Source organism: Leucopleurus acutus (assembly GCF_964270905.1).
Source record: "Leucopleurus acutus genome assembly, chromosome: 3".
NCBI classification, from domain to species: Eukaryota; Metazoa; Chordata; class Mammalia; order Artiodactyla; family Delphinidae; genus Leucopleurus; species Leucopleurus acutus.
The window spans coordinates 123,757,901-123,829,989 of NC_139145.1; the positions used below are offsets into that span (position 1 = coordinate 123,757,901).

Here is a 72,089-nt window from a genome sequence, read left to right on the forward strand (position 1 = left end):
AACTCACTCAAGAATAGCCCTAAATCTATTTTTAATGTTGAATTTGTATCGTGAAAAGGAAATTCCAGGCTCAGGTTGGTTTTCCTGGGGAATTCTACCTAATATTTATGAAAGAAACAGTGAACATGACACAAATTTCTTCAGAAAATTCAAGAGGGAACAACGTCCAACTCAATTCTCTCAGGCCAGCATGACCTGTATACTAAAACAAGAAAGACATTCAAAAATTATAGACCAATTGAAAGGAATTTAATCAAGTAACAAATTTATGTTGAATAGAATTTGGAAAAAGGCCTGAAGTGAAAAGATGTCAGTTCTAGTGAAAAACAGTAAGGAGCAGAGGCATAGACCTGGTATTGGAAATTGAATGTTTTGTTTGGAACAGGATAAATGGTGCTGGTAAGATATCCAGTAATGTAATAGCTAATAATCAGTGAGTTCTTTGTGTTAGGTGCTACACTAATCAGAAGGACTGGAGCTCAGTAGAAGGAAAAACAGTACTAGAAGTCATGCCTGTGTAACTGATTCCATTTACCACCTCTGATTTTCATACTGTGGCTATTACTACATACTTTTTTTTTTTTTTTTTGCGGTACGCGGACCTCTCACTGTTGTGGCCTCTCCCGTTGCAGAGCACAGGCTCCGGACGCGCAGGCTCAGCGGCCACGGCTCACGGGCCCAGCCGCTCCGCGGCATGTGGGATCTTCCCGGACCGGGGCACGAACCCGCGTCCCCTGCATTGGCAGGCGGACTCAACCACTGCGCCACCAGGGAAGCCCCAGAGTGACATACTTTTTAAGAGACTTTATTTTTCAGTGAATCTTATTTTTCCAAGGTAAGAAAATCATCATTATAAAAACTAAATGTACTCTAATTATACTCCTTAATTACTATTTAGAAATCATTCATAACAAAAATAATACAACATAAGAGACATTTTGTCTGGAAGTCTACTGTCAAATGTGGCTGCTACTCCAATCTGGCATTCCTTTAGGAAGTCCTGTGGAGGTCACACCTGGAGTAGTTCAAACTCATTATTGGCAAGGATCTCTCCTCTCTCACCCCCAACTCATCCTCACCCCATGTAGTTCAACACATCTGGAAACCAAAATGGCTCATAGTTTAACCACAGAAGGCAGCTAAAACAGAAGGCCTACACAGAGAAATCAGTGACAGCCTCACCATCTCTGCACCAGCTAAACCACCAGGTCATACAGGGTTCTGAATTTACATATCTGATAGCCAATGTTTTTTTTTTTTAAAGAGACACTTCAAATAGGCTGTCTCACTTAAATGACCACCCCAAGTACACAGCTCATTTACCAAATGGAGAGTTATACTTTTGATAATACTGGAGAAGGCATTCCACTTGCTGTTAAAAGACAAGTAGTGGCAATTTTCATTGTGCAAATACCATAGTAAAAAGTTGATTCTGAAAACAAAAGGGAGATTCAAAGAGCTGCTATCACTTACTGGAACACTACAAAATGCTGGAGATGCAAAGCTCTGACTAGAGTTATTGCCACACAACATGAAGTACACCCAATGATCAAAAACCTCTATTTTGGTGGTAATTTTGAACCCTAAAGAGGCTGTTACCAAACCTTTCAGTTATAAAAATAAGCTGTAAATATGCAAATACATTAGAATTCGGTGAAATTACTACTCAACAGTGGAAAGATTTCAAGATTTTCATTTTATTAAAAATATAGCAACACAATAGCAGCAGCATCTGATAAATGTTTACTAGTATCATATGGAAGTAGTCCTACTCACATAATATACACCACCTATGCAGCACCTTTTTGTTTACATTTTGAACCCTTCCCTTGATAATCCATAGCATTATGTAAAGAATAGCACTACTGTATTAACCTAATTAAGATGAAGGAGAGTCATATTTAACTATTAAATTTAACTACCTATACAACTACACAGTACACCCAAATGTAACCTTCTGTGGAAATCAGAGAATTCTGTAGCGTGTTTCCTAACAGTTTTTTGCCTACCACTAACCTTAAACTGGTGGAACTCAATCTCTTCAACTCTAATTCAGCATGAATTTCATGAGTTTGAACTTACATATACAGTTAAGAAATTATCTATCTAGCAAACAAAAGTTAATCAAGAATGGAGAGAACTATTATTCTACTCCAATCCTTGGAAAATAAATCTTAATGGTAAAATTTGTGAAGTTTTACAAAAGTTGGCAATTCTCAAAATTAAAATGTTAGCTAGATACAAAGTAAATTTAAAATCAGGCAACAGGCTAAAAATCTGCTTTTAAGAACAGTATGTTAAGAAATGTATTATATATAAACAATTATAATAAATTAATTGCTAGAAACTATAAAAGTACCTTAAATGGAATAGAAAGAAATCTAGTTATTAGTTACTAAATCCAACCTACCTTCAGCTTTAGCTTTTATTTTTAAAATAATGTACCACTCTTTGGCAGAATCACCAATAAAAGTGTATTTAAGAAAAACAAATTCACCCACAAACCCAAGTTTAAGTAGGGAAGTGAATTTTATTTTAAAAGATTATTTTATTACATTTATACTCGACTCCCGCTTCCAGAAATATCATTTAGCCCTTTGAGAGCACTAACTTCTGAGATTTGAAAATAAACAATTTAATTTTAAATGACTATTACATTAGTAAATAAACATGAGAACATCTAAGTATATAGGCAGTGAATTTTTTTAAAAAAATATTTAAAACACATAAGGAACATAATTACTTTGTGGAAACAGCTCTACTTCATAACTTACCCAGTTAAAACCAGATACTATCTTCCAATGAAAATATAAGAAATGTCCCACTGAAATGTTACTTAATGCATCCCTCAAAAAGAATTCATTTTAACTGCTAATTCAACTACTAAAGATTTAAACCAAATCATACTATTCCAAATAGGTTTTTAAAAAACTTTTAAAAGCCATTAGTATATATTATAATCCTTAAATTTGAATAATATCTTCAGTTGAGACCAGAGTTGGCTCAAGGTGTTTTTTTTTTTTTTAATTTCAAAGGTAGCAACCTATATATAGGAATGAATGAGCATCCTGAAGATGACTAATACCACAAAAGAAATTATTTTCTTGACAAAAAAAAAAAATTGATTCTAAATGCCGGTTTTTACTTTTAATTGAGGCATGTCAAAATTTAAGTCTCTATGATACTTCTAAAGATCAACACAGCATATACTGAACCCCTTGGAAAAAATGATTCTAAACAGAAAAATCACAAGCTGACTAGTGTGTTCGTAACTGTAAGTTAATTAGATTCAATGGAAAATAATGAGATAGCTGTGGAAGTTGAGGGTTTTATACTTGTTTCCTCACATGAAACTGGCTAGCTTATGAAGGACCATCTTTTATTACCAGTTAAGTGCACAATGCTGAAAAGCAAGAAGAACAAGAGGACCAAGAGAATTTGTCTAGAATGATGAATAGCAACTACAATTTAAGGAACAGAATGTACTCGCTATATAATCAAGATGAAAAAGATAATTTACAGAAGGTATTAAGTGTAAAATGGCTGTCTTCTTGGCCTTACCTCAAGTTTTCCTGACAATATCTACCTGGGATGAAAGAGACAGTTTTAAAGAAATAAAAAAATACCTTACAAGAAAAAAATAAAAGAAAACATATCAGCTCTTAAAAGTGAACAAAGAGAAAAAGATGTCTCTCTCTCTCTGTCTTACACACAACACACACACACACTCACACACTCCCTCCTTCCCTCCAGTACCTCTAGACCCTAGAAAGCTTTGCTTCCATAAGCCTGTTTAAGAAAATGATTTCACTTTCTCCGGACCTCTTGTATTCCTATTCATGCCCAATTTTTATAAATCAGTGTCTGTTAAGATTAGTATGACTGTTTTAAAGATGAATAAACCTCATCAAGAAAAATAACTGGCAGCAGGAACCAAATAACTATGTTAATTACCAACATAAAAAACATTTAATAGAGTCCAGAGTACAAGAAAATACTCAAACTTTAAATGATGGCTTTACACACCACACAAACATGCACTCTCCATATCAAAACAATTTCTATGCCAGCTAAAACAAGAACAGGACAAACCTAAGATGCTGTTTTGAAATGCATGAACAAATACTTTCCTCTAAAATACGTAGCTTTATTAGAGAAACAGTACTAAAAATAACAAAGATTCAAACAACATTTGCTCTATTCTACTTACATATCATAAATAAGAAGCTTTGATGCAAGACACACACACTCCTTCACAATCTTTCCATATACACCCAAGCATTCTTATATCAAAATAAGCTGTTTACCAGCCAACCGTATGTGGTTGAATGATTAAAATGACCATCTATACTTTACATAGTAAAGCATTTTCAAAAATTTTAATGTACACAGTGAAAAAAAGGAAAAAAAGAAACAGTAATTCTGAACACATGAGGAGTAATTAAGCAGCTTCATAATCAAACCAGGCTTCATTACTTGCAATAAGGGCAATTCTTTCCATTCTTCACCAAATACTTAAATTTCAATAGTATTAACATTAAAAGAAAACTCAAGTTGAAACCGAGTAACTGATGTGCTACTCAGCTTTTTAAATCTATAAGTAACTCTTCCCATGAGGTAAGGCAACTGAGTAATTTGATTGTATTAGACTGCATTAAACTAATTATACTTGATTTTTTAAATAACATGCTAATTAAAAGGTATAACTTTTGGAAATACAACAATGAAAAGAGTTCTGAAACTATGAGTTGTGTTCTGGGGGAAAATATTAGCAATGTTGTCATTTTACTACTTGCATACTTTCTGCAAAAAGTGTGCCTAACAATGTCGGATGACCTATATTTTAAGCTTAAGTAAACACATCCTTACACATAAGACAAACTCATATGTTCTCCTTTAAGTACAATTTCTGCACATCATTTATGAGAAGATGATTGAGAGGTAATAATTAAGGCCATCCAATGTAGACAACTAAAGCGTTCTGCTTTAAGTAAAATAAGAACATGCTGCTTCATTTTCAATTATCACAGTATGAAACTGATGGTCCCAAAACTGCATTGCTGTTTTAAGCTCTAAAGTCATTCTTGAAAACACACTTCCCTCTCATATTAAGTGAACCAAGTAAGAAGCTCTTCTGACATACCACTTTCACACTTCTCTATGGGAGGCAATGGAATATCCATCTAAATTCCATATGAATTGAGAATGACTAGTCCATATAAAATTCTAGAAAACAGTATACCACATTGTAGAAGGCACTAAAGCTTCAGCTTGTGCTCCCATAGCCCATTTTGAAAACCCAGTTTTCTTATTATAAATGGCACCTTTGCCACCTACAACTGACAACACACACTGTGATACTGTTCATAATAAGCTTGGAAATGTCAAAAGAGTTCAAAAAGAAATGGTTACTTTGTGGGAAGACCCAATGATTCTGAACACTGAATACTAATATATTATTAGTATTCAACACAGTTGTTCTTCCTTTTGAAAAAGAACAGTAGCATGCATTGTCAGCTGGTTTTTAATCCACTCATGTAAGCAACTTTAATCTGTAAAACTATTTTAAAGAAAAACTGCTGTCCTAAACAGTGAGCAAAAGAAAACACAATAGTGAGAATTTAACACAATCACTGTAAATCCTGTGAAGTCAATGTTAAAACTTCTTACATACTCCGCACTTACAAGGGTGTGTATATATTTGCACCAATTTCAAGCACATCATCAATCTGTAATATATTGAAATTAAAAAAAAAGTAAAACAATACAAAATCAGTTACTAGCATTTTTTAAAAGAGCCTCCAATGCTTATCTCCAGTCTTTAATGGATAGTACAAATTTAGATCTTTAATGTCCCATTTATTTTAATGGTTCTTCGCAAACACTTAACAAACCACATGACAAGTGTGTCAGCCACCATGGAAATGCACAGCTTTTAGAAGATGAGGAGTTTGGGTAACACCTGTTATTTTCACGATGTCCATGCTTTATTTTCTTACTCAGTAACAAGATGGCCACAAAGTCACCTAACAACTAAAAAAGCTGTTAGCTCATATCTTTATGCTCTACTGGATTTCTTCACTGTTTAACATCTTGTTGAGAGAATTCAAAGCTTTGGATTCTATTCCAGCGTGTGTTTAGAGGTGCATCTGTAGGTCCTATACTGCTTCTGTTTTGGTAGAGAGGTTTTCTTCATTTGGTTGACAATTCCCATTTTGCTGTACTTTGTTTTCCTCAGTCCTTTGTGCATCCTTGTCATCTACTTCTTTTCCCACACTTGAATCTGGTTCTTTATTGTGCTCCTTCTCCTACAATGAATATTTAGGTATACATTTAATATTTTTCTCAAGACGTGTCTGCTACTACATCTAGTTCTGGCTAAAACTATCTTTTGTGAATTAGTCAAACTGGGTGTTATCTCTCATTACATCTTCATATAAATAGTATATACAAACGTATCAATATGTCCTTTGTACTTCTAATAAAAGATAGGACAATCTATGGAGATTAAGTTAGAACAAAATAGGTAAATAGAAACTCTAGGAAAGAATTCAACAAACGTTGCTGACTGACTTGAAAGGTGGAACTGATCGGCTGAAAGTAAAACAGTTCCCATAGATGCCAGGACAGATTTGTAATCTGGATACCAAAGAAGCAAAAACAAGGGAATGTAGAAAAGGAAATCACTATTCCTCCTACCAAAGACTGTTTAAGAACAGTCCAAATTCAGCTCTCAACTTAACGGAGAATTAAATGAGAACATGTGGAACAGTGCCTGGAATGTATTAAGTGCTCAGGAGATATTATCAATGTTACTTACAATGATGATAAACCTCTATCAGTATGGGAATAAATAAGACTGTAAGATAAAAGCTTCAGAACTCATAACTGATTTCCAAACACAAATATACTTACCAGTATAATAAGGGAATTAACCTAATTCACAAGTACTTAAAATATTTTATCAAAAAAAATAAATGGAGGAAAACAAAACAAAAACCCTTACCTGGTGGAATTTGGTTTTCCATTAATTATTCTAATTCAACAAACCTAACTTTGGTATATATTACAAAACCAATGATAACATCACCTGTCAAATTTGCTAAAACAAATATAGTGAGGAAAATGGCAACAAGTAAAAATATTCCAGTACATAGTTAAAATTTTTATTGTATGCCATTCTGTGATTCTCTAAAATAAGGAATGCAATTGTTTACACTAGTAAACATTACATTAATTAGTTATCTTCAAAAATTAGGTTAAAAAACTACCAATTTAACAAATAGCACCAAAAACATACAAGGCACTGGTAGTATAAAATTACCTCTATGCAATAAAGAACAATCTCAAACATTAATTATTCAAACCCTAAACACTGAACGACTTTCTTACTTTAAGTGAAGTATTGTTCTTCTCCACCTTTTCCTTCCCATCTCTGTCATTACAACTCTTTCTTGTAGAGGCTGAACGTTCTCTCTCTCTTCTTTCACTGATGTGGTCCCTTTCTTTTTCTCTCTTTTTATCCTTCTTATTTCTGCTATAAGAATATTAATAATATGTCATTAACTTCTAAAACAGTAAACACCCACTATAATGTTGACAAAATATTCTTACCTAACATTAATGCACTGTAAACAAGCATATCAGTAACCTGGTGGACCAAATAACATAAATGAGTCCTGTAGCCCACCTAACTCCACCCCACACCCAGTTAATTTTTTCGACACACAAGTCATTACCGCAGAGGCCACCAAGTGTTCACATAAAACACAATTCTGTATTATCAATTTCTTAGTTTTGAAACATTCAAGGTTTATTTATCTACTGTAATCAGGATAAAACAAAACAAAATATATAATATTTTTTACCCATCTTTTCAAAGTAAAAAATGAATAAACAGAAAAGAATAAAAATGATAAAGAATCAGATATGGCTCTCAGGTAAGGCTGAATGACTTCTAGGAAAACATGGAACTTCAAATAACCAATTATGCCATGTGCCCTCCCCTCTCATTCACAATTACAAAAAAGGCCCATCCACCAATTCAAGAGCAAACATTAAGCAGAAGATGGAATGAACAAGTTCCATTTGTAAAAATTACATATCCTTAAAATTAGAGGGAAAAAAACGATGCATTTCCTATCAGAAGCATAACAGACACCTTCTATTCAAAATAATTAGCCTTAATATGGAATTCTAAACCTTTTTGTCTTAATTATGAATATTTAAAAAATAAACACAAAGACCAGGGGAACAAATAAAAACACTTAGGAAACAGACCCAACCAAGTACCTATGAAAATTCAATAAAACAAAGGGGTGGCATCTCAAATCACTGGAGCAAAGTTTGTCTTTAATAAATAAAAGACTTGGGGACAACTGGATTATTATTTGGAAACAGACAAAACTGGGTCCATATCTCATTCACATAAATAAATAAATAAATCCAAATGGATTAGAGACCTAAATTTTTTACATGAAACAATACAAGTACTAGAAGAAAACATGAATAAATTTCTTTCTAACTTGAGTGAAGGGGAAAATTTTTTTAGCCATAAATAAAATTCCAGGTACTTTAAAAATAAAAGATTCATTAGTATGCCTACATAAACTTTTGCAAAGCAAAAAAACAAAACAAAAACCACTACTAGCATATTCAAAAGAAAAATACATTTGCTACATTATTTATGTACGTATATCTTTATATACAACTCTTAAAGCCAAGGAAACAACTACATCAAAAAGAATGAGATTCTTGGGACCTTCCTGGTGGTGCACTGGTTAAGAATCCACCTGCCAACGCAGGGGACACAGGTTTGAGCCCTGGTCTGAAAAGATCCCACATGCCACGGAGCAACTAAGCCCATGCACCACAGCTACCGAGCCTGAGCTCTAGAACCTGTGCTCCACAACAGGAGAAGCTGCCGCAATGAAAAGCTCGCACACCACAACAAAGAGTAACCCCCGCTCGCCACAACTAGAGAAAGCCCACATGCAGCAACAAAGACCCAAAGCAGCCAAAAATAAATAAATAAATTTATTTAAAAAAAAAAAAAGAATGAGATTCTTAGGCATAAATTTAACCAAAAAGGCAAAAAATTTGCTGAAAAGAAATAAAGACATAAATAAATGGAAAAACATCCCATGTTCTTGGATCAGGAGACTTAGAGTTAAGATGACAATAGTATCCAAAGTGATCTACAAATTCAATGCAATCCCTATCTAAATCCCATTGGCACTGCTGGCAGAAAAAGTAAAACCCATCCTAAAAACCACAGGATCTCCAGGGACATCAAATAGCCAAAACAATCTTTAACAACAAAATTGGAAGACACACAATCCCTGGTTTTAAAACTTACTACAAAACTACAGGAATCAAAACAGTGTAGTACTGGCATAAGGAGAGACTTACAGACCAATGGAAAAGACAGAAATATATGGTCACATGTATGGTCAAATGATTTTTGATAAGGGTGCCAAGACCCATTCAATAGGGAAAGGACAAGCTTTTCAACAAATGTTGCTAGGAAAACTGGACATCCGCATGCAAAAGAATGAAGTTTTAGACTCTTACCTTACACCATATGTAAAAATTATCTCATAATGGATCAAAGACCTAAATATATAAACTAAAACTGTAAAACCCTTAGAAGAAAACACAGGGGAAAATCTTCATGATACTGGTTTTGGCAATGATTTCTTGGCTATGACAGCAAAAAGCAATGAAAGGAAAAAAACAGATAAATTCGAATTCATCAAAATTAAAAAACTTTTGTGCATCAAAGGATACTTACTCAAAGGAAGTGAAAACACAACCCACAGTATAGGAAAAAAATACATGGAAATCATATTATCTGGTAAGGGATTAACAACCAGAATATAAAGAACTAAAACTTAACAAAAAACCAAATTATCTAATTCAAAATGGGCAAAAGACTAGAATAGACATTCCTCTGAAGTAGATACACAAATGGTCAATAACCACATGAAAAGATGCCCAATATCACTAATCATTAGAGAAATGCAAATCAAAACCTTAACAAGATACCATTACACACAGACAATAACAAGTGTCAGTGAGCATGTGGAGAAACTGGAACACTTGTACATTGCCGATGGGAATACAGAATAATGCAACCACTTCAGAAAACAATTTCGCAGTTTCTCAAGAAGATAAAGAGAGGATTACTATATGACTCAGCAATTACAACTCCTAGGTATAGAAACAAAAACATGTCCACATCAAAACTTGTACACAAATGTTCATAGCAGCATTATTTATAACAGCAAAAAAATGGAAACAATACTAAATGTCCATCAACTAATGAATGGTTAAACAACAAAACCTGGTTTTATCCATAGTGGAATATTATTCACCCCTAAAAAGGAATGAAGTACTGACTAATGCTACAATATGCATGAACCTTGAAAATGTTACATTTAGTCAAAGAAGTCAGATACAAAAGACCGCACAGGGACTTCCCCAGTGGCGCAGTGGATAAGACTCCATGCTCCCAATGCAGGGGGCCCGGGTTTGATCCCTGGTCAGGGAACTAGATCCCACATGCATGCTGCAACTACGATTTCGCATGCCACAACTAAGGAGCTGGTGAGCTGCAACTAAGGAACCCTGGAGCCGCAATTAAGGAGCCCACCTCCCACAACTAAGACCTAGTGCAACCAAATAAATAAATAAATATTAGGGGAAAAAAAAGGCCACACATGTTATATGACTCTATATGAAATGTCCACAACAAGCAAATCCACAGAGACAGTAAGTAGATTCGTAGCTGTAAGGAGCCATGGGGAGTAACTGCTAATGGGTACAGGCTTTCTTTCAAAGTGACAAAAAATGTTCTGGAACTAAGTAGCAGCGATGGTTGCACAGAACTGTGAACTCTTGGGCTTCCCTGGTCGCGCAGTGGTTGAGAGTCCGCCTGCCGATGCAGGGGACACGGGTTCGTGCCCTGGTTCGGGAGGATCCCACATGCCGCGGAGCGGCTAGGCCTGTGAGCCATGGCCACTGAGCCTGCGCGTCCGGAGCCTGTGCTCCGCAACGGGAGAGGCCCGTGTACCGCAAAAACAAACAAACAAAAAAACCCTGTGAACTCTTAAGAAAAATGCAATGAAAATTACTAAAAATCACTGAAATGCACTGAGGGTGAATTTTATTTTACATAAACTACTCCTCAATTTAAAAAATAACTCAGAGGGCGCCTGCCAGCCACTGGTGGGGGACTCTGATGCCTAAGGAGACGGGGGGAACCCTAAAGTGAACCGGTAGGATGTAGGGGGACTGAGGGGGGAGGAGAAGAGGAGGGCAGACAGGATCGGCATCCCTGAGGCCGGGGAGATGAGGAGAGGCAGGGGGGAGGGACCCTCCAGAAAGAGCAGAAGAGGATGGAGGGTGATCGCCTGGCCCACTCGGGCCACGGAGCCTGCAGAGCTCCCAGGCTGGTGCCTCCCCTCCAAAGCCCCCTCCAAGCAGTTTGGGTCCTGGGGGCATAGGAGGGAGGCCGGGAGATCAGGAGAGGCAGCGAGGTGGAGCCCTCCGGAAGCAGCGGATGACGCCACACCCACTCAGGCCCGGGGAGCCTACTGAGCTCCCAGGCCAATCCTGTCCTCCAAAACCCCCTCCAGGACGCATGGGTCCTTGGGGGCATAGGAGGGAGGCTGGGGACATCAGGAGAGGCAGGCGGGAGGGGCCCTCCCAGACTGGAGGAGCGGGAAAGGAGAGGAGGGTGTTTTCCCTGCCCACTCGAGCCCAGGAAGCCTGCTGGGCTCCCAGGTGAGGTTCCCTGCCCTCTGAGACCAGGGGTGGGGGGCACTCCTGGGCCCCTTCTGTTCCTTGGGCCTAAAAGCCAGCTCCCCACAGCCCCCAGGGCCTCTTCCAGCCCTGGGGGTCCTGAGCATTGGCCCCGCCCACCACCCAAACCTCGCCTTTGCTTAGGCCCCACCCTCCACAGCCAAGACCTCTCTCCCCCGCCTTTTTTTCTTTTTCTTTTCCCTCCTCCCCCTTTTTTACTATTGTGGTACTGATGTACCTTCCAGTTGTTGACTCATCTGTATTTTTATTTTTATATTCTTCCGAACATATCTGTTAGTTTCCTAGTCTAATTTTATTTTTTACTTTGTTATATTTATTCTTATTTTTTGGGCACCGCAGGCAGCGTGCAGGATCTTGGTCCACGAGCCCGGGGTCAGGCCAAAGCTCCTGTGGTGGGAGCTCTGAGTCCGAACCACTGCACTAACAGAATCTCAGACTCCAGGGAATATTCATCAGAGTGAGGTCTCATGGGGTTCCTCATCTCAGCACCAAGACCCAGCTCTACCCAATAGCCTACGAACTCGAGTGTTGGAAGCCTCAGGCCAAACAACCAGTATGACAGGAATACAATCACACTCATAAAAAAAAATGAGACGGCAAAAAAATATGTCACAGATGAAGGAGCAAGGTAAAAACCTACAAGACAAAATAAATGAAGAGGAAATAGGCAATATACCTGAAAAAGAATTCAGAGTAATGACAGTAAAGATGATCCAGAATCTTGGAAATAGAATGGAGGCACAGACTGAGAAAATACAAAAATTGTTTAACAAAGACCTAGAAGAACTAAAGAACAAACAGAGATGAACAACACAGTAACTGAAATGAAAAATACACTAGAAGGAATCAATAGCAGAATAACTGAGGCAGAAGAATGAATACAGCAGGAAGACAAAATGGTGGAAATAACTGCTGAGGAGGAAAATAAAGAAAAAAGAATGAAAAGAAGTGAAGACAATCTCAGAGACCTCTGGGACAACACTAAACACATCAACATTTGAATTACAGGCATCCCAGAAGAAGAAGAAAAAAAGAAAGGGTCTGAGAAAATATTTTAAGAGATTATAATGGAAAACTTCCCTAACATGGGAATGGAAATAGTCACCCAAGTCCAGGAAGCACAGAGAGTCCCATACAGGATAAACCCTAAGAAAAACACACCAAGACACATATTACTCAAACTAACAAAAATTAAATTCAAAGAAAAAATATTAAAAGCAGCAAGGGAAAAACAAAAAATAACATACAAAGGAATCCCCATAAGGTTATCAGCTGATTTTGCAGTAGAAACTGTGCAGGCCAAAGGGAGTGGCAGGATATACTTAAAGTGATGAAAGAGAAAAACCTACAACCAAGATTACTCTACCCAGCAAGTATCTCATTCAGATTCGATGCAGATATTAAAACCTTTACAGACAAGCAAAAGCTGAGAGAATTCAGCACCACCAAACCAGCTTTACAACAAATGCTAAAGAAACTTCTCTAAGTGGGAAACATAAGAGAAGAAAAAGACCCACAAAAACAAAACAATTAAGAAAACGGTAAAAGGAACATACATATCGATTATAACCTTGAATGTAAATGGATTAAATGACCTAACCAAAAGACACAGACTGGATGAATGGATGCAAAAACAAGACCCATATATATGGTGTCTATAAGAGACGTACTTCAGACCTAGGGACACATACAGAATGAAAGTGAAGGGATGAAAACAGATATTCCATGCAAATGGAAATCAAAAGAAAGCTGGAGTAGCAATACTCGCATCAGATAAAATAGACTTTAAAATAAAGAGTATTACAGAGATAAGGAGGGACACTACATAATGATCAAAGGATCAATCCAAGAAGAAGATATAACAATTATAAATGTTTATGTACCCAACAGAGGAGCACCTCAATACATGAGGCAAATGCTAACAACCATGAAAGGAGAAATTGACAGGAACACAATAACAGTAGGGGACTTTAACACCCCACTTACACTAATGGACAGATCATCCAAACAGAAAATAAATAAGGAAACACAAGCTTTAAATGACACAACAAACCACATAGATCTAATTGATATTTATAGAACATTCCACCCCAAAGTGGCAGAATACACTGTCTTCTCAATTGCACATGGAACAGTCTCCAGGATAGATCACATTTTGGGTCACAAATCAAGCCTCAGAACATTTAAGAAAACTGAAATCCTACCAAGCATCTCTTCTGACCACAACGCTAGGAGACTGGAAATCAATTACAGGAAAAAAAACTGTAAAAAACACAAATACATGGAGGCTAAACAGTGCGCTACTAAATAACCAAGAGATCACTGAAGAAATCAAAAACTACATAAAAACAAATTACAACGAAATCATGATGACCCAAAACCTACGGGACGCAGCAAAAGCAATTTTAAGAGGGAAGTATATAGCAATACAATCTCACCTCAAGAAACAAGAAAAATCTCAAACAATCTAACCCTACACTTAAAACAACTAGAGAAAGTAGAAGAAAGAAAACCCAAAGTCAGTACAAGGAAAGAAATCATAAGAAAAGTGCAGAAATAAATGAAATAGAAACGAAGAAAACAATAGCAAAGATCAATAAAACTAAAAGCTGGTTTTTTGAGAAGATAAACAAAATTGATAAACCCTTAGCGATACTCATCAAGAAAAAAAGAGAGGACACAAATCAATGAAATTAGAAATGAAAAAGGAGAAACACAATGATGCTGCAGAAATACAAAGGATTACAAAAGACTACTACAAACAACTGTATGCCAATGAAATGGACAACCACAAAGAAATGGACAAATTCTTGGAAATGAACAATTTTCCAAGACTGAACCAGGAAAAATTAGAAAATATAAACAGACCTATCACAAGTAATGAAATTGAAACTGTAATTAAAAATCTTCCAACAAAATTCCAGGTCCAGATGGCTTCACAGGCGAGTTCTATCAAACACTTAGAGAAGAGTTAACACTGATCCTTCTCAAACTCTTCCAAAAAAGTGCAGAGGGAGAAACACTCCCAAATTCATTCTACAAAGCCATCATCACCCTGATACCAAAACCAGAAAAAGGTATCACAAAACAATAAAATTATAGACCAATATCACTGATGAACATACATGCAAAAAACCTGAACAAAATACTAGCAAACAGAAGCCAGCAACACATTAAAAGGATCATACACCATGATCAAGTGGGATTTATCCCAGGGATGCAAGGATCCTTCAATATACGTGAATCAATCAATATGATACACCACATTAACAAATTAAGGAATAAAAACTGTATGATCATCTCAGTAGATGCAGAAAAAGCTTTTGACAAAATTCAACACCCATTTATGATAAAAACTCTCCAGAAAATGGACATACAGGGAACCTACCTCAACATAGTAAAGGCCACCTATCACAAACCCACAGCAAGCATCATACTCAATGGTGAAAAACTGAAAGCATTTCCACTAAGACCAGGAACAAGACAAGGATGTACACTCTCGCTACTCCTATTCGACATAGTTTTGGAAGTCCTAGCCACGGCAATCAGAGAAGAAAAAGAAATAAAAGGAATACAAATTGGAAAAGAAGAATTAAAACTGTCATTGTTTGCTGATGACATGACACTACATACAGAAAATCCTAAAGATGCCCCCAGAAAACTACCAGAACTAATCAATGAATTTGGTAAGGTTGCAGGATACAAAATTAATGCACAGAAATCTCTGGCATTCCTATACACCAACAATGAAAAATCAGAAAGAGAAATTAAAGAAACACTTCCATTTACCATTGCAACAACAAAAAAATACCTAGGAATAAACCTGCCTAAGGAGGCAAAAGACTTATACTCATAAAACTGTAAAACATTGGTGAAAGAAATCAAAGATGACAATCACATGGAGAAATACACCATGTTCTTGGATTGGAAGAATTAATACTGTGAAAATGACTATACTACCCAAAGCAATCTATAGATTCAATGCAATCCCTATCAAACTACCAATGGCATTTTTCACAGAACTAGAACAAAATATTTCACAATTCGTATGGAAACACAAAAGACCCCAAACAGCCAAAGCAATGTTGAGAAAGAAAAACGGAGTTGTAGAAATCAGGCTCCATGACTTGAAACTATACCACAAAGCCACAGTAATCAAGACAGTATGGTACTGGCACAAAAACAGAAATACAGATCAATGGTACAGGATATAATGCCCATAGATAAACCCACGCACATATGGGCACGTAATTTATGACAGAGGAGGCAAGAACATATACAGTGGAGAAAAGACAGCCTCTTCAGTAAGTGGTGCTGGGAAAACTGGACAGCTACATGTAAAAGAATGAAATTAGAACACTCCCTAACACCATACACAAAAATAAACTCCAAATGGATCAAAGACTTAAATGTAAGACCAGACACTAAAACTCTTAGAGGAAAACATAGGAAAAACACTCTTTGACATAAACCACAGCAAGATCTTTTTTGACCCACCTCCTAGAGTAACGGAAATAAACAAATGGGATTAAATTAAACTTAAAAGCTTTTGCACAGCAGAGGAAACCATAAACAAGACAACCCTCAGAATGGGAGAAAATATTTGCAAACAAAACAACAGACAAAGGATTAATCTCCAAAATATACAAACAGCTCATGGAGTTCAATAGCATAAAAATAAACAACCCTATTAAAAAATGGGCGGAAGACCTAAATAGACACTTCACCAAGGAAGACATACAGATGGCCAAGAGGCACATGAAAAGCTGCTCAACATCACTAATTACTAAAGAAATGCAAATCAAAACTACAACGAGGTATCACCTCATGCTGTCAGAATGGCCGTTATCAAAAACTCTAAAAACAATAAATGCTGGAAAGGGTGTGGTAAAAAGGGAACCCTCCTGCACTGTTGGTGGGAATGTAAATTGATACAACCACTATGGAAAACAGTATGGAGGTTCCTTAAAAAACTAAAAATAGAACTACCATATGACCCAGCAATCCCACTACTGGGCAGATACCCTGAGAAAACCATAATTCAAAAAGACACATGTACCACAGTGTTCACTGCAGCACTATTTACAATAGCCAGGACATGGAACCAACCTAAATGTCGATCGATAGGTGAACGGATAAAGAAGATGTGGCGCATATATACAATGGAATATTACTCAACCATAAAAAGAAATGAAATAGAGTTATTTGTAGTGAGGTGAATAGACCTAGAGTCTGTCATACAGAGTGAAGTTAAGTCAGAAAGAAAAAAAAAAATACCATATGCTAACACATATATATGGAATCTAAAAAAAAAAAAAAATGGTACTGATGGGCAGGAATAAAGAGGTAGACATAGAAAATGGACTTGAGGACATAGGGTGGGAAGGCACAGCTGGGGCGAAGTGAGAGTAGCATCAACATATATACACTACCAAATGTAAAATAGTTGGCTGCTGGGAAGCAGCAGCATAGCAAAGGGAGATTGGCTCGGTGCTTTGCAATAACCTAGAGGGGTGGGATAGAGAGGATGGGAGGGAGGCTCAAGAGGGAGGGGATATTGGGACATGTGTATGCATATGGCTGATTCGCTTTGTTGTGCAACAGAAACTAACACAGTATTGTGAAGCAATTATACTCTGATAAAGATCTATTTAAAAAAATTAAATTAAATTAAAAAAATAAATAAAAAATAACTCAGGATGGAAGTGGGGCTGGGTATGTATAGTCACTGACCCCCCTCCCCCCCCACACACACACAGTGTATATAGTGATAGTGAATGCTGTCTTTTGTGAAGAAAAGGAGAAATTCAAATACATGTATCTGCTTAATTTTGCAAAAAGAAACACAAGGAAAGATAAACAATTGATCACTTACAGAGGGTGGATGCAGATTAAAGTAAAAGGAATGGGGAAGGAAGTGACACTTTGCAAATATAAATACACCTTTTTGTCTATTTTGAGTTCACAACTGAGAAAAGTTTTGACTTTCATGAGCGAAGTATTAAAAAAAAAAAAATTGGCCTACCTCCTAAATATCCTATGCCTTCCTTTATTCTCACCTAAAAATAATAACCCACAAACAAATAAACAAAAGAGCCCTGCTGGGAAACATGCTCCTTCTACCCGGGGAAAGCTTTTTAAAAGTTTCTCTTCTATACCTAGAAAACCACAGAAAACCAACTGAAAACTTAGGACCCATCAGTAAGATAGTGGGATGAAAATATATACATACAGAAATCAATATCCTTCCTATGTACAAACCCAAGCTCCAATTACATGACATAATGAAAGAAAAGACCTCATTTACAAGAACAAAGAAGTAAAACATACCTAAAAATAAACTGAAAATGCATAAAATCTGTATGAAATAAACATTGAAACATTCATGAAAAAACACTAAGGATGGCCTGAATAAGTAGGCCATCCATGTTCCTGGACAGAAAGACTCACCTTTGTAAAGCTTTATTTTTTAATAATCTATTCATCAATTTCCCTAATTAATAAATGTAGTGCAACTATAATACAAATTATCAGTAGGTTTTATTTCTAGAGCCTAGACAACTAACTCAAGTTCAAACAGAAAAATAAACACACAAGAATGGTCAAGAAAGCTCATAAAAAGAGCAATGAGGAGTATGGGGAAGAACGGGCCTTACTAAATATTTAAAAATGCTATACAATCTGAATCATTAAAAGCATGGGGCACTACTGGTATACAAATCATCAGTCAAACCAGTCCAACAGCAGAGAAGCCCCAGAAATAGACTCCAACACAGACAGAAAAATTTAGTATATGACAAAGGAAATACATCAAATTAGTGTTAGGAAAATTGAGTTTTTAATAATGATATTGGAAGAACAAAGAAGCATTTAGAAAGATAAAATGAAATTGAATCAATGTGCCATATGGCAAACAAGGATAAACTCCTAATGGATCAAAGACGTAAATGCAAAAATTAAAAGCATAAAAGTACAAGAAGCAGCAATGGGGGAATTTTATTATAACCTTGGAATAGGAAAGATTTTTTTACCTTTAAGACTCATAATGTAGAAGTCACAAAAGAAAAAACTTGAGGAATTAAACTATATAAAAATCAAAAATCTCTATAAAATCAAGTCTCATAAACAATTTCTAAGAAGAAATGACAAAGTAGGAATGATACTTGAAACCAAATCACTAAAGAATAATCTCCCTAATACAAAAAGAACTCCTGGAAATAGGAAAAAATAAACCAAAAAAACCCCCCACAAAAAACAGACTCCATGAAAAATCGGCAACGTATACAACTCACAGAAAAGGAAATACAAATGGCCTTCAAATATATGAAGAGATGGTCACCTTCACTCTTAAGAAAAATGCAACAGAAATTACTATATACTGGTACCACTTCTCATCTATCAGATGGACAAAAATACACAACTTTGGTAGCAATCTGCAGTAGCTATAGGGAAACAGGCATTCTCATACATAGCTGGTTAAAGTACAAGCTGCTGCCAATCTTTATGAAGGACAAAAGGGAAGGAAATCTCTCAAAACTACAAACACACTCACCCTCTGACCCAACAATAAATACCATTTATGAAAATTTTCTCTGCATACTTGCACATTACAAAATTATGTACGTACAAAGCTGTTCATTACAGACTTATATAATTTATAAAAAGAAAATTAAGAAAACCCATTCTACTGCAGGCTGGTTACATAAACCAGGTACTGCTAGATAATGGAAGTTCATGAAGTTGTAAAAAGGAATGAAGCAGTATTTTCTGATAAATACAGAAAGTTCTCCTGGTAGTTAAGTGACAAAAGTAAATTGTACAACTATGTATATTTTGTTTTACCTTTTGTAGAAGACGAAAATAAAAATTATATATTTTCATCTGTACCTATATACAAAACTGGAAGGATATACCAAAAAAAACTAATAAAGTCATTACTTGTGGGAACAGGGTAGATGGACACTTGGGTGGAAGTTAAGACCTATCATTATATAACTTCTTATACTCTCTGGATTTCTAAACCATGTAAAAACATTACATATTACTCATTCAAAATATAAAGTTAAAAAAAATAGACTGAAAAGAGAAAATTTTCCCCCTGCTTCCTCCTCAGTTTTAGCACATGCTTTCAACCTACCTCCTAGGGGATGGAGACCTAGAAGATTTCCGTTTTATGGTTTTTGATGTCCTTGGTGATCTGGAAGAACTCCTGCTCCTCCTCCTACGCCTCTCCCTGGAAGTCAAAAATATGTCATTTTAAAAAACAGTAATTTAAATAAAAGATAATACAAATACACAAAATCAAAAGGGTCCTTAATGCTCTCAAGTGAATAGTATTCTTTACAGGCCAGTTTAAACTAATGTCTTTCATGAAAATGGTCTGTTATCTAATTCTAGTACAGGTCAAATTATGAACTGTAAATTTTACAGACCAATGAAAATATCTTCTAAGATTTCATATCAGAAAGGGTAGACGACCTCCTTTTCACCTGATTTCTTGAGTAGAAAAAATAGTAATGGATGTTTCTTTCACATTCTCTCTCAAGTCAAACATGTTCTTCCTCAGCACCTAAAGCATGTGTTGCTTATCAGATCCTTTGTCATGCATCTAGCTCCTTGCTGCCCCACTGTGGATTATTTTTTAACAAGGTAACAGGCCCTTTTCAAGAAGTGAAAGGTAAATGGGGTTGCAAAATGTGAACTTTTTTTTTTTTCTTTGTGGTACACGGGCCTCTCACTGTTGTGGCCTCTCTCGTTGCGGAGCACAGTCTGCGGACGCACAGGCTCAGCGGCCATGGCTCACGGGTCCAGCTGCCCCGCGGCATGTGGGATCTTCCCCGACCGGGGCACGAACCCGTGTCCCCTGCATCGGCAGGTGGACTCTTAACCACTGCACCACTAGGGAAGCCCCAAAATGTGAACTTTTTAAACCCAAGTATGTAGAATGTCTCTAAACATTAATTCATTTGACAGAGAAACTGCTTTTACCCCCTTAACCTACCATTTCATTATTGTTGTTCTATTCATTTAAAATTGAGCACACAAGTTGCTTAGATGTAAGGAAATTACTTAAAACCTGGGATTTAAATATGATAAAGTCAAAAATAATTATTAAATAGATTAACAGTTTTATTATTATTAAAAACTATTTTGCTTAACACATTACCAAATGATGCATACTCTAATAAACTACTTCATTTGTAAGGGTGGTCAACTTAGAAACAATGAATTTCAAGATGTCTATTATTCAGGTGACGAGGTATAAGGGTACATTTATTAAATGTACATTTATTAAATGATTAATGTAGCCAATGACCTATCTCACAAGAAGCTCTGATAATTAGTGGCCACATAGCTGAAACAACCAAATCCTCTAGAATTCAAGTTCTCCTTATCACCTCAGTAAGCTGATTCTAGGCTAATGAAACATTTTGTGTACATTTTTCATCTGTAAAATAAAAAACTAGATAATGCTCATATGTGGTATATGCAGTAGATGTTACTACCAAAAGAGCTCAAGAACTTTGAGAACACAAATAAATCAATTCCAACTCTACCTAAGGTTCTCTCCTCCTTTACCCAATTTTATTTCCAAGTCACCCCAAAATTACACTTCCTAATATGGAAATTAGATGACGTTATTCCATTTAATCAATGCCATTCTGTAACAGCACCTCCCTACCCCACACAAGAACCAGAAGTACTTTTTTCATAGCATGAGAATATCAGTGTATTCCAGACTTTAAGTTTACACAAAATGGCTCCATCTTCAACAGTGTAACTCTTTACCTGTATGTTCAGGAAGCACTATGTACAGATGGACATCTAATAATTACCAGTTAGTGATAATGAGAGCTAAGGCTGGACAGACAGGAAGCTAGAATATCAGTTAGTCGAGAAAGAAGCTGTCAGCTCTAGTATGCAGAATTGGAGTTGATTAGGCTTACATTTAAATTTCAGTTCCACATCTTACCAACTGCACGACTGGGGTCATATTACTTTATCTGAGTCCCAGTTTTTCCAATTAAAAAATGGAGATAATAACTTGAGCCTTGTAGTTTTGAGGATCAGGATAATACCTGTGAAATACCAAGCCTAGTGTCTGGTGCACAGCAGGTGCTCAGTAAATATGTTCTCCTTCCCTTTGATGGTCTCATCCTTATTAATTGTAATTCCAAGCATTAAAAGTTTTTAAATATCAAAATTTTTCCTTAAAAATGTAGCTCAGAAGACAATGTTGGAAATAAAAACATTAAGTAGACTATTATTCTGGGCAGTTAAGAGGTTTCCCATTCACTAAACAAATGAGAGCACCTTAAAGGAAGAAAAATGCTAAAAGATAAGAAATGGTAACTCTTCAGCAAGCTCTTCTGAAAGCATAAAACATTCCAAACTGCTGAACCTTTAGGAATTAACATTAGTCAACATTTATTCTCCAGGCCCCAGAGGTTATCTAAGACCTAAGAACTGAATGCGAACATCTACACTTTCTTAAATACCAAGTGACTTAAAATGACCCATGAAAAAATTATAAACATTTCAAAGTCATCAGAAAAAGTAAATTCAACTGAATTTAAAAGGAATCGAGGGGACTTCCCTGGTGGCGCAGCGGTTAAGAATCCGCCTGCCAATGCAGGGGACACGGGTTCGATCCCTGGTCCGGAGAGATGCCGCAGGGCAACTACGCCTACGTGCCACAACTACCGAGCCTGCACTCTAGAGCCCACATACCACAACTACTGAAGCCCGTGGTGCCAAAACTACTGAAGCCCGCTCACCTACAGCCCATACTCTGCAACAAGAGAAGCCACCGCAATGAGAAGTCCACGCACCGCACCAAAGAGTAGCCCCCACTATCCACAACTAGAGAAAGCCCACGTGTAGCAATGGAGACCCAAAGCAGCAAAAAATAAAAATTAATTTTTTAAAAAGGAATCGAAATATTATTTGGTGTTGTGAAGGGCAATATCTAAACGATCACACAAACACAAAGGAATGTGTGAAACACAACCAATAAAATAACTGCAATAAAGATGCAGTCTGCAAGGCTCAACTGATACCCACAGCAAATGAGTTAATTTCTTCAGGTTTTGGTTCAATGTGCTGAAATATGGCAATGACCTACTGATTTGAAGTCACATTTTAACATATACTGTTGCTTTCAACTATATACTTCTGACGCACTTTTTTTTTTTTTTTTTTTTTTTGCGGTACGCGGGCCTCTCACTGTTGTGGCCTCTCCCGTTGCGGAGCACAGGCTCCGGACGCACAGGCTCAGCAGCCATGGCTCACGGGCCCAGCCGCTCTGCGGCATGTGGGATCTTCCTGGACCGGGGCACAAACCGGCGTCCCCTGCGTCGGCAGGTGGACTCTCAACCACTGCGCCACTAGGGAAGCCCCTTCTGACGCGTTTTTTAAAAGCCAGTACCAAGTAATGGTTAAAGTCCTCAATTAAACAATCTCTAAAGAGAGAAGAGCTACTATACTACTATACTTCTAACTAAAGTGCAGAGCAGATGGAAAATTTCCTCTGGTTTGGTTTCCTCATGTTTTAAAACCATGATAACAGTCTTCTCACAGGCTTACTGTGAAGATTAAATAAGATCAGTCATGAAAAACTCTGAGACATAAAACCTGGCATATGGTAAAGCATTCAATAAATGCTTGCAATTATCTTCTATTAACTAGCCAAAGACTAGTATTAAGAATAAGCTGTTAAAACACAAAGTTAAAAAATTTAGGAAATATATAGTCCATTGTCTCAGAAATTATGTTCTATGAAAAAACATTTTAAAATATCTTTAAAACTTGCAAAAATATATTTTTGAAGTATTTTTAAGATATAGTTTAACACAACTTAGGAACTTCCATTTATTTATAGTCACAATATCATCTGGAGCAATGGATGTAGATTGAGATAATCTTGAATTAAGGAAGGTCCTCATTTTGCTGATGTTACTATGGCAACCTGCTGCCACCTGGTGGCAGTGTACCTATTAATAAACAGTCCTAAGAAAAAAGCAAATCCTTAACAACAAATTAATAAATGAAAACCAAAATTTAAACGTCATGTATTCAACAAAGTAGAGGAGTAAAAATGAACTTAGATGACGAAAAGAACTAATACTGTAACTTTAGAAATAATTTTATATATTAAAATTTACCACATCATTCCAAAGAAATATAGACGCCTAAGAAGTCAATTTCTCTACATAACAAAAACAAAAAACTTGCCCCTGCGATCCCACCCTCCAAGAAAATAATAAGCAGCAGCAACAGCAGCCACTGACACCACTGCCAGGTTAAAATAGTGGATTACAAAGGACAGTTAACTTTTCAAGTAATTCTGGCCAATATTCTCTCTTCCTCCTCATAGATTCAATACTGTAGCAATCCCTCTGCTAGAGAAATGTTTACTCTGCTATCAGAGGGAAATGTTCTGATACTATTGTACTGATTCTACTTGTGCACAATTATCTTTTCCCCCCAGTTAAAATTTATGTTTTCATTTGTCATCAGTAAGCCCTTTGGTAAAAACTTTAAGCATTATCAAACCTGCTGGAACTACGAGATCTTCTTGATGCATTGTAACTTCTGGGTGGTGTTCTGGACTTTTTATCCTTCTTTCTTTTCTCATCTATCTCTTTGGATCTGTCCTTTTCTCGTTCCTTTTCTTTGTCCTGTTCCTTCTCCTTCTCTTTGTCTCGTTCCTTTTCATGCTCTTTTTCCCGCTCTCTCTCTCTGTCCTTCTCCTTGTCTTTATCTCGGTCCTTTTCCCGTTCTTTATCCCGGTCTTTATCTTTGTTTTTACCCCGTTCCTTTTCTTTTTCACGTTCCTTTTCCCTGTCTCTCTCTTTTTCCCTTTCCTTTTCTCTATCTTTTTCTTTCACTCTTTCCTTTTCCTTGATTTTTTCTCGGTTGTCTTTTCTTTTGTCCCTTTAAAAACAAAAGTAAATAAATAAATTCACAACTAAAATAATTCTACTCCCCAACAAGGACCTCATTCTCTTTCCTCAACAATTATCAACACAAAACAATGTATAATAGCTGTAAGACATTACATATAAATTTCTAAATAATTTATGTGTACATGAAGCTGCTAAATGAAACAATTATCAGGCTGAATTGAGTCTGGAAATCACATGAGTCATACTAACCATCAGATTCAAATCAATGACAATCGATATTAACTCATTACTGAAACAATCAGAAAAAAGTTTAATTTCTTTCATTAAAAATTTAAACAACAGATTTTTAACATATGAGGTCATGAGAAAACTACCCTTAATTTCCAAAAAACTCACCGTGAACGCGAACGACTCCTTGACTTCCGCCTCTCCCTTGATTTAGAGCGTTTTTTATGAGGGCTCTTAGATCTACGTCTATCTTTTTGTCTTGAACGTGATCTATTATGGGATCTGCTCCTAAAGAAAAACAAATTGTTAGAATATCAAAACTTATTCTTAGAATTTCAATTTATAAATATTTAAGATCTTTCACATAAGAAAATTTTAAAACCAATCCTGACAGTATTTATCAATATTTTTAAATTCTCTATTACATAATGCTTCAAAATTAGATTACCTGACATAAATTTATTTATTGAAAACTTCACCAGACATTTCATTGTCCAGAACACAAAGACAGAAACAGAAAAAGAATTTAAGCTATTTCCTATGTCAGACCTAAGTTGACAGTTTCAGGTGTGGCTTTCTTTTGCTAAATATTGCATGGCTCAATTAGAACAGACAACTTCTCCCATGGTCCAAATTTTCATACCAAAAATTGTCTTTAACTCTTGACTTGAATGTAATATTACTGCTTGTGGCTATAACTTATCTTTGACAGGGAGTAGTGGTTATATGGTTCAATGGTTTCTATAAATGACTGTGTGCTATTTGTCATAACACATACTAAGAAGAATGCATAGGGAAGCACAGTACTAATGATGGTGCTAGTGTGACAGGAAACCAAACATCTTACTCGTGAGTTAAAGCTAAATATAATCAAATGTTGAATTTGCAAAGCCTTGATTTTATTACCTAAACAAAGCTGTTAAAAGAAACCTTTATTACTGGCATTCTTGGAGGAAAAATAACTGTTTTTTTAAATTCTGAAATTCTCTAGGCTCCTTTCCCAACTGAAATAATAGCTTATATAATGTGACATTTTTCATAATGAGGTATCCTAGGAACTATTTATTTAAATGTAACCAAATTGAAGGCATACAACTTAAACAACAAAGTGATGAGACTCACCGGCTTCGCAGTTAAACAATCTGGCCCTGACACTCAGTTCTGCCACACAATAGCTGTGAGAACTCTGGCTAATCACTCAACCTCTCTGAGCCTGAGTTTCTTCATCTAAAAAGTGGAGTAAGAATCATACCTATACCTCCTAGAACTGTCATGAGAATTAAAACAGATGATATATGGAAAACTGCCTAACAGTTTTGAGTGCAGAGTAAATGATTAAAAATCCTATCTCAGGGCTTCCCTGGTGGCACAGTGGTTGAGAGTCCGCCTGCCGATGCAGGGGACGCAGGTTCGTGCCCCGGTCTGGGAGGATCCCACATGCCACGGAGCGGTTGGGCCCGTGAGCCATGGCCGCTGGGCCTGTGCGTCCAGAGCCTGTGCTCTGCGGTGGGAGAGTCCACAGCAGTGAGAGGCCCGCATACCGCAAAAAAAAAAAAAAAAAAAAAATCCTATCTCAATATCTGCATCATCATCATTATTAACAATTAACATAAATGAAAACTTTAAATTATATCTCTATTTATTCCAAGGGGTCAAATGAACATCTACAAGTATGCCTTATATAATTAAAACTCATCTTGATAGTTATATCTTCATGAATTAAGTTAAAACAAATATCTATAAAAGAAATACATATAGTTAAATGCTTGTGCTATGCCGTGAAACCAGAAGTCTCCAGACAATCCTCAATTAAGTAATGCTCTTGTTCGTAAAACACATTTTTCAGTTAGTCAAAATTTGTTTTCCAACAGCTAATTTTCAACTGAACCACTCATCTATTATACACTTATCTTCATACCTCATTTTTAATATACGAAGATAATTCGTAGTTTGTTGAAACCTTTATCACTAATAACCTAAGAGACACAAGGGTCAAGTAGTAGCTATCAGAGGAAAACTTAAAAATTTATAACATTTTTAGTCCATTTACAGACATCCACATGAGGGTAATAATGTTTTAAAGGGCCTTTGCTTCTATGTACTTAATAAGTCTTAAGATTTCTATTCTAGTTAACCTTGCTAAAAACAATAAATAATAATTTTGTTTGCTTCAAATAGCACTTTCCAATCTTAATTAAATAAACTCCTTTAAGAAAATTAACCATAGCCATAACAAATAAAAGTTAATAATAAAAAAGCACTGACCACTTGGATTCCCACCTTATCCTGTGGGTCCTCAGAGTTTGAAAGTCACTACTCAAGAGTAATTATTGTATTTCAATTTTGACATTAAATATTTCATGTCTGTCTCACCCACTAGTTGCCTACAAGTTTTCTATTTGGAAAGCTAAAAGCTTCAAGTCAAGAGCAAATCTAATCCAACCAAAGATAAAGATTTGAGCTATCACTAGCAGCTGTCATTTTAACATGATGTACAAAATTGCATTTATAAGTTAAATTGTAAATAAAGAGCAACTTACCATTATGTTGCATCAAAGTTCATTTGTAAGTCAGTTGTTTCCCATTAAAATATTATAAAATGTCTTATAGTTCCTATGCTGGTCTGTAAAGGTTACTTAACTTTAAAATATAATAGAGTACTACTACCCACCTTTTCTAACACTGTCCCTATGAAAAAAACACATATAAAAATTTGGACAGAGTGGAAACACATCTTCCCAGTTCTAGCCAAGGTCATAGTAACAAATAACTATTTCCTCCCTCCTACAGAAAGAAGAAGGAACAGGGAAAGAGTCAGGGGAAAGTTCTAGAAGTATCAGAACACTAAGAAGGTGGGGCTTCAAGAACAAGGGCTCCTGCAACCCACACTCCTGCTAGGTCTAGTGGGTCAGAGCCAGAGCTGAGGGTATCCAATCCCACTAGAAGAGGGGAAACCGAGAAATGCTTGCCATCCCCTACCGGTGGAGAGGGGGAGGGAGTTCCATAAGTCAAATGTTTTTCGGTGAGGAATTTCTTTTCTTTTCAACAAAACTCATCCTCTTTTTTATTTCTTTATGACCTTAGTAAAGGCTTCTTGTGTTTATATACAACATGTATAAAAACAGTATATGCTGACAAAAAAGACATACAGGCATACCTCAGAGTTATTGTGGGTTTGGTTCCAGACCACCGCAAAAAAGGGAGTATCACGATAAAGCGAGTCAGGAATTTTTTGGCTTCCCAATGCATATACAATTTATATTTACTCTATACTCTAGTGTATTAAGTGTGCAACAGCATTATGTCTTAAAAAAATGTACACACCTTAATTAAAAATACTTTATTGCTAAAAAATGCTAATTGTCATCTGACAATGCAGGGCTGCCACAAACTTTCAATTTGTTAAAAAACCACAGTATCTGTGAAGCACAATAAAGCAGAGTAAAATAAAACGAGGTGTGCCTGTGTGTATGGGCGTGTTTGGGTGTGCGTGCCAGCCAAGAACAATTAATTTCTAATGCTACATAATTAGATAGACCTCCATGAAATCAGTCCCATGAATAAGAATAATTAACAAATTTCATTTTAGACAGAATAACCCTTCCTCCACTAACCCTTGGAAAGGGAAAATATCCCAATATACTGAAAACGATAAGAGTAAAAACCTTAGTTAAATTATTTGTCCCAACAGAGAAAGCGTCACAGAAATTATCAAGGAAAAAATGTTAATAATCAAATTTTGCTTTTTTTCTGCCTTAGAAAACCACTAAGGTATTAGATTTGGAGCATGGCTCTTATAACACAAAGTAAGATTTAAGTCATTGCTCTTTTTCTTCCTCAGAAAAGTTATTATTCTTCAGCTCAATTCTGTATTTTCTTGATCTCCTTTACCTTCACCACCCTGTTGACCTATAGAAATATCCATAATCTAGTACCACTGATTCTACACCACTTTCCTTCTCCAGTTCTGGCTTTGCTACACTGTCTTATTCCTCGTACATGAAACAACTTCCTTCTCTTGGACATGAATTTGCCTTACTGTAAGGCCTTGGATAGAGAGAGAGATTAAAACCATATTCCAAAAGGAATTCTGCAAGTAATAGTAGAGACGTATACACAAGTAGAGAGCTGAAGTATAGTTTGCTAGAGTCTAATTAAGAATATCTGCAACTAGGGATTATCATACTAAGTGAAGTCAGTCAGAAAGAGATGACGAATACCATATGATATCACATGTGGAATCTAAAATATGATACAAATGAACCTATCTATGAAACAGAAACAAAATCAGGGACATAGAGAATAGACTGCTGGTTGCCAAGGGGGAGGGGGATGGGAGAGGGGAGACGTGAGAGTTTGGGATTAGCAGATGCAAACTGGTATGCATAGAATGGATAAACAACAAGGTCCTACTGTATAGCACAGGGAACTACATTCAGTATCCTGTGATAAACCATAATGGAAAAGAATATGAAAAAGAACATACATATATGTATAACTGAGTCACTCTGCTGTACAACATTGTAATTCAAGTATACTTCAATAAAAAATAAATTAAAAAAAAGAAGATCGTATTTTCCTATCTCATTACCTCAATCTCCTTGATTAGCACAGAAAATCAAGACAAAACTGAGCTTGCTAGTGAGGTTCAACATAGGGCATACTGGTTCCTTTTTTCCCTCCCCTCAAATCCTCCTCCTTCTCTAATACTCCCAACAAACATGCACACTCACATGCACACACACTTTTCTCTGCCTCTTCTCTTTAGAGAGTACGCGTATGTATGCACATGTAACATGCAATTAGGATCCACTGCATACATGTTCACATTGCAGTAACAGCCCCCTCCACATCTTAAAGAAGACAATAAAACTTATTTTAGACATGACTCTTAGGTTACTTCCAATCAAGATGGTGTTGCAAGTTTATATCTTGAGATCCCCTTTGCACCAAACACAAAAGATTTTAAAAGAACTTCAAAATGACAAAGCCACGCTCAAAAATAAGATAAACAAAACAGAAATAGAGCTTAAGCACAACAGTTGCAATTAAAGCTGCAAGTTACTCCTATGTTTCAGGTCCCAAAGTGGGTGGAAGAGGCTCTTATCACCAAGAGTACAAAGACTTAAAGTACCCCACTTGACGCACAGTATTGGAGAAGGGTAACTACTTGAAATTAAGATCTGGGGTGGTGCGCCCCAGACCTTGAGGAAAGTGGGGGAAGAAAAAAACAAAAAAGCTGCAACAACTTCAGCAATATTTTCAGCATCAGATGTTCCCTTTATGAAGAATGAAAAATTTCTGCCAGTTCTGTATAGAGACTAGTTTACTCTTAGAAAAATCAAGAATAGAACATCTTAAGATAGAAAACCAACTTCTAAAACTAAAAATTAGTTGAAATTATATATTAATTACATAAAACTTCATTCTTTAGCATTACAATTAAAGCAATATCTAATGGTAACCATACTCCCTGGTGAACACCAGTGAAATTTCTACACTCTGATACTTGGACAAAAACTCAGAAAATCTTAACCACTGTAAATACAAAACAGAAAAAATTTAAATATGACAGTAGAAATTCTCACCTGTGTTTTGACTGTGATCTTTTCCTTCTAGAACGGGATTTTGAGCTAGACCTGGATTTTGAACGAGTGTGGGAACGAGATCGACCGCCTTTTCTTTCATTGTTCTTTCCAGACTCTGGGAGGAAAAAACCACTTTGCAGTGTAAGCTCAGAACAATTAAAGATCCCAGTTAATAATCAGGCACAAGTGGAATGTACCACATATAGTGCAAGGGGCCTACTCTCTGTACATCCTCCTCCTGTGCAATTATCCTTCAGAAACATCCAAGAAAGTCATTGCATAAACTCGTTGAGTGCAGCCACCCTGCAGCAGTACATATAAACCAGATGATTATAAACAGCTGTTCGTAGTATTTTGTTGCTGCCATAATGTACGATTATAACATGTCTGTAATTCCTGACAGTGATTTTAAATCCTTTTTCCATTTATTTTCCTAGAATTGAAGCTTAAATTCTAATTTAGAAAATTTGCTCAAATGTAAAAAACCATCTAGACATTTTTAGGTTGGATTTCTAATTTTAGTTAGCAACACAAAAGTTTGAAAGGGTGTTCCTTTACCATGCTAAAACAGACTCTGTAGTTTTCCTAACTCATGGGCTCTTTTCTATTTTTAAAATTAAAACTTTGAAGGAAAAGTGAATCTGCTTAATCATAACATTTAAAATATATTTATTCTTGTCTTTAGCCTCACAATAATATTTACACTTTGCTTTAAGCAAATCAGTTCTGCGTACTGATTTTGCTATTAAAATATAAAGAAGTGATTAACTCAAGCTAATGTACCTCAATTCAGTATCATGGAAAAAGATATTTGTGCTAAATAGTTCTTCAACCTTTAACACTAGTTAAGTCACTTACTCTTTCTTGAGTTTCAGTCTTCTTGTTTGTAAAATGAAGGGACTGAACAGATAATTTCTAAATTCCTTCCAGTTCTAAGATTCTATGATCTTCAACTATGACCTATGTAACAACGCTATGGCCTTACCTGGTTCGATAGCTGCTGAGATAAAGGACTGAGCCTCTCGCACTCGCTTCATTACTTCTTCTAACTCCTTAGCTGCAGCCTGAGGTGTCATCTCAGGGGGTTTTACTATTGCATTGTTGGAGTGATTTATTCTAAATTAAAAATATTAGCATATCACAAATACACACCATATTTTACAAAACATGAAACAACTAATTGTTTATATGATACAGATATTTACAAATCTGAGGACATCTCAAAAGCACATTTAGAATAATATAGCTAAATACAGAATAACCAAAACCAACCTCAAAACCATGATTTATCTCATTCCCATCTGCCATCATCTCTTGCTAACAAAGGCAAAAAGCAAGGGAAAAAAAGAAAAACTGAACCCTAACTAACTTCTTTAACAACCTAAATAGGCCAGGACAACCGCTTCTCCTCACAGCTTAGAGTTATAATAAATTAAAATGGTGACACCAATATTAAAATGAATCACTTCTAAGATTATAAAATTTTGTTGATAACCTCTGCACCCTGGGAGGATGAAAGGGAACCTATATATCATGTGCACCATTTTAATCCACCCTGGACCATGGCCTCGTCATACAGTTTCAAATATGGGAGGAATCTGATAAAACTCTTCCTTTATGGGTAACAGTGGTTTCTCTGATGCACATAAATGAATTTGGTGTGTCTCCCTTTACCATGGTGAAAACACAGCATTCACTAAGAACAGTTTCTTATCCTTTAATAGCAGACTCCTGATCAAACTATATAATTAAGGCAATTATCTACAGAATTCAGATAAAATTGGTGCCTCGATAATGTGCATGAAATAGAATTTCTGGTCTTGAGTACCTGAAAGGCTACATCAACTTTTCATTTTGCAAACAAGGACGTGAGCAAACCTTAAAATGTATAATTTAAAACATTTCTGGGTACATTCTTCCTGAAATTTTGGATTTACCAAAATTCTTATTACTATATTACTGTAAGTTCTACCCATATGTTAAACTGCCCATTAGTCTAGTGTAATAATGCAAAACCAACCTAACTTGTTAAAGCTTATGGAAAAAGACCTACAATCAATATGTACGGTATAAAAATGTTAACTTTAAATTAGACCTTATGAAATAGAAAATAAGATGTCTTCAAATGTAACTTTAATTTAAAGGCTAAAATGGTAAATATCTCATGTGTTTCATTTATACTTAACACAAAGTCTTCCTTTCCACAAATTGCCAATTACTATTAAAAAGAAAAAAAAAACTGCATTACATCAAAACCACAAAATTTTTTCAAAATCATTAAAATTTCTTTGTTTAGTGTTTCTTACTTCAGTGGCCTGTCTCCAAACATAACTCCATTAAAAGCAAGGGCCCTTGGTACAGAATTTTGGTCTGCAAATTCCACAAAAGCAAACCGAGTTGGCTGAGTCTCATCACCTGCCATCCGCACAAACTTCACTTCTCCAACTTGTTTAAAAAATTCAAGTAGCTGATCAGCTGTTGTTGTCTGAAGAAACAAAGTAACACTTTAATAAAGTATATTCTTCTTTAAAAAAATTCAGGTAAATACTACTTTATCAATTGATACGATTTTTAATAAAGGGAAAGGAATAAGAGGTCCCACCACTCAATTTCTTCTTATATTAGTTACCTGGGAATTCAAATTGCCAACATAGACTGTTCTCCTAATTTCATCAATTTTGGAAGGATCCACATTTCCCATAAGTGGTGGCTGTGGTATCTCTCCAAGTGTTGCAATATTGGGGTCTAGTGCTGCTGCTGGTATAGCTCCCAAACTGCTAAGGGAAACACCCAGCTATAAAAAAATTAAAAAAAAAAACAGAGCAGATATTTTCTATTAGTGTCAAAAATTACCATTCTCTAATCTTGAAGAATATTGATCAACTCAGTAAGAATGGGAAGAGACTAGGGACTCCTAATTTAAGCCAGGTATATATCTGAATTATTCAGAGTAAGGTCACAGTAGTTTTCAATGTAATTAGAAATACAACATATTTCTTAACTATCTGGGTATTTTAATTACTTCTAAACTTGACACTAAAAACAAACAGTCCATTCTCATTATCTGTAGTACTTATGTCCAATAAAGTTTGCCATGAAGACTGAATTATTAAATACTGAAATCGCTGCTCCTAGGGAAAAAAACGCAGGGCTAGGTTCCTATGAGCCTCTGGTCATAACACTTTCATCAAGTGATAAATATATGACCTTGTTTTATGTGTGCTTCTGTTTAAAAATACCTTAGTTAGTATATATTATTGATTCATTAACATTAAACTCATGACCAGCAGCATGATCAACTCATGCCTGAATGAACCTTATCTTACATAAGAATTTTCTCTGTAAGGTACATCACAGGCTTCCAACACTTAGGAACACTAGACAAAACTTTAGCACTATGCTGGGGGCCAATTTAAAGAGCAAAATGACCAACATAAAGCACAAAAATGCAAAAAACATGACACTCGACACACCACACACAAAAAAATTATTTACACCATTAGAGCTGAAATAAGAAGGCAGAGCGTTGCTCTGTTTGAACTCATCTGGGAATGAACGTATCAAGCAACTCAACTTTCTCCTCATTCTATTTGTGTTGATGAATAACCACAAAAGCACCACAAGTACCGATTTTGAGATTTCAAATAAATTTTAGCTAGTATGTGAATTCACAAATACAGAATTCACAAATAATGAGAATCAACTGTACCTTGGGCATTCAACAACACTGTGAATTCCTAATACTTAACAATAATCAAAGCACCTAATTTTTGCTAGGTTATTAACTCAATTCTCAGAACAGCCCTAAGAGATAGATATTACTATTACACCAATTTCACAGATAAAGACAAAGTCTTACAGAAAATAATTTTCCCAAAGATACTCAGCTAACACGTGGTAAAACCAGGGTACCACCATGTACAGACTAAAATTAAAGCAGGGACAAAGTTTACCTAAGAAAAGAAACCTAAAATATTAAACCCTTACTTATACTACGGTAGGAAAAAGATAAAAACCTTTGAATGATCTTTCATAACATTACTAAAATCAGTTTTTAGTTCAAGCATTAAGAAACACATTTTTAATGTGAATTTAAACTGAAAAGATAGATCTCAGAATTTGAAAATGAAAAATTTTGCAGAATTCACAAGACTTTTCAAGGAAAAAAAAAACTGCAACTTTCATTTCCACTTTTGCAATTTAAGTCAAATAAGTTAACTGACTATATACTGTTATATTGTTGCAAAGCTACTAAAATTTAACAAATGTTAAGTAATAACACTTCCTAAAGGTGAAAATACTAGTTTATGAAATAAGTATCACTTATGCTTACCATAGCAACCCATGTGTGATCGTTTCAAAACATGTCAAATCAAGTTTTACCCCCGCTTAAAACCCTTTAGAATAAAATTCAAACTTCCTTCTGTGGCCTAAATAGCCCTACATCATCAGTGCCCTATCTATCCCTCCAATCTCAAAACACCTACTACCCTGCTGCCCCCCGACCCCGCCACCCTGCCTTCACAACCATTCTGCACCTGGAACACACAAGTTTTTCTCACTTTAGGGTTTCTCACTTGGCATTCCTTCGGCCCTAGAAAGCTCTTCCCCTAGCTTCTGCTGGCTGAATCCTTCAACCGCCAGGTCAATCACCCTCTCCAGGAGGCTTTCCCTCACCTTACGTAGAGCCTCATTTACTCTCTACTACACCACTCTGGTTTTTTTCCTTCATAGTATTTATTACAATCTGTGGTATCTTGCTACTAACAGATCTTATATTTTTTGCTGTCACCATTTCAAGTTACCATAATGTTATAGAAAATACCTTAGTTCAAAACAGGTGAATGGCCTAGCCTCCCTCCACATGTTGCGTCTAATCACACTCCTTTTTCCCCTCCCATGTCTTTGATAGTCTAACATTCACAGATGATTGAGGGTCATACCTTAAATTTTTTTCTACTGTGCAAGAGAATTATTATATACAATTAAGCTAAATCACAAATATGAGTCTTATTATTTGTCGGTTTTGCATGGATTTAAAACAGGCCTTTCCTAGTATTCCCAGCTGTCAATCCCTTTGACCTACACATTTCTTCACTGGGACATACAATTATAGATCTCTAATGGGCCTTTCCAAATCATCTAATCCAACTCCTTTGTTTCTCAAATTTAAAGATCATTCAGTCCTGTTTTTAGAAACTTTTCCTGTCTCTCTCTCTCTCTCTCTCTTCTTCGCACTGTACCATTCTTCGACACTTGTGTCATTTAACATGGTAATCACCAATCACATATGGCTATTTGAATTTTAATTAAAATTCAGTGCCTCAGTCACACTAGCCACATTCCAAGTGCTCAAGAGCCACATGTTGCTAGTGGCTTCTACACTAGATAGCAGAGATACAGACATCTCCATCATAGCACAAAGTTCTACTGGATGTGGCTGCACTATAACAATACAACTACCCTTCTTTAGATTAGCCTATTTTCTAGCCCTGGTCTAAAGGACCTAAATACTTAAGTTGCCCTTTCAGTGTTTGAGGGGGTAAAGATGACCTGACTCCCGATATAAAACTTTTGCCTTCTGACATAGAAACCTTGGCCTCCCTGGAGATGTGATTTTTAAATAGAAAGAAACCTCATGAAAGGTTTCACTCTTATGAAAGAGTAAAACTTTTCAATGTCTGGAAAACAAATGTTCTAGGCAGAGGATAAATAAGTACAACAGCCCTGAGACAGAAATATGTTTGGCATATCCAAAAATCAACAAAGCCAATAAGACTGAAATAGAGGGGAGCCAGGAAAACAAGTAGGAAAAAAAAGGTCAGAGAGGTAGCTAGGAGCCAAATCACGGGCCACCTTTCCCCTGTTTTCTACCTAAAATTATTCTTCATGAATTAAGCTTTCTAAAAATACATATCTTGGTTTTCCCTGGTGGCGCAGTGGTTGAGAGTCCGCCTGCCGATGCAGGGGACACGGGTTCGTGCCCCAGTCCGGGAGGATCCCACGTGCCGCGGAGCGGCTAGGTCCGTGAGCCATGGCCGCTGAGCCTGCGCGTCCGGAGTCTGTGCTCCGCAACGGGAGAGGCCACAACAGTGAGAGGCCCGCGTACCGCAAAAACAAAAAACAAAAAAACCATATCTACAGCTGAATTGAAAGGAATCATTTCCCCTCACAGCAACAAATTAAATAATAAAAACTTTCTCTTCTTGATAAATAAAACCTAAAAAGTTTCAAGATAGCAAGACAATACTTTCTGAGGAGGGGGGAAAAGAGATGATGATCCAGGAATTAATCTTAAAATATACCAAAACATACCCAAAATAAAATTTTTAGAAAGCCCAATTCAAATGATTAGATGTTAAATTAAAAACCATTTACAGATCAGGACCTTCCAGATGGTGGAGGAATAAACCCTGGAGATCACCTTCCTACCCACAAATACATAAAAAATAAATTTACATGTGGAACAACTCCTACAGAACACCTACCAAACGCTGGCAGAACACCTCACACTTCCCAAAAGACAAGAGACTCCGCACATACCAGGCCATGTGGCTGACAGGGTGCTCTGACCAGGTATCAGGCCTGAGCCTCTGAGATGGGAGCGCCGTGCTCAGGACACTGGACCACTTTCACCTCCCAGCCCTATGTACCATCAATCGGTGAGAGCTCTCCCAGAGATCTCTGTCTCAACGCTAAGACCCAGCTCCACTTAACTACAAGCAAACTCCAGTTCTGGACATCCTATGCAAAACAACTAGCAAGACAGGAACACAACCCCACTCATTAGCAGAGAGGCTGCCTAAAATCAGAAGTTCACAGACACCCCAAAACACACCACCGGATACAGTCCTGCCCACCAGAAAGAAAAGATCCAGCCTCATCCTCCAGAACACAGGCACCACTCCCCTCCACCAGTAAGCCTACACAACCCACTGAACCAACCTTACCCACTGGGGGCAGACACCAAAAACAACAGGAACTACAAACCTGCAGCCTGCAAAAAGGAGACCCAAACACAGTAAGTTAAACAAAATGAGAAGACAGAGAAATACACAGCAGATGAAGGAGCAAGGTAAAAACCCACCAGACCTAACAAATGAAGAGGAAACAGGCAGTCTACCTGAAAAAGAATTCAGAATAATGATAGTAAAGATGATCCAAAATCTTGGAAATAGAATGGAGAAAATACAAGAAACATTTAAAAAGAACCTAGAACAAACAAACAAACAATGATGAACAACACAATAAGTGAAATTAAAAATTCTCTAGAAGGAATCAACAGCAGAGTAATTGAGGCAGAAGAACAGATAAGTGGCCTAGAGGATAAATTAGTGGAAATAACTACCGCACAGCAGAATAAAGATAAAAGAATGAAAAGAATTGAGGACAATCTCAGAGACCTCTGGGACAACATTAAACACACCAACATTCGAATTATAGGGGCCCCAGAAGAAGAAGAGAAAAAGAAAGGGACTGAGAAAATATTTGAAGAGATAATAGTCAAAAACTTCCCTAATATGGGAAAGGAAAGAGTCAATCAAGTCCAGGAAGCACAGAGTCCCATACAGGAAAACCCAAGGAGAAACACGTCAAGACACATATTAATCAAACTATCAAAAATTAAAAACAAGGAAAAAATATTAAAAGTAGCAAGGGAAAATCAACATTACAAACAAAGGAATCCCCATAAGGTTAACAGCTGATCTTTTGGCAAAACTCTGGTAGCCAGAAGGGAGTGGCAGGACATATTTAAAGTGATGAAAGGGAAAAACCTACAACCAAGATTACTCTACCAAGCAAGGATCTCATTCAGATTCGACAGAGAAATTAAAAACCTTACAGTCAAGCAAAAGCTAAGAGAATTCAGCACCACCAAACCAGCTTTACAACAAATGCTAAAGGAACTTCTCTAGGCAGGAAACACAAGAGAAGGAAAAGCCCTAAAATAAAAAACCCAAAACAATTAAGAGAATGGTAACAGGAACATACATATTGATAATTACCTTGAATGTAAAATGGCTTAAATACTACAACCAAAAGACACAGACTGGCTGAATGGATACAAAAACAAGACCCATATATATGCTGTCTACAAGAGACCCACTTCAGACCTAGGGACACATACAGACTGAAAGTGAGGGGATAGAAAAACATATTCCATGCAAATGGAAATCAAAAGAAAGCTGGAGTAGCAATTCTCATATCAGACAAAATAGACTTTAAAATAAAGAATGTTACAAGAGACAAAGAAGGACACTACATAATGATCAAGGGATCAATCCAAAATGATGATATAACTATTGTAAATATTTATGCATCCAACATAGGAGCACCTCAAAACATAAGGCAAATGCTAACAGCCATAAAAGGGGAAATCGACAGTAACACAATCATAGTAGGGGACTTCAACACCCCACTTTCACCAATAGACAGATCATCCAAAATGAAAATAAATAAGGAAACACAAGCTTTAAACGACACATTAAACAAGATGGACTTAATTGATATTTACAGGACATTCCATCCAAAAACAACAGAATACACATTCTTCTCAAGTGCTCATGGAACATTCTCCAGGATAGACCATATCTTGGGTCACAAATCAAGCCTTGGTAAATTTAAGGAAACTGAAATCGTATCAAGCATCTTTTCCGACCACAACGCTATGAGACTAGATATCAATTACAGGAAAAATAAACTGTAAAAACTGCAAACACATGGAGCCTAAACAATACACTACTAAATAACCAAGAGATCACTGAAGAAATTGAAGAGGAAATTTTTAAAAACCTAGAAACAAATGACAATGAAAACACGACAGCCCAAAACCTATGGGATGTAGCAAAAGCAGTTCTAAGAGGGAAGTTTATAGCAATACAAGCCTACCTCAAGAAACAAGAAAAATCTCAAATAAACAACTTAACCTTACACCTAAGCAATTAGAGAAAGAAGAACAGAAAAAACCCCAAAGTTAGCAGAAGAAAAGAAAGCATAAAGATCAGATCAGAAATAAATGAAAAAGAAATGAAGGAAACAATAGCAAATATCAATAAAACTAAAAGCTGTTTCTTTGAGAAGATAAACAAAATTGATAAACCATTAGCAAGACTCATCAAGAAAAAAAGGGAGAAGACTCAAATCAACAGAATTAGAAATGAAAAAGGAGAAATAACAACTGACACTGCAGAAATACAAAGGATCATGAGAGATTACTACAAGCAGCTATATGCTAATAAAATGGACAACCTGGAAGAAATGGACATATTCTTAGAAAAACACAACCTTCCGAGACTGAACCAGGAAAAAATAGAAAATATGAACAGACCAATCACAAGCACTGAAATTGAAACTGTGATTAAAAATCTTCCAACAAACAAAAGCCCAGGACCAGATGGCTTCACAGGTGAATTCTATCAAATATTTAGAGACACGCCAACACCTATCCTTCTCAAACTCTTCCAAAAATAGGAGAGGGAAGAACACTCCCAAACTCATTCTACGAGGCCACCACGACCCTGATACCAAAGCCAGACTAAAATGTCACAAAAAAAGAGAAATACAGGCCAATATCACTGATGAACATAGTTGAAAAAATCCTCAACAAAATACTAGCAAACAGAATCCAACAGCACATTAAAAGGATCATACACCACGATCAAGTGGTGTTTATCCGAGGAATGCAAGGATTCTTCAATATACGCAAATCAATCAATGTGATAAACCATATAAACAAATTGAAGGATAAAAACCATATGATCACCTCAACAGGTGCAGAAAAAGCTTTCAACATAATTCAACACCCATTTAGGATAAAAACCCTCCAGAAAGTAGGCATAGAGGGAACTTACCTCAATATAATAAAGGCCATATATAACAAACCCACAGCCAACATCACTCTCAATGGTGAAAAACTGAAACCATTTCCACTAAGATCAGGAACAAGACACGGTTGCCCACTCTAACCACTATTATTCAACATAATTTTGGAAGTTATAGCCATGGCAATCAGAGAACAAAACAAAATAAAAGGAATCTAAATTGGAAAAGAAGTAAAACTGTCACTGTTTGCAGATGACATGATACTATATAGAGAATCCTAAAGATGCTACCAGAAAACTACTAGAGCTAATCAATGAATTTGGTAAAGTAGCAGGATAGAAAATTAATGCACAGAAATCTCTGGCATTTCTATACGCTAATGATGAAAAATCTGAAAGTGAAATTAAGGAATCACTCCCATTTACCACTGCAACAAAAAGAATAAAATACCTAGGAATAAACCTACCTAAGGAGACAAAAGACCTGTATGCAGAAAACTATAAGACACTGATGAAAGAAATTAAAGATGATACAAACAGATGGAGAGATATACCATGTTCTTGGATTGGAAGAATCAACATTGTGAAAATGACTATACTACCCAAAGCAATCTATAGATTCAATGCAATCCCTATCAAACTACCAATGGCATTTTTCACATAACTAGAACAAAAAATTTCACAATTTGTATGGAAACACAAAAGACCCCGAAAAGCCAAAGCAATCTTGAGAAAGAAAAACAGAGCTGGAGGAATCAAGCTCCCTGACTTCAGGCTATACTACAAAGCTACAGTAATCAAGATAGTATACTACTGGCACAAAAACAGAAATATAGATCAACGGAACAGGACAGAAAGCGCAGAGCTAAACCCACACACATATGGTCACCTTATCTTTCACTGGACAGCTACACGTAAAAGTATGAAATTAGAACACTCCCTAACACCATACACAAAAATAAACTCAAAATGGATTAAACACCTAAACGTAAGGCCAGTCACTATAAAACTCTTAGAGGAAAACACAGGCAGAACATTCTATGACACAAATCACAGCAAGATCACTTTTGACCCACCTCCTAGAGAAATGGAAATAAAAACAAAAATAAACAAACGGGACCTAATGAAACTTAAAAAGTTTTTGCACAGCAAAGGAAACCAAAACAAGACAACAAGACAACCCTCAAAATGGGAGAAAATATTTGCAAATGAAGCCACTGACAAAGGATTAATCTCCAAAATATACAAGCAGCTCATGCAGCTCAATATCAAAAAAACAAACAACCCAATCCAAAAATGGGCAGAAGACCTAAATAGACATTTCTCCAAAGAAGATATACAGATTGCCAACAAACACATGAAAGGATGCTCTACACCACTAATCATTAGAGAAATGCAAATCGAAACTACAATGAGGTATCACCCCACACCAGTTAGAATGGCCATCGTCAAAAAATCTACAAACAATAAATGCTGGAGAGGGTGTGGAGAAAAGGGAACCCTTTTGCACTGTTGGTGGGAATGTAAACTGATACAGCCACTATGGAGAACAGTATGGAGGTTCCTTAAAAAACTAAAAATAGAACTACCATACGACCCAGCAATTCTACTACTGGGCATATATCCTGACAAAACCATAATTCAAAAAGAGTCATGTACCACAATGTTCACTGCAGCACTATTTACAATAGCCAGGACATGGAAGCAACCTAAGTGTCCATCAACAGATGAATGGATAAAGAAGATGCAGCACATATATACAATGGAATATTACTCAGCCATAAAAAGAAACAAAATAGAGGGCTTCCCTGGTGGCGCAGTGGTTGAGAGTCCACCTGCCAATGCAGGGGACACGGGTTCGTGCCCCGGTCTGGGAAGATCCCACATGCCGCGGAGCGGCTAGGCCCGTGAGCCATGGCCGCTGAGCCTGCATGTCCGGAGCCTGTGCTCCGCAATGGGAGAGGCCTCAACAGTGAGAGGCCTGTACTGCAAAAAAAAAAAAAAAAAGCAACAAAATTGAGTTATTTGTAGTGAGGTGGATGGACCTAGAGTCTGTCATACAGAGTGAAGTAAATCAGAAACCGAAAAACAAATACCGTATGCTTACACATATATAGGGAATCTAAAAAAAAAAAAAAAAAGGTTCTGTAGAACCTAGGGGCAGGACAGAATAAAGCATACGTAGATAATAGAGGACACGGGGAGGGGGAAGGGTAAGCTAGGACGAAGTGAGAGAGTAGCACTGACATATATACACTACCAAATGTAAAACAGACAGCTAGTGGGAAGCAGACGCATAGCACAGGGAGATCAGCTCCGTGCTTTGTGACCACCTAGAGGGGTAGGATAGGGAAGGCGGGAGGGAGACGCGGGAGGGGATATGGGGATATATGTATACGTATAGCTGATTCAGCAGAAACTAACACAACTTTGTTATATGGCAGAAACTAACACAACATTGTAAAGCAATTATACTCCAATAAAGATATTAAAATAAAATAAAAAATAAAAGGCATTTTCCTCCCATGGATCACAATACAGGTCTCCAGCAGAATAGTGCCATGTGAAAATCCTAAAATTTTGCACTTCCAAGTTTCAAAAAGCACTTTTATAACTTGGATAAACTATAATCATAAATTTACTGGTTCACTCCCTAAGAATCCAGTACCAAAAAGTAAAACACAGCTTTCAATTAATGTGAGTTCTGTATTTGTCTTGGATTTATTTTTGAAGAAAAATGACTCTTATTTAAAATAAATGACCAGAATCTTTTATATAAACCAAGAACCCAGTAACAGCAAATCTTTTTTTGACAGCACTTGGAAATCACAAATGAGGCATTAAATTACTATTTAATTCTGCTAATGAAAAATATTTTTGCCATGTTTTTACCATGTTACATTTTCTCAGTATCAGACAAATGCTTCTCTGAGATATTTTTCCCATTACCAACGGTGTAAATCATTTCAAATTTTTCAAATGGATTTAGTCCTCCTGAACTGGGAAATATAGTTACCTAGATTCTCCAATTCCCTATGCTATCTAAAATGCTGAATTTCAATAACTGATTTTCTAATGAATAATATAACTCAATTCTCAAATTTAAATGAATCCCCAATTACTTCATAAGCAATTCCAAAAGGCAGTTCAAGTCAGTTACATGGGGAAAAAATTACGCAGATATTTCGAATTCTCTCCATTTAAAAACACAAATACTTAAAATAGAAATAGCTTTCTAAGCTCTTAAAAAAAAAAAAACTTTCTAAGCTCTTTATTCAACCAATTACACAGTTAAATGATCACTCCCTTTAGAAGAGGGTGTATCATACTTACTGTAGTTAAGGGATTTGGAGTCGGTATGGGAAGCAAGCCTGCACCAGGCATCAGACTTGTCATGGTTGGAGCAGGAGCCAATAGAGAGAGAGCTTTGGCTTCCTCTGGGATTTTACCTGCAGAGGCAAGTTCCAAACATTAAAGAAAGCAGAAACACCACACAAACTTTATACTATGATTTTACAATTACCCTTGCACTTAAAAAATAATAATAATAAATGAATCTATCTATCAGATCCGTATAAAGAAATAAATAAGAACTTAAGTCTTTCCTTTTACCCTGCTCTACTAGGAAAAATAAAAGTGAGCAAAACTTCAAAGACTAACAATCTCATTAATGGAATATTATTTTAAAAATTGAATAATGTAGACAATTATTTAACACTTTGAGCTATGGGTCACCTGTACTGGAAACTTAATGTTCATGAACCAAACGATATCAAGCATGGACGCTTTCCCAGGACGGTGTTTTCGCGGTGATCGAAAGTTGTGTTACACATGACAACCGTTCGTGTTGGCTGCATCACTAATAGCACACAGAACATCAGATACAGAAAAGAAGAACATTTTTTAAAGTTTAATCCCCAGAAATGGCAAATAACCAAATTAGTCAAAAAAAAGAAAAAGAAAAAAACAAATATGTGCGAATTGAAATCTGTTCCTGAGTGTCCCTATCCTGTTAATTGAAACTACCTACTTGTGATGCAAACAATTTTGATAACCTTCCAAAAGATCCCATTTAATTTCAAGTAGACAGAAAAAACCAAAAGCCTACCACATGTAATCAGCTTCAATTGGAAAGGAAGCCTACACCCATTCAGTTAATAAGGCATCTCACCAACAATGACAGAGATGACTAAAAGAATCCAGTTCCAAAGAATATGCCTTGGGAAACTGCTAACATTTTTGAAAATGACTAACAAAAAAAAGTTCCCTAGTCTCAGGAAACTTCTTATATTACTGACTTTTAGAACCAATTTATGTATACTTATCTGAAGAGGGGTGGTTAATGCCTAAATGTCTTGCTTATAAGCGTCCTAAGTGCCTAATAATAACAACAACAATAACATTAAAATAACCCTAGACACTAAGAAAAAGAAATCCCTATGACTAAAAAAAAGGAAATTTACTCTGAATTAAGTCTATCAATTTGCCACATTTAATTACTGAATTCTAATCAATTAATTTTGATAAGGGCTGGGACTTTCACACATTTTTTCTGGTCCTTTCTCTCAACCTTCCCAAAAAGAAAATTTCTAAAAAGTTGACTACATATAGCAATTTCAGAACTACTCATAATTATGTGGTATTTGGCTACACGTTTCCATTATGAATTCTTCAAAAGTAATTTAAAGTACAAAGTCATGCCAAATTGAAAATAGCATATGGAGTAAATTTTCAAAAAAGCACCATGTGGGGTTTCAGTGGTAAAAATTCGACTTAACACAACCACATGTGCAGGGATAAATCTCTAAAAAAATTATCTGAATATATTTCTAAACATGGATGGAATTCAAGATGAATTTTAAAACTTGCTTTAAGTAGTGGTTACACCTTATTTATAGAAATACAGAAATCACATTTTATTAGCTTTAGCAAATGCCTACTTATTTCTAAGCTTTGCAACATCTAAGGCTATATTACCTTAATTTACTAATTTCAAAAACAAAGTCATTTTATTATTTCAGTAAATTCTGCATAAGCACTGATTTTAACATGCATTAAGATTAAAAGGCAGGAAGGCCTTACTGAAGACATCAAATAACAGTAATTTATTTTGTATTTATTAGTTATTAGCATTAAGACATTTATCTGTATACTCACATATACTATTTACATCACTATCAGACCTGCTTTATCTGTTAAAAATAAGTATTACTTTTTTAATATTTGTAAAACCTGTACACATCTTGATAAGTCAACTGAGGTCCTAAGGTACAAACCCTATGCTTCACTACCCTAATTTATGCACCTAAAAAACAAATAAAGAGTTCCAATCTAGTAATGTCCCCAATTTAATATTACCTGTCCATTAAATAAGCAAAACTATCCACATGAAAGACCACACAAACAAAACGGGTATTCAATACAGGCCAAAAGTTGATTACTTAACATAATAAAGTCATTCAGTGTTGGCTTAAAAATAGTATCAGGAGGTTGTCTTCCTCTCACTGTCTCTCACAGTATAATAAACTATTATAAGTATTAAGTCTAACTAAAAGCACAATATTTTTTACTTTTCTAATTACCATTAAAGATACTTTAAGAAAAAAGTTCCATTGCTTAATTTTCAGGATAAAATTCTACCAAATATACCCTCCAAATACTATCAGAGTGTATAAAAGTATAAAACAAATAAGCATTTAGCATTTTTCCCAAACTGTACTCATCAAAGACAACTGAGAGAAAAAACAATGTCTCTCACTCATCCTAATCTCAGAATCCATTTAGAAACTAGTAATCTCTGAACATTTTTCAACAAAAAAATTCAAGCAAAAAAATACACACACAAGTGTAAGTATTCAACAGTTTCTCAAATATCCATTCCCCCACGTAGGCAATTAAAAGTGTTTTCAAATCAAAGAAATGCTATTTTCTATAATAAATATCATAAAAGTGAAAAGTCTCCTCTTGTCCTCTACCCCCAGAATGTTATAAGAAATTTACTTATTTTCCTTGATGATTTTGTATGCCTAAAATTCTAAGGGAGGAGGACGAAAATTAGAAGCTATCAGTTGGTCTTTATGACAGATGCAGACTTGGGAGAAAACTGCAAAAATGTTACACTGAGATCAAAACGTGTTCCTAAGAATCTCATCAGTGTTTTAGTGTTTTGGGAACAAAATGTACCTGATCAGTTTATAAACACCAATTAAGACTAGCATTGAGCTTCACGAAACCATATCCTAATTTACTGTGAAAATTTCTTTTATGTTAAGGATGAGCTCTACTAATCATCTCCCAATATAATTTGCAATGCAATGTTATGAACCCTTAATGGAATACCATTTACAAAGAACTGGAAAACCAGCTCACAAGTTAAAGTGAAAGAGATTTAACAAAACAAAAACAAAAACAAAAAAAAAAAAAAAGGGACAAAATAAAGAAAAAGAAATGAAATTAAAGTAAAACAATAAAAAACAGAGACAGGGCGTCCATCTTCTGCGGTTCAGACTCCGATCTCATTTCCCCAATGAAGGTTTCACTTGACGGCAGGTTTAGTGGCATGGCAAACAATGCCTAACTCAGGCAAGTGTAACAGGTCTGCCTTGGCCAGTCTAGTCATCTAATAATGCACAAATATCACATAGAGAAAACATACAAAACCAAATTAATAGTCAAAATCCATCTACCAGAAAATGTGGACATAAACTTATGACTGATGATTAGGCTGACACCCTTATTATGTTTGACCTTATCTTTTTCTAAGTGTTAACATTTATAAAAAGAAATCTGAGATGCACGTAACAACAAAAAGAGGTCATATTTGGACGAGTATAATGTATATTTTATTTATAATGTATATTTGGACGAGTATAAAGTATATTTTATTTTGAAGTGGCATGTTTTATTAACAATAGCTAATGCTTAATATGTACGAAACTATTACACATCAAACATTACTTAAACGGCTTAGGATCTCACAGTACTACTGTCTGCATTAAAAAAAAACAGCAAATTGAAAGAAACTGAAAAAAACTTCTTACAATTTTTTTCTATGGTTTTCTCACTTCTTTCATAATGCTGTTTCTATAACATCAAGGAAAGAATACAATCAGTGAAGTAAACAGAAGACTGCTTACAGCACATCTCCTCTTACAGAACTTACTCCACTGGAACTCTTTCCTTTGATTTATTTCAAACTCACTTTGCTATCTTTTTTAACACAACAATACATTATTACTTTGCTTGCAGTGCATAATCAGATCTTTTAACAGCTCACTGTGACATTCTTCATGTTCTATAAATTCATTTTTGTTGTATTTAATGAAAAATGTGTATCTGAATGTTTTTCCAATACAAATTATTTTATAGGTTAGTGTTCTAAAATACTTTAAACTGGAATAAAAATATGCTTGAATTTTCACGTTCAAAAATAGCAAAATTTTGTCTGTTTGTTAATACTAAAAATATTCAAAAGCCATTATAATAAATGTGCATTTATTTCTATCAAGTAAAACAAACAAACAAAAAGGAACCTCTACATGCCCATAATCTTGAACATTTATGACAAACCATGGTCACTTCTCAATATATGAAAAATTTTATGGGAATATAGCAAGGTTCCAACAGAGCAACACTAACAAAATTTTTCCTTCCAGTTCAATAATAAGCTAAAATCACAGAAGATACTGTGCTGCTGGTGGCATAATTTTTTGATACAATTAACACTCCCATTTAGTAAAACTTCTACCTGATTTATTTTTTCCCATGTAGTTTACTTGGTATGAAATTGGTATGAACTTGGTATACAGAACTAAATCATTACCAGCTCTTTTCTCACCTTGTTCTCCAATTCTGGGGTCATTGTCCCCTTAAAGATTAGTAGATAAAGATAGATTTAGCAAATAATTAACTTTAATTCATTTTTTATTTATTCTACTATATTCGCTATTATTTATTTTATTCTCCCTACCCCTCTCTAACCCCTAGACATGGGAAAAATACTTTCAAATTTATCTGAAAAAATCCAGAATGTCCTATTCTGGGACATCAAAAATATCAGAGTCATACTCACTGTATCTGACTAATGTTTCTGACATCCCAGAACAGGCATTCTGAAATATGCATAAAACCTTGAAAATGCAGCAAACTGTTTATTATACAGTATTTTAATGTGAGCCTGGTTTCTAAAAAAAGTTTTAAAACATGACATATGAAAGCTCCTTAAATTGTTTCAGGTAAAATTTTTATGTTGTAAAACAGTTACCACCAGCCACCAGTGAAAATATATTTTAAAGACATTTAAATTATAATAACCCAATTCTAAAATCCATGTACACATGTCATAGTCAGTGCTCTGAATAAAAGTTAATTACACACCAGAACTGTCAAATTCAGCACAGCCTAGTATAATGAATGTGAATGGCTCTGCAAATAGAAGTTACTAAAAAAATAGGCATTAATAATAATTAGCTCTTAAAGCAGGTTATGTCATAAAATTTAACGAATTACTATAAGGCCTTTGGCCTTGTTTCCACCTTCAACAACTATTTCCTCGATGGAGGCTTTGGAAAATTGCTTTCCATGATTTTTCTTCAATTAATCACCACCACCACCACCCCTCCCTCCCCCGCAAAAAAAAGCCAGCAAAATTAAAAGTAAATTCTAGTTGCACAGCAAATTACACTGAATGTAAAATAATGGTCTCAGTAACAATTAAGGTAAATTACCTTAAGAAGATACTTTAAAGCTTAAATTATGAATATTGTTCTTAAACATAATTACTACCTAACCCCCATTTGTGTGAAATGTGTACACTGTTTTTATTTATGCAATATCTTTAATAGGTATACACAGGGGCAAATGCTTACTTATTTACACATTTTAAATAATGTCCTCTACCAACTTAATATTTTAATTTCAAAAAGCTTTCTTTACAACTTGCAAACTGAATACAGAAAGTCAAAGCAAACCAAAGAAGCCAAGTAATTTATAAATTTTTAAATGTTTAGCTATAAAATCTCAAATATACGTAAGTAATAAATTAACCATTTTAATATATTTTATTATTACGTAAAATCCTTTCCACCTCCAAATTTCATTCTTACACACACACACACACACCATATCTACTTGCCAATTTCTAGGAAAGCCAATGGTAGTAACAGACAGGACAGAGATTAAAATAACTGAAAAAAACATGTGAGATACTAACCTTCTGCACAAGGAACAACTATCAGAGCTCTGTCAATAAAAACCGTGTTAGTTAGATGCTGGGCCACGCCAACACTTGATGGATCACGAAACTTAACATAACATACTTTGGAAGAAAAAGCAAGAGGTGCGTTGCTGCAAGATAAAAAGAAAAACAATTGAACTAATTAACATTTGGTTGGTTTTCATTTAAAATTTCTTACTTATATCTTTACATAATCTTACAATCAAGACAGGAATTTTTGTTGCTAAGGATCAGTAAGACATGAAATAGCAGAACTTAGTCTTTTAATGGTGATTTGCTGCAATGACTGAAGGCACATCTAGGCAGGCCTATAGCCTTATTTGTTAAAAACCTGAAATTTAAATTAATGCCTTCTTAATCTGAGTGAAATGTGAAAACAGCTGACTTAACCCAAGGATGTCCAATCAGTGCATCATCATCAACAGGCAAAATCCCGTTTCATAAAAAAGCCCCAATCCTCAAGACTTCAAATTTTCTAACTACTTCCAACCCTCCCTAATGTGATTCCTGGCATTTAAATCACTAAAAACTTCACAACAGTCTTAGAAACAATCAGATAACCTGGAATTAAAATTAAGGTCTTTTGCATATACTGGCCTACTTCAGGCTAGGCAGCATTGTGATTTTCCAGACAAAAACTTTTACAAACAAAATTTTACATATTTTATATGCAAAAGAGCAAAGACTCTTATAAATCCTACTAGACTTAATCTAGGCAGGACTATAGGAAAAAGAAGCCAGACACGGCACAGATAAAAGCAATTTTTCCACAATATGAATCCATCATGTTAGATTCCAAAATACACTATCCTCATAAAGGATCATTTTGTCAACCTGCCCATAATTATGTTCAATTAAAGTCTGTAATTGTCTTTAGCAAATAAAAAAAGACACTAAATATACAGCTAATGTTTAACATAAATGTACAATCCTTTAAAATATTAAGTTTTTCACACTAAAAAAAGATCACTTGAAAAGTACTAAATATGCATTGTGCAGCAACAATAATTTACTTTAGTTTACAAAACAGGTCAAGGAAGTTCACCATAATCCTAGACCTAGTAAATGGCAAAGATGAGATTTAATGTCTAATCATCTAATTCCAAATCTCATGCAACCTTAATTATTCAATTAATCAAGAATTTTAAAGCCACTTTAATGTACTACTTATTTTGTAATTCCATATTCATTTTTTTAATTAAAAATTACATACAGCAACAAATCCAGCTTGCTAACAGCTAAATATATTTATGATATTAACCAAATACTAAGATAATAAAATATATTTGCATTTAGAACTTTAAACTATATATATTATTAACATAACTAGTCAGGCTAGCAAAAGTAAAACTCTACCTCTTTCTCACCCAACCCAACTCAATTCTTTCCTGCCTAAGGCCATCTGATTCAGGCTTCAAGCCAGTCCTCTCCAACAACCTCCCCCTACTCAATATGTAAGTCAAGCTCTTGTACTTGCCATGAGGTAAACACATCTGCATCCAGACTTAACTCACCTTTACATTACCAAGTCACCAATTTAGGCCTCTCCAGAGCTCTAGATTCCCAGATCCAAGTGCCTGCTGGCATACTGCACGGTGATCTGTCAGTCACAGGACCCACCCTTGAACTTATTCTTAAATTCATTACCCTCCTTCTGCACCAATCCTGCCCTTTGTCCTAATTTCATATCTCAGTTAAAGATACTACCACATTATCTAAGTCAGAAATCCGGAAGTCGTTAATGTGACCATCATTAGTACTGTTCACCAAATATTTCCAAATCTCCTTCTGGCTACGTAATAAAATTCTATTTCTTTTTTCCTTGAAGTTAGGTGTGGCCGTGCAATTTGCTTTGGCCAATTAAATGTGAACATAATTGACATGTGTTCCTATTCAGTAGCCTTAAGGGCCACTGCTCGGTTCTTTTTCTCTGCCACAGTGACCAGCAACATCAAAGAGATGGGTGGCTGATATATCAGCTTCATCCCAGAATGAGTGACTACAACGAGTAGAGTCCCCAACCCCACCAGTTTAGTATAAGAAATAATCTTGTTTTTATCAAACTACTGAGATTTGTGGGTTGTTTCCATCCGTGACCCTTCCTTCTTTTTCATCCTATTGGTCTTTAAATCCTCTGAAGACTGCCTCCCAAATAGTTGTCACATTAATTTCTTTCAACACTCTCAGTATCAATGCCTTCATTCAGGCCCTTATCATTTCTCACCTGGATTACTACAATGGCTCCTAACTAATCACACTGCATCCAATCTCAACTCCTCCTTATTAAAAATCTTCCACAAAAGCTGTTAGAGTAATCTTTCTAAACCCTAAATCTCTTCATGTCATGCAACTGCTTAAATTTCCTCAGACACCCTTCTTTTCTTGCTTCATCATTTAAAAAATCCAGGCATAAAAATACTTGTGGTTCCCAGAACACATCCTGAACCATCTGGGCCATCTTTGAACATGTTGTTTCATTTGGCTATGATGTGCTCTCTTACTGCCTTTTTGAACAGTAATTCCACTTTTCTTCAAGGCTCAAGTTTCGAAGTCTTCTGGAAAGCCATTTTAAAATATCAAAGTGACTAGGTACCCCCTCCTATATGTGCTACCAATACATCCTATATACTTTCAGCACAGTTTCCTTATGTGAAACCCTCAACAGATCTTTCAAGCTTTCAAACACAACTGATCAGCCACATGACACACGGGCTTATTTCACTGGCTAACGCGAAACCTGTAATTTGGGTGGCCTGACCAAATGAACTTGAAAGTCACTTAGAGTAAGGGCTTGGGCCAGATGCCACATGAGTACAGAATACGTCTGAAAAGAAATTGAGCACATACACAGAAACAAACTGAGCTGACAATAAAGCCTGACAGGAAGAGGCAGATAGTCGCCTTGGATGTTGATACCCTTCTGGTTCCCAGTCCCAGCTCCCACGAGGCCAAGTCTTTATTCTTCTACTCAGGGAAATCTCTTTCTTTTAATAATGTCTCTTCTTGAGCTAGATTAGGTAACACTGTTTCTGCCCTTTGCAACCAAAAAAAATCTATGATTACAACTAAAGCCCTAGCAATTTCAACAAGAATACTCTCTTTTAGCACTTGAAGAACCTGACAAGCCACCACTGAAACTGTATTTCCTAAATTGACAGATCCTTTTGTGAAAGGATGGAAACCTAAATCATCACTGTTGAAAACTACAAACATTTCCAAATATCCCTACTTGAAAACCACATCATTTCAAATTTAAAACATCCACAGGAATAAGAAATGTGAGCCTGGTTGGTAAACCACACACTACTTAGAGTTGAGAAGCCCAAAAACTGGTTAAAAGATGCTGATCTGTTCTGAACAGCATTATAGTAAGAGCATGGATCCTAGTGCTATAAGCAATTTTTTTCATCTTCATCTCCAATTACCTTCCTTAAAATAGAGAGTAAAAGCAACACAGTATTTACTTTATAAAAAATGTAAACATATGAGCTTTTCAGGAGAGGCAGTAACACTTTTATTTTGAATATTATAGGCTAAAATAATACAGTGGCAAGCCTAAATATAGATATCTCAGCAAACAAATGTGTATTTACAGGTTTATAAATCAGTATATTACCAAATCTTATATTTAGATCTTCCTCTCTAGTATATCTAGGCTATTAAATAACATTTACTTTTTAAAAAATTAAATAGGATTATCATTTTCAAATTTAACTCTGACCTACACTTTTAATTTTTAAAAGGGGTTACATATTCCATTTGGTCTAAATGTATGCCTCTAAAGAAAGTAACAGTACTCAAACACAGCACATTTTACTTTGACCCCATTTGTTGAATCAAGTTTTCTTTTATTTCTTTAAATATAAAACCTTCTACAATCACTTTTCAAACAAATCAGAATTTCTCACTGGGAGTCTAATGGAGAAATCACAGAACCAACTTTTTGAGCACCAGTTAAATTTCTTAGACCCTAACTGGTTACCTTATTTTTCACTAAACATGGTGATGGCACTGTACAATCTTTTAAAAAATCAATGTGGTAATACTATGTCCAATACTTTATTATATTAATATACATCCCTTGAGGATCTATCAAAAAAGATACAATGCAAAACATGGTCAAAGTATATAGCTTTATGTATGGAAATATTAACTGACACAATGTATAACAGGGTTTCTCAGTAGGGCTCCAGTGATTGTCTGGATGCCACAATTCTCCCTTCTGTAAGACTTCCTTATGAATTATTGACACTTACCCACTAAATGCCAGAGGCCCTCCAATCACTGTGGACAATCAAAAATACACATTCTTCAAATATTTCTAGCTAAAATTCAATGACAGAATTTCAAACACACATACACACTTGAGACATCACCCTTTAAATATTACAATAAATAAAACACAACAATATGAAAAATGCTTACCACAGGCTGAGTGGTATAACGGTAACGGTGTATAAATCCTTTGATTACACTATATTAAACTAAATGCATGTAAAAAGGACTGGAGAGAGGTTTTGATAGGGTGGTAGAATCACTGCCAGTGTACCTTTTTCCCTATTTCTCCTGATATGACTATATTGGTTATATTAATTGTAGCTAGTTGACAGCTTTTACCTTATTAGTACTTTTAAAGACCAGAGAAGTGAAGAAAGCCAGCAAGCAAAAAAACAAAAACAAAAAAAACCCACAAGTGTTGATGTTAGAAATCAGGCCAGGATTACCCTAGGGGTATTATGCACTTGAGGGGGGAGATGAGAACTCCTAGGGCACAGAGAATCCTATCCGGGTGCTGGATGTGTTCACTTTGTGAAAATTCAACAAGCTGTATACACTTATCCCTGCACTTTTCTGCTCCTTATACCTCCATGAAAAGCTTACTGAAAAAACAACAAAGATTTCTTACCCTTGTAAAAAGGTTTTCATGATGTATGAGATTCCCTTATTGAGTAAAAAGTTAAAACAGAAACTCTGGATATTTATCATCTGGTAGCACTAATAAGAATTTTTAATATTTACAGTGAATGTTTACACCAATTCTTAATGTTTAAAAAGAAACTGAATCATGGCCTCATGCCAAAAAAAAATAAATTTAAAAATCTGAATTTTCATATTAGCAACCAAATTCTTAAAATGTTAATGAGAAACTATTCTCACATTCTATTAAAGAAATATCATTCCAAATTTAAAACAAATGAATTTCTACTCAGCTTCCAAAGATTAATCATAAAATACTGTTTCCACAACACTGCAAAATAGAATCATCTGTCTTCAATACAACTACTACTATTGCATTTTTATGCATTTCGGCCCAAATCTGCAAACACATCTTTAATATAAGGACCAGGTTATGACAACTTCATTACAGAGCAAGCAGAAAACATGTCATTAGAAAAGCATGTAAATACTTGTGAAAAACAGGAATAGGCACTGACTGCCTTTAAGAAAAACTGGTCAAGGATTTTGCCTCGCCTATATGTGTTATATTTATGTTACAATTTTGCAAAATGTATTACAGTTTGTGACACAATAATTCTATATTAATGCACTGTTTAAGTGACGAGCTTTTTTATTCTCTGACTTCTAAACTCCAAGCAACTAATATTTGATTTCAAAAAACAGCCCATTACTAAATGTCAGATGATAACTGGCAGCATATTGCCACCCAAGTGCACTTTTCAACTATGTAAGTGGTGTTACGTTGGCAATGAAGAATATTCTGTGATATATTTCTTCTGCCCATGAGACACCTTATTATCACAACCTTGAAAGCAAGGCTAGTTTACAATCATGTACAAAATATTTTACTATTTGATTCCAATTCTTTCAGAATACAGCACTCCTCCAAACAGTTCTCAATTATTAAGAAATGTTCTGAGCGCTTAAATGAAGAGATAGCTGAAAGCACTTTCAAAGTTATAAGATATTCAAAGCTATACATGGGATGGCTAGTCAGTAAAGATACCTGTGCATGCCCTTATGAAGCATCTTTGACAAAACTGTATTACCGAATCTATTCATGTAGAATCAATTTATATAAACCCAGATAAGTCATTCTACAACACAAACTACAAGACAAAATATTAATGTCATGAAAAACTTTTAAAAAGGTGACTGGGAAAAAAAATAAAAGGCGACTGGGAGGGTGGAGGGGTGGCTGTCCTAGATTAGAGCTAACCAAATGCATTGAGTGATCTGATTATATCCTAGATCAGAAAAAGAAAATGGAAAAAAGGCGTTATCAGTATAACTGAAGAAATTCAGATGTTATATTTTAATCAATGTTAAACTTCTTGGATGTGTTAATAGCATTGTGGTAATGCAGGAGAATGTACTTCTTAAGAGATTCACATTTAAGTGTTGGGGAATGAATAGTCATGGTGTCTGCAACTACTTTTAAAAGCATGGGAGAGGGGAGGGTTGTAGGGGTGTCTGTGTGTGTAGGTGGGGAGAGGGAGGGGGAGACACAAAGACAGAAATCAACTGTGGCAAACTATAAATGCAGATGAAGGGAACATGGGAGTTATTCTTTAGCTTTTCTGTATACATGAAATATTTCAAAACAAAAATGAGAAGAAAAACTTAAGTAAAATTTAAAAATCCAAACACCAACTTTTATCAATATCTATGCAGTAACAATGCAATATACTTACAGAGAGAAAACCGAAAAAAATAGGTCTACGTGCATCACTATGAAACAAACCAAAAAGTCAAATACAATTTTTTTTAAAAAGGAGAAAAATCCTGGGGAACTACTATCCCTTCCTTCAAAGGATTTTGACAAAATGAACAAAATACTGAGAATTTTCATATTCTAAGCTCTGGCTTTAAAAGTTTATGCCTGTAAGAAAGTAAACAACCTTCAAACCCCTTACAAATTCTGTGAGTAGATAGTACTGTACAAGGGAAATATTACTTCAAAATACACTACTCGGGAAGTGTCTGAGAACTGTGAATGCCAGTCCAGATCTGGACTTTTAAAAGTATACAGCAGGAGTAATCTGTACGGACTATTACTTTTTCTGAAAGGTTTAGGACGGTGTGACCTTCTAGGAGGAAATTTTAATCCGTTGCCAAAAGGGTGAACAGACATGATCTTTAACAACATGGATGGGCTCGGTTAAATGAACCAAGAAGATGCTAAATTTGTGAACACAGGCCTAGGGACAAATTTAGGCCTAATTCCATCTGTCATCAGCTGCACACTTCCCCGTCAGCAACAACGGTCCGACACTGAGGCACTAAGAACTGGACAGTTTATCAGGCGCAGTCTCCGCGGTTTGCCATTGCAAAAACGCTATCAGGAGCTTGCCATGAGGACTACCGCGGGCCCACCTGCGGCCATCTTAAGTTCGGGAAAAAAAAGAAGGGGAGGAAGGGCACTGAATTCGAGGACCCGGCGGCGACCATAGCCCGGAAAGCACGAAAAAGGCAACCTCTCTAACTCCTCTGTAAGGGTTCTGGGCAGAGGTTAACCCACTAAATACGACTAACAAGGAAAGCAGGAGCGTGGGGCCCGGGCCGCGGTGCCCTAATCAAACATGGGCACCAAGGTAAACCCGGCGGTCACGTGACTGACACCGCGCGCCCCCGTCCGCGCTCTCCCCCATGCGTTGGTTCCCGAGGTCTCTCTGGCGCCCGCGCCCCTCCCCCAGCCGAGCTTGAGCACTTACTCCGGGGGGTAGAGCCGCAGCTCCTCGATTTCTCCTAGGAAGGAAAAAAGCGTCCGCATCTGCTCGCTGGTCACCGCCGACGACAGATTCGTCACCTGAATCACCGCCGTAGGGGTGAGGCCGAAGCCTAAGCCCAACCCGAAGCCGGCGCTGTTCATCCCGACCCCGCTGCAGCTGCCTGCCTCCCCAACGTCTACGACGCGTCAGCGACGAAGCCGGGAAAGCGGAGAACGCGCGGCCGCGAGCGCGCCCCCGCTAGCGAATTCACGGCAGCGGGCAGGTCTAGCCGTCCATTTCACAACTCCCCTGCTCCCAGGGCTGCGCGCGCCAGCCGGAAGCGTCTCCCCGGCAACCCGGCGGATCTCGCGGGGCTTCGGCCTGGGGCTCACGGGTAGCTGAGGCTGTTTCTCCTGCTGCACTTCTCCCTGGCAAGGTTTTGATCGAGTTTTTTCCCGGCCTCCACTCGATCAGTTTCTTGTGCTCCTGTAAACATGGGAGACCCAGCTCTTTCCAGTCTTTATACTAGATAGGACTGGGGAACCAAGAGGCCTGGCCTGCTGGTGCGGAGCTGTGAAGAAGGAATGACTCGAGCATCGCAGATCAATACTTGACCGAACTATAACGTGTCATTATTATATACAGGCTGCTCCCTCGCCCTGACTATTTTAAAAAATTGGCCGGCGTCCTAATTGTGAAAAAACTTGGGAAATTTTACAAAACCTGTAAAGTTTGAAGGAATTAAGGAAGGAAGCAGTTAAGATGAAGGCTATGCGGTTGTCGTTTATAACATTTATTCGCTCACTACGCAGGTATTAATATTTGAGTGTTATGTACCAGACACTGTTAGACAAGAGCACATAAAAGACAGTTACAGAAGGTCCGCATAGACCTTGCAACCTAATGAGAGACAAGTAACAGTAGTATGGGAAACCAGGGCAGATGTTCCCAAAATGCCATTCACAGAACCTGGAGGGTCCTCGAAGCCTTTTGAGTGATTATTGCAAGGTCAAAACCGTTTCCATAATACTAAGACTCTGTTGATCTTTTTCACTTTGTTGACAATTGCACTGATGGTGTAAAAGCAATAGTGAGTGACTGCTGGCACCTTAGCAGGAATCAAGGAAGTGGTGTCAAACTGCACTACTGGTATTTTGTATTCTTCACCTCCTGGCACTCATAGCATACAAAAATTATGATTTTTAAAATAATCTAGTTTAACTTAAGAATGTCCTTGACAAAGGAGTAAAAATTATTAATTTTATTAAATCTTCACCCTAGCATACACCTTTTTTAATGTGTGAAGAAATGGTAAGTACTTCTGCTGCATGCCCAAGTAGGAGGAACATCTCCAGAAAAAGCACTTGTGTGATTGTTCGAGTTTTCACACAAAGATCCAAAATTTTTAAAATTTGTATCCACCACCTTGAGCTTGACAGCTTTCCAGTATTTAGACTTTTCTGCTAAAAACACCAGTGATATTAACAAATGTATTTTTTCACATTATATATTGAAATAAGTGACCATTTGAAAATCTCTACAACTCAATGAACCACTGTTTTCAAAATAATCAATGCATGCTATTACAGAATCAAAAAGAGTCATCAAAGTGGATGGACCCATGGATTTTAATCTAGCAGAATACAAAAAGTTAATTGATATGGTTTCAGATTCAGTCCACATTGAAATTGCACTCTTAGAAACTATCACATGTCCAGTTTGGTGTAGTATCAAACAAGAATATCTAGAATTATCTAGAAAGACTATGAAAATAGTTTCCCCTTTTCCAGCTCCTTATCTATGTGAGACCAGATTCTCTTCATATGTTTCAACAAAAACATATCACAACAGATTGAATGCACAAACAGATAGGGAAATCCAGCTGTCCTCTATTAAGCCAGACATCAAAGAGCTTTGAAAAATGTAACGCAATACCACTCTTCTCAAGATTCTTTTTTGGGAAATATCACTTTATCATAAAAATACATCATTTACCCCCCATAGCCATTGGGAGCAGGCTGAAAAAATGCATCATTTATATAAGTACATAACAGGTTTATAATTATTTTTACATGGGTTTTTTAAATCTTAAAGTTCACAGATTTAATTTCTTTTTTGATATATTTATTTATTGTGTTGAGTCTTTGTCGCTGCACACGGGCTTTCTCTAGTTGCAGCAAGCGGGGGCTGCTCTTCCTTGCAGTGCAAGGGCTTCTCATTGTGGTGGCTTTCCTTGTTGCAGAGCACAGGCTCTAGGTGCACGGGCTTCAGTAGTCGTGGCACACAGGCTTGGCTGCTCTGCAGCATGTGGGATCTTCCTGGACCAGGGCTCAAACCCATGTCCCCCGCATAGGCAGGGGGATTCTTAACCACTGCACCACCAGGGAAGTCCCAGATTTAATTTCCAATATGATAAATATAGATAGATATCCCATAAATCTCTTAGGGTCCTTGATAATTTTTTTTAACATCTTTATTGGGGTATAATTGCTTTACAATGGTGTGTTAGTTTCTGCTTTATAACAAAGTGAGTCAGTTATACATATACGTATGTTCCCATATCTCTTCCCTCTTGCATCTCCCTCCCTCCCACCCTCCCTATCCCACCCCTCCAGGCGGCTTGATAATTTTTAAGAGTAAAGAGTAAAAGGGTCCTAAGACCAAAATGTTTAGAACTACTACCAGAGGGATAAGCACAGGGAGAATTGGGAGCATATAGGAAGGCCACTTAAACTTAGTGCCAGTGGAAGTCTTCCCAGGAGAGATGTTGCTTGCACTGAATCTTGAACAAATAGGAATTAGCCAGACAAGGAGGGAGGGAGGAGTAGTGAAGGGCATTCCAGACTGAGCTTGAAGAATATACAAAAGCAGAAAGGTATGAGAGCCCAAGTGACGTCCAGAATATACAAAGTTTAGTATTGCTAGACCAAAGGCTGAGAATGACTAGAGATAACACACAAAAGAATAAGCCTTGATGAAAGATGCTGTTTGTCATGCTAAGAGGTTACTTTATGACAAATTGTTGGGAGCTGTTGAAGACGTTTGAGCAAGAGAGTGACTATGTCAAGATTCCTAGCATGATTGTTGTCACTGCAACATGGAGATATATTGAAAAGGGTGGAAACTAGAGGCAAAGGGACTGGTTCGAAGGGTAAGTGGTGGTAGTAGTGGAAAGCAAGAAACAGTCCCAAATTTAGGGTCATTGAACCCATTTAAGAATAAAAGGAATAAAAACTATCCATTCGGGAAAATATATATGGACATACACTTGGTTTTAGATACAATTACAAGGGTTTTTCAGTCTTCCTCAAGTCCAACCATAGATCCCAGGATTAACTACCACTTGTTTAGAGCACTGGTCTTCAGACTTTCATGTGCATCAAAATCACCTGGAGGGCACATTAAAACAGATTGCTGGCTCCATCCCCAGATATTCTGATTCAGTAGATCTGGAGGAGGAGCCTGAGAATTTCAATTTCTAACAAGTTCCCAGGTGATGGTGCTGCTGGTGATCCAAGAACTCCATTTTTAAAAAATAAATAAATTTATTTATTTATTTATGGCTGCGTTGGGTCTTCGTTGCTGCGCGTGGGCTTCCTTTAGTTGTGGCCTTACGGGCTTAATTGCTCCGCGGCATGTGGGATCTTCCCGGACCAGGGCTCGAACCCGTGTCCCCTGCATTGGCAGGCAGATTCTTAACCGCTGTGCCACCAGGGAAGCCCCCAAGAACCCCAATTTGAGCACCACTGGTTAAGAAGGTTGTAAAGCAGTACTTAGTAGATTTAGTAATCTGTTGATGGTAAAGCAGAGGGAGGAATTTGTTTCTGGCCTGAGGGACTGTGTAATAGTGCCATAGTGTAGGAGCCAAAACAAGAACGAAGAGCAAATTTGTAAAGAAGGAGCAAAAAATATTGAAATCCATTATGGGCAAGCTCCTGAAATGAAATTTAAGGAAAATGTCCAGAACTAAGATAAAGTATGTGACTTAAGCTTCAAAGTAGATACAGTTATGCCAGGTACATGTGTAGCATGAGAAATGCATTGGGTGACATTAAAGGGACAAATACAACAAACAGCCAAAAATAAAAAAATAAATAAAACCAAGCCAGGAGGAAAATTAGGAGGGAGGATAGTCGCAAAACTTGAGGGAGGAAAAGTTTTAATGGGAAAAAATGAAGAGTAGGGAGGAAAGAATGATAAAAAGTATCAAAGTCTGCAAAGATGACAAAATCAGGAATAAAATGTACCCGTTGGTAGATATAATGTGACTACTGAGACGAAAGCTACATGAACCAGTTTAGAGAAGCAAAAGTCACAGTGTCATTGTCACTTCCACTGATTCCTCTATGAATCTCTCAGCCAAATTTCCCACCCCTTGGCATGTCCTAGATCTGCTACTCTGACCAATTTCAGACTGCTCCACCCTGGCCCTCTGAGATTCATTTTAGAATTCCAGCCTCCATGCTAGTATGTTCTGTCTCCAATCTCTGTAATCATTTTCATGGCCCCAATTTGCAGATATTTCTTCATCACGAGGCCCCTTGATTTCGTCTACCTACTGACCCAACATCTTCTAAATAAGACAAGCAGTGACAAAGTTGCAGTGCAGGAAAAAAGGTCTCCTCATAAGTAAAACAGGCCCATAAGAGCAAACCAGAAACCAAAAATAAGAATGATAAACTCTAGCAAGTAAATTAACAACAAAAAGAGAAAGATATACATTAAAATTTTATGCATGTACAGTATTGGATTTAGAACCAAGAGGTGACTTTGGAGAGTACAGTGACAGGAAGAGAATGCTTGAGTTGGGAAGGGGCGCAGTTGAGTGTGGACTGTACTTATAAGAATAGGTCTTGGTGCCTTTGTTCAGTATTGTTTTGCTTTCCAAACAAGCAAGATCTGCAGCAAACCTACTCTATGGAATTTTAAAAGAAATTTGACAGTAGAGAATAATTTAGAAGTAATTTTAGGTAAGGAAGAATCTGTAAGTAGCCCTGTCTTTGAAGGAGGAGTGCAGATTGTAGTCCTAAGACAGCAAGAACATACTGGAAGGAAGGTTAATCAGTTGTACTAGAAAGAATCAGAAAAGGAGTGAGAACTGTGCATGCATGCGTGCCCCTGTGTGTGTACAGGAAGTCCCCTATATGTGAACGAGTTCCATTTGGAGAGCACATTCATAAGTCCAATTTGTCCATAAGTCCAACAAAGTTAGCCTAGGTACTCAACTAACACAATCGGCTATATAGTACTATACTGTAATAGGTTTATAATACTTTTCACACAAATAATACATACATAAAAAAACAAACACAAAAAATAAAGAAAACATTTTTAATCTTACAGTACAGTACCTTGAAGAGTAGTACAGTACAATAGCTGACATACAGGGGCTGGTACGCATGTTCACATCTTTGAAAGTTCGCAACTTGAAGTTTTGTACGTAGGGGACTTACTGTATTGTGTGGGGTGTTTTGAAATAGAACTTTTCCAGAAATGAAGCAGAAACTTTTTTTTTTGGGGGGGCCACTCGTCTTGCAGGATCTAAGTTCCCCAACCAGGGATAGAACCAGGGCCCCCAGCAGTGGAAGCGCAGAGTCCTAACCACTGGACTGCCAGGTAATTCCCTTCTTTTGGCTGTGTTGTGCAGCTTGAGGGATCTCTAGGCCACCAGGGAACTCCCCAAAGTAGAAACTCTCTTAGTCTTTTCCTGTGCTAAACTACATGACCCTCTTCTTTCAATACCCAGAACTCTCAATTAGTTCATGATGTCTCTAGTGGGCTAGTTCTGGAACCCTATCATTGGCATAATTTTTTTAAATTACTAACAAATTATTCTTGCTATCAACAGAGAGGGAAGTGTAGACAGTAATAGAGTAGAAGAAATAATCGCACAACCAAACTTGAGAAGGACTGTAAATAGGGCATATTTAGAACAGGCTTTGGCTACTCTAAATAAAGTAGAAAATATGTAAGAAGATGACTAAGGTATTTAATGGACTTGCAGGAAGAACAGAACAAAGAAATCTTAAGAAGGGACGTGACCAGGGCAGCTCTGAGAACTTTGGCAGCAGATATTCATAGACCATCTCAAGAGTGTTGCCAATAAGGTAAATCAACTCCAATAATTCCCAGCTCCTGGCAACCACTGATCTGCTTTCTCTTTCTTTACATTTGCCTTTTTTGGAAATTATATATAAATTTAGTTATACAATACATAGTCTTTAGTGTCTGGCTTCTGTCATTGAGCATAATGTTTTTGAGGTTCATTCATGTTGGTAAGTGTTTCAGTAGTTTATTCCTTTTTAGTGCTGAACAGTAGACCATTGTATGAATTTTCAACATTGTGTTTACTTGTTCAACATTTGATGGACATTTGGATTGTTTCTAGTTTGGGGCTATTATGAGTAATGCTACTATGAGCATTCATGTAAAAGTGTAATTTATCTTTGGTAGATACCTAAGAGTGGGATTGCTGGGTCATGTGGTAAGTTTGTTTAACTTCTTAAGAAATTGCCCAACTGTTTTCTAAAGAGGCTGTACCATTTTACATTTCCACCAGCAATGATGAGAGTTATGTAAGTAATGATGTATCATAGTTTTAATTCCCATTTCCCTAATAGCTAATAATGTTGAGCAACTTTTCATGTGCTCATTAGCCATTCATATATATTCTCTGATGATATGTCTATTCAAATATTCAAATCTTTTGTCATTTTTTAATTGGGCTGTTTCTCTTTTCATACAATTGTAAGAGTTCTTTAATTCTGGATATCAGTCTGTTATCAGATGTATGACTTGCAACTATTTCTTCCCAGTCCATCACTTGTCTTTTCATTTTCTTTTGGACATGCAACGGTGTTTAGTCTTTTCATTTTTTAATAGTGTCTTTCAAAGAGTAAACGTTTTTTATTTTGATAAAGTCCAAATTATCAATGTCTTGTGTTATGGACTGTGGGTTGTTTTTTTCTTTTTTTTTTTGGCTCTGACCAGGGATGGGACCCATGCTCCTGCAGTGGAAACGTAGAGTCCTAACCACTGGACCACGCCAGGGAATTCCCAGGACTGTGTTTTTATTGTCACATGCAAGAAATCTCTGCCTAACCCAAGGCTATAAAGATTTTTCTCCTGTGTTTTTCTAGACATTTTTAGTTTCAGCTCTTACATTTAGGTCTCTGATCCATTCTTAGTTAAATTTTATGTGTGGTGTGAGGTAAGGGTCATTGTTGTTGTTGTTGTTATCGTCCTTCTCCTTCTCCTTTCTCCTCTTTTTCTTCTTCTTCTTCTTCCTCTTCCTCTCCTCTTCGTCCTCCTCCTTCTTCTTCATATGATATCAAATTGTTCTACCACCATGTGTTGAAAAGACTATACATTCTGCATTGAATTGTCTGAGCACCTTTGTCAAAATTCAATTGACCAGGGCTTCCCTGGTGGCGCAGTGGTTGAGAGTCTGCCTGCCGATGCAGGGGACACGGGTTCATGCCCTGGTCCAGGAAGATCCCGCGTGCCGTGGAGTGACTGGGCCCATGAGCCATGGCCGCTGAGCCTGCATGTCCAGAGTCTGTGCTCCACAATGGGAGAGGCCACAACAGTGAGAGGCCCGTGTAAAAAAAAAAAAAACATTCAATTGACCATAAGTTGAAGAATTTTATTTCTGGACTCTCAATTCTGTTCTAATCTATATATCTATTCTTACACCAATACCACACTATCTTAATTACCGCATATTCATAATAATTTTTAAGATGACCATGTGATATTTCTAGGATAACTTCCACTTAGTCATGATGTGTAATCTTTTTTGTGTGTTGTTAGATTTGGCTAAAGTTTTTAAAAGAATTTTAATATTTATTTTCATGAGGGTTACTGGAACCTAATTACAAACAAAAATAAACAAATGGGACCTAATTAAACTTAAAAGCTTTTGCACAGCAAAGGAAACCATGAACAAAATTAAAAGACAACCCTCAGAATGGGAGAAAATACTTGCAAATGAAGCAACCAGGCAAGGGATTAATCTCCAAAATATACAAACAGCTCATGTGGGACTTCCCTGGCGGTCCAGTGGTTAAGACTGCACTTCCACTGCAGGGGGTGTGGGTTTGATCCCTGGTCGGGGAACTAAGATCCTGTATGCCACGTGGCGTGGCCAAAAATTAAAAAAAAAAAAGATCATGCAGCTTAATATCAAAAAACCAAACCATCCAATCAAAAAATGGGCAGAAGAGGGACTTCCCTCATGGTCCAGTGGTTAAGACTCTGTGCTCCCAATGCAGGGGGCCCAGGTTTGATCCCTGGTCAGGGAACTAAAAATCCCACGTGCTACAAAGAAGATCCCGTGTGCTGCAACTAAGTACAGTCAAATAAATAAATAAATATTTTTTAAAAATGGCTGGAAGATCTAAATAGACATTTCTCCAAAGAAGACATACAGATGGCTAAAAAACATATGAAAAGATGCTCAACATCACTAATTATTAGAGAAATGCAAATCAAAACTACAATGAGGTATCACCTCACACCAGTCAGAATAACCATCATCAAAAAACCTACAAACAATAAATGCTGGAGAGGGTGTGGAGAAAAGGGAACCCTCTTGCACTGTTGGTGGGAATGTAAATTGGTACAACCATTACAGAGAATGGTATGGAGGTTCCTTAAAAAACTAAATATAGAACTACCATATGATCCAGCAATCCCTCTCCTGGGCATGTATCTGGAGAAAACCACAATTTGAAAAGATACGTGCACCCCAATGTTCATTGCAGCACTATTTGCAATAGTGAAGACATGGAAGCAACTTAAATGTTCCTCAACAGAGGAATGGATAAAGACAATGTGGTAATATATACAATGGAATATTACTCAGCCATAAAAAAGAACAAAATAATGCCATTTGCAGCAACAACATGGATGGACCTAAAGATTGTCATACTGGGTGAAGTAAGTCAGAAAGAAAAATGTCATATGATATCGCTTATATCTGGAATCTAAGAGAAAGGGTACAAATGAACTTACCTTCAAAATGAAAATAGAGTTACAGATGTAGAAAACAAACTTATGATTACCAGTGGGTAAAGGGGGCAGGGATAAATGGGGAGATTGGGACTGACATATACAAACTACTATATATAAAATAGATAACTAATAAGTACCTACGGTAAAGCACAGGGAACTCTACTCAATACTCTGTAATGGCCTATATGGGAAAATAATCTAAAAAAGAGTGGATATATGTATATGTATAACTGAGTCACTTTACTGTTCACCTGAAACTAACACAACATTGTAAATGAACTATACTCCAATAAAAAAAATTGTTAAATCATAAAAAAGAATTTTAATATTTCTTTTCAGGCTTCCCTGGTAGCTCAGCAGTTAAGAATCTGCCTGCCAATGCGGGGGACACGTTTTGAGCCCTGGTCCAGGAAGATCCCACATGCCGCAGAGCAACTAAGCCCGTGTGCCACAACTACTGAGCCCACATGCCACAACTACTGAAGCCTACGTGCCTAGAGCCCATGCTCCGCAACAAGAGAAGCCACCACAATGAGAAGCCTGCGCACCACAAGGAAGAGTAGCCCCCGCATGCTGCAACTAGAGAAAGCCCCTGCACGCAGCAACGAAGACCCAACACAGTCAAAAATAAATAATTAACTAATTTTAAAAAAAGGTAACTATTCTAAAAAAAAACTTTTTTCTTTTCATGAGGGATATTTGTTTACAGTTTTCTTTTTTCACAATGACATTATCTGGCTTTGGTGTCAGGATAATACTGGCCTCATTGAATGAGTTGGGAAGTGTAACTTCTCCCTCTATTTTGTGAAGGAGTTATATCAGATTGGTATTATTTCTTCTTCAATTATGTCATAGAATTTGCCTATGAAGCCATCTAGCCCTGGGATTTTCGTTATGGGAAGATTTTTCATTACTACGCTAAATTTTTACTTCTTATATGTCTATTCAGATTTTATACTTAAGTAGTTTTGGTAGTTTTTGTATTTCTGAGAATTTATCCTTTGCATCTAAGTTGTATAATTTGCTGACCAAAAAAAGATGTTCAAATAATACCTTAATACAGCAGTCCCCAAACTTTTTGGCACCAGGGACGGGTTTCGCGGAAGACAATTTATCCACGGACAGGGGCGGGGGGCGGGGATGGTAATGCGAGCGATGGAGAGCGGCAGATGAAACTTCACTCGCTGGCCCGCCACTCACCTCCTGCTGTGCGGCCCGGTTCCTAACAAGCCACGGATCAGTACCAGTCCAAGGCCCAGGGGTTGGGGATCCCTGCCTTAATATATCCTTTCAATTTCTGTAGGGTCAGTAGTAATGTTCTCTCTTTCAATCCTGATATTGGTCATTTATGCCTTCTTTTTTTTTCTTGGTTGGTCTAACTAAAGATTTATCACTTTTGTTGGACTTTTCAAAGAATCATTTTTTAGTTTCATTGATCTTTCTCTACTATTTTTATTTCATTGATATCCCCTCTGATTTTATTATTTCCTTACTTCTGCTTAGTTTGGGTTTAAATTGCTCTTTTCTAATTTCTTAAGGTGGAAGCTTACATTATTGATTCAAGACTTTTTGTTTTCTAACATTACCATTTAATGTTATATATTTTTCTCTAAGCACTGTGGGGAATACTTCCTTTAGAGTGTTGGGGAAAGCTATTCAGAAGTAGAAGTCTCACCAGAAACACAATGCTACAAATCCAAGTTTCTTTTTCATACTAATTTATTTATTTTAAATATTTATTTATTTTAGCTGAGCTAGGTCTTAGTTGCGGCATGCATGCGGGATCTAGTTCTCCGACCAGGGATCGAACCTGGGCCCCCTGCACTGGGAGCGCAGAGTCTTACCCACTGGACCACAGGGAAGTCCCTTGATACTTATCTATAATTTAATTGTTGTGGTTGTAAAACATACTATGAATGATTTCAATTCTTTTAAATTTATTGAGACATATTTTATGGCCTAGCACATATTCTGTCTTGGAAAATTTTTCTGTGTGCAATTGAAAAGAATGTGTATTCTGCTGTTGTTGGAGCATTCTGTAAATATCACTTAAGTCAAGTTGGTTGATAGTGTTGTTCAAAATTTTTATATGCTTGTGTGGCATGCTGTACAGCAGCGGTCCCCAACATCTTTGGCACCAGGGACTGGTTTCGTGGAAGAAAATTTTTCCACAGACCGGGGGCAGGGGATGGTTTCGGGATGATTCAAGCGTGTTACATTTATTGTGTGCTTTATTTCTATTATTATTACATTGTAATGTATAATGAAATAATTAGACAACTCACCATAATGCAGAATCAGTGGGAGCCCTGAGCTTGTTTTCCTGCAACCTGATGGTCCCACCTGGGGGTGATGGGAGACAGTGACCCAAAGTGTGTTTCTTATGTCCAGTCTCCTCTGTGATCTCGTTTCAGTTGCTGTCACTGCAGAAAACCCTGCTTCACAAAGACAGGATGTTGGAAATGGAAGCAGGCTTTTCAGTGCTTTTGTGGCAATCTCAGGATATTCTGCCTTCACTTTAATCCAGAACATATGGAGATTTGAAGTTGTCTCAAACATACTTTTAAGGCCACCGTCATTTGCGATCTCAAGCGGTTGATCCTCTTCTAGCATGGGCAAAGTCAGTTCACCTGGCTTATTCACAAATGGTTTGTGGATCCATTCCTTCCCAGTTCAGGGGTCTTTTGTGGCTGGGAAGCAATGCTCAAACTCTTTTCAAAGCTGAGATAGGTGGTCATGCACCAGCTGGGAGAAAGAAGGCCCTGGCTCAGTCTCTTTCAAAATCTCTGCTAATGTTTGAAACATGTCAAAAATCCCAATGTTCACTCGTCGCCTCAAAAATTCCAGTTTGGCTTTGAACACAGCCACTTTAACTGTCGACTTGAACACAGCTGTCATTCTCCCCTGAAGTGAGAGATTGAGTTTGTTGAGCAGGTTGACTATGTCACGCAAGTAAGCAAGTTTTGTGACCCATTCTGTGTCACTGAAATGTGCTGCCAGTGGTGACTGTTCTTCTAAAAGAAATCTCTGGAGCGGTTCTCATAACTCAGAAACTCTGGCCAGAGATCTACCTTTAGAAAGCCACCTCACTTCTGTGTATAAGAGAAGACGTGTGCTCTGCGTCCATCTCCTCACAGAGCTGCACGAACAGACGTGAGTTAAGGTCATGTACCTTAATGTGGTACTTTAATGTGTACTTTAATGTGATAATTTTAATCACATGCTGAAAACATGGTTAAGTTCAGGTGACATTTTTCGGCTAGCCAGCATTTCCCTATGGATGACACAGTGCGTAGACTCACATTCAGAAGCGACCTCTTTGACCCAAGTAGTGAAACCAGAAAGCCGTCCAGTCGTGGCAGCCACTCCATCTGTGCATATACTGACACAAAATGATTAGTTCAGTTTTCTGATATGTAATTATTCAAAGACTTGAATAGTTTGCAGCTGTGGTGTTGGTTGGCAACAGAAGTGCACATAACATATCCTCATGCACATCCCCCTGAAAAATATATCGCACAAAAACAAGCATTGTTGCCTTGTTGTCAACATCGGTAGACTCGTCAACCTGGATTGCGTACCACAGGGACTCATTAATCCTCTCCAACAATTGTGCCTCAATATCCTCTGTTATTTCATCAATTCCTCTAGTTACGGTGCTAGCCGAAAGAGGAACACGTGCCACATTTTGAACTTCAGCCTCTCCTAAAAGTTCACGACAAATGTCCTTAGCAGCTGGCAGGATCAACTCTTCACCAATAGTAAAGGGCTTCTTATCTTAAGCAATGCGGTTAGCCACTAAGAATGATGCTCTCAGTGCAGACACATTTGATGAAGTGGTAGCCTTCAATAATTGCTTCTGTTCTTCGTGTTTACGTTTTTTTTCTTTTGAAAAGCTCCAAAGGCTTGTCTTTTAATGCAAGATGCTTGGTCTCCATGTGGAGAAGCAGTTTTGAAGGTTTTATGGCTTCGTTGGATAGCCGGTCGCCACATATTATCCAAAGCAGGCTTGGAGAATGTGAATCACCTGTTGCAATGAATCTGTAATTTAAGTAGGACTCTGGTATTTTCTTTTAAATACAGCTTTCTTTTTGTTGACAGTCTTAGAGTCTTCTGCTGTCTCATCATTGGGTCTTTCCCCCTTTTCAAAGAAGCTCTCCAGTGACGTTTGTTTTTTACTCATTTTGGCTAGGGTTAGCTTGTGGGCTTAGCAAAACTGTGACTGAGACAAGTGCGCAGTGCTTTCAAAATTGTAGGAAAGAGGCAAGGATGGAAGTGGTAAATAGAATAACGGGCGGGCCACGTGGACTAAAATAAGTGTCGGATTCTGACTTAACACCTGCCACCAGATGCAGCTGTACAACTGAAGTACATCAACCTGCTTGTCACTGTAAAGTCTGCCACCAAATTCAGTTAATTGCCACTTGACGCTCACAGATAGGGTTGTGATATGAGTCTGCAAACAATTGATTTATTATGGTCTCTGTGCAGTCAAACCTCTCTGCTAATGATAATCTATATTTGCAGCCTCTCCCCAGTGCTAGCATCACCACCTCAGCTCTACCTCAGATCATCAGGCATTAGATTCTTATAAGGAGCCTGCAACCTAGATCCCTCACATGCGCAGTTCACAGAGGGTTCGCGCTCCTATGAGAATCTAATGACGCCTCTGATCTGACAGGAGGTGGAGCTCAGGCGGTAACGCGAGCAATGGCGAGCGGCTGTAAATACAGACTTAACTTCGCTCACTCGCCCGCTACTCACCTCCTACTATTGGTCCAGGGATTGGGGACCCCTGCTGTACAGGATTCTGGTACTGGAGAAGCTGCCCATGCTGCAGAAGCATGGTGGTGGGCAACCATCTACACTGTAGGAGCTGGACTCTGGTGAAACCTTTCCAATTGCAATGATTCTCCATCACCCCTTATTGAAAAATTTTAACATTGTACCATCTGGCAAAGAAAAATTATTTCAAAGGCTCATCTTTTACACAGAGTTGACAATCAAGGGTAAATTTTGAGTTAAGAGACAGTAGACATGTCTGTCCTGTGATGTGCGGTCATTATGTCCCTGCTCAGTTTTTAAAAAATTCTTACTTTTGTGTTTTAGCTTGCTTTCTAGGTGTTACCCCTCTGTCTGCATAGACTGACAATCAACCACTGATTAGCCCAAGGCGGTGCTAAACCACCTCAAAGCAGTAAGTTTCCCCACACTTACCAATGGATTTGTATGTGCATTTATGAGTATATTCAAAATTCAGGAATCTTTAAGATTTGCCCCAGGTTTTACTTCTTACCAGGCTTCTAGGTCTCCCCGGGCATGCTTGCAGCCTACCCATCAGCCAGAGATGTGTAGAGAGCTTGTCAAGCCTCTCTATGGCTCTCTTTTTTTGTTTGTTTGTTTGTTTGTTTTTTCTGCCTCTCCCGTTGCGGAAGACAGGCTCTGGACGCGCAGGCTCAGTGGCCATGGCTCACGGGCCTGGCCGCTCCGGGGCATGTGGGATCTTCCCAGACTGGGGCACGAACCCGTGTCCCCTGCATCGGCAGGCGGACTCTCAACCACTGCGCCACCAGGGAAGCCCTCTATGGCTCTCTTATTGCCAGGATATATCCCTATTATATATCTTGCTGGCCACTCCTCCCAATTAGAACCATAACCTAAGATTAGCAGAATCATGGACTCTGCCCATTCATTTTCTAGCAGGTTTGCTGCTTTTATTGACCACACTACGGGGTGGTATTTTCTATCCTCTGTTCCAAATCAAGTCATCCAGCTCTGAGTGAAGCTGCTACTTTCCA

The 72,089-nt window shown here is 36.9% G+C and overlaps 1 protein-coding gene across 4 annotated transcripts; it reads right to left on the bottom strand.

Annotated features, from left to right (window-relative positions):
- Positions 1–2,438: 2,438 nt before the first annotated feature.
- SREK1 (splicing regulatory glutamic acid and lysine rich protein 1) lies at positions 2,439–57,585 on the bottom strand. Of its 4 annotated transcripts, none has more exons than XM_082835761.1 (12): positions 57,280–57,585; positions 49,583–49,716; positions 43,705–43,820; positions 33,180–33,344; positions 32,857–33,035; positions 31,536–31,666; positions 30,551–30,665; positions 25,131–25,250; positions 24,382–24,762; positions 19,964–20,059; positions 7,393–7,534; positions 2,439–6,308 (listed from the first exon to the last, which is right to left on the bottom strand). In XM_082835761.1, the coding sequence occupies exons 1-12, from the start codon at positions 57,435–57,437 to the stop codon at positions 6,159–6,161; spliced, it is 1,887 nt and encodes a 628-aa protein (XP_082691887.1). In that variant the 5' UTR covers positions 57,438–57,585; the 3' UTR covers positions 2,439–6,158. The 4 variants fall into 4 exon arrangements, with proteins under 4 accessions (XP_082691887.1, XP_082691886.1, XP_082691888.1 ...); XM_082835760.1 differs by having other exon boundaries at positions 2,441–6,308; positions 7,393–7,537; positions 57,280–57,584; XM_082835762.1 differs by lacking the exon at positions 57,280–57,585 and adding an exon at positions 44,107–46,990 and having other exon boundaries at positions 2,442–6,308; positions 7,393–7,537; positions 49,583–49,679.
- Positions 57,586–72,089: the final 14,504 nt, after the last annotated feature.

What these genes read in the sequence shown, in the direction of transcription:
- SREK1 (XM_082835760.1), bottom strand. Translation starts at nt 57,437, where the DNA reads ATGAACAGCGCCGGCTTCGGGTTGGGCTTAGGCTTCGGCCTCACCCCT. An exon ending in TTTGGAGACAGGCCACTGAA is followed by an intron (nt 31,667 to 32,856) that starts GTAAGAAACACT and finishes TTTTTAATTTAG; the next exon opens with AATAAATCACTCCAACAATG. An exon ending in AGGAGTCGTTCGCGTTCACG is followed by an intron (nt 24,763 to 25,130) that starts GTGAGTTTTTTG and finishes TTGTTTTTAAAG; the next exon opens with GGACAAAAGAAAAGACAACC.